This window comes from Muscardinus avellanarius, assembly GCF_963383645.1.
Source record: "Muscardinus avellanarius genome assembly, chromosome: 5".
Classification (NCBI taxonomy): domain Eukaryota; kingdom Metazoa; phylum Chordata; class Mammalia; order Rodentia; family Gliridae; genus Muscardinus; species Muscardinus avellanarius.
The window spans coordinates 2,386,272-2,448,610 of NC_137790.1; the positions used below are offsets into that span (position 1 = coordinate 2,386,272).

General features: G+C 55.5%; 2 protein-coding genes across 2 annotated transcripts; one reads left to right on the forward strand and one right to left on the reverse strand.

Annotated features, from left to right (window-relative positions):
- Nucleotides 1-3,122: 3,122 nt before the first annotated feature.
- Nucleotides 3,123-6,211, forward strand: CSTB (cystatin B; the record flags this gene model as incomplete). The annotated part of the gene is made up of 3 exons (XM_080696256.1): nt 3,123-3,188; nt 5,639-5,740; nt 5,936-6,211. 3 exons carry the CDS (start codon nt 3,123-3,125, stop codon nt 6,062-6,064), a joined length of 297 nt encoding a protein of 98 aa, XP_080552382.1. The 3' UTR covers nt 6,065-6,211.
- Nucleotides 6,212-23,527: 17,316 nt separating this feature from the next.
- Nucleotides 23,528-59,672, reverse strand: PDXK (pyridoxal kinase; the record flags this gene model as incomplete). The annotated part of the gene is made up of 11 exons (XM_080696192.1): nt 23,528-23,640; nt 23,849-23,915; nt 27,583-27,719; nt 28,572-28,683; nt 30,850-30,895; nt 32,638-32,723; nt 34,674-34,720; nt 37,145-37,228; nt 37,540-37,644; nt 44,923-44,977; nt 59,586-59,672. 11 exons carry the CDS (start codon nt 59,670-59,672, stop codon nt 23,528-23,530), a joined length of 939 nt encoding a protein of 312 aa, XP_080552318.1.
- Between the last annotated feature and the right edge of the window lie 2,667 nt (nt 59,673-62,339).

A 62,339-nucleotide genomic window follows, 5' to 3' on the forward strand; every position in this document is an offset into this window, starting at 1 on the left:
TAATCTCTGAGCTTGGAGGCCGAGATAGGAGGATGGCAGGTGTGAGGCCAGTGCGCAGTGACCATGCGCAGTAACGCCACTTCAAAGAAAAAGCCAGGCTTGGTGGTCCATGCCTGGAATCCCAGGGCCTGGGAGGCTGAGACAGGAGGATGCCTGGCAGGTTCGCAGCCAGCCTCAGCAACGTAGCGGGGTGTTCCACAACTTAGTGAGATGTTTCCAAAGAAAAAATAAAAAGGGGCTGGGGGTGCAGCTCAGCGGCGGGATGCCCCTGGGTTCCACCCCAGCACCCCACAATAAATGAACGAATGAAGGAATAAATGAATGTTCCTGCCAAAGAAGAAAGGAAGCCGCAGCCTGGATGAGGAGCCTCGCTCAGCACACAGCTCCCCACCCGCCCCCCCATCCCCTAGACCCTCTACCTTCCCAGGTGCTTCCTGTCACGGCGCTCCGATGGGCTCCCAAACTGTAACAGAGATGCAGCCGCGGGTTCTTGTTCTGAGCTATGTGTAGAAAACACGAGCCCGAGCTCTCTTGCTGTAAGCTTAAGTGATTTTATTATTACAAAGATGGACAGATAGGACAGAGTGAATAAAGCCCTACGCCAGAAGTAGTATACGGGGGTGACTCGTCACCGGAGGGTTTTGGATACAGAATAGTTTTATACCAAACCAAGAGTACCTGATTAGGCCCGCCCCTTCTCCGGGGCAGGTCTTTTGGTGTGAGGATTCCTTCCTGTAGGCCTGCCCTGTCTCTGGTGCAGACCCCAAGCCTTTTTGTTCCACCCCAAAATGTGTTAATTGATTATCGGAATCTGGGATCTCTTGAAGGCTTATGGCATCCCCCTACATGTTTGAGGAATTTTGCTTATCTTTAAAATGTAAGCCAGGTGTGGTGGCGCACACTTGTAATCCCAGCATTCGAGAGGCTGAGGCCGGAGGATCATGGTTCGTGGACAGCCTCAGCTACTTAGTGAGGGCTTCTGCAACTTAGTGAGCCCCTGCTTCAAAATAAAGAATAAAAAAACAGGACAGAGGGTGTAGCTCGGAGGTCAAATGCCCCTGGGTTCCATCCCCAGACCTGCAAAAATAAATAAATAAATACATAAATACTATAAATAAAATGTAAAAAACCCTGGCATCCTCTATTTTCTTGCTAATCACCCTTGGTGCCTGGAACTCTCCAGGGTCCCTTACATTTTGAAGCCCTTTCCCAATACCTGCACACCTCCCTTAAACCTGCCTCCTTCCTACCAACACCTGGCCCCCAAATGGTGGCTTCTGAGCTCCCAGCAGCCCAGACTTTGGTCCAATAACACGCTGCTCTCAGCTCAGAGGGCTTGTACTTGGCAAGGACAGCAGCCTCCTAATGGCTGTCCACTTCCGACTCAGGACCAACCAGAGAGAGCCACACCCCCCCTTTTTGCGGGTCTGGGGATGGAACCCAGGGGCATTCGACCTCCGAGCTACACCCCTTGCCCTATTTTTTATTCTCTGTTTTGAAACAGGGTCTCACTAAGTTGCAGAGGGCCTCACTAAGTAGCTGAGGCTGGCGGTGAACTGCAATCCTCCAGTCTCAGCCTCCCGAATGCCGGGATTGAAAGTGTGCACCACCACGCCCGGCCACACATGCCCCTTACGTCAACACACAGGGCCCTCTTCTAGTGAGTCCCCCTTTCCTGCCTGTCCCAGGCTCTGCCAACACAGGTGAGGCCGCTGGACCTTTGCACGGCAAGCCTCAAATGAACACCTTTTTTTTTTTTTTTTTTTTTTTGTAGTACTAGGGATGGAACCCAGGGGCATTCTACCTCCGAGCTATATCTCCGGCCCTATTTTATTTTCATTTTTATTTTGAAACAGGGTCTCACTAGGTTAGTGAGAGTCTAATTGCTGAGACTGTCCTCAAACCTGCAATCCTCCTGTCTCCGCCTTCCAAACAGTAGGACTGCAGGTGTGTGGCGCAGGTCCTGTGTGGATGCCTTTCTACCTGCCTGCTCTCACGGGGGCGGCTGTTTTACTTCCACAGCTGTTGCCTTCCCAATGTAAAATGAGGGCGCTGGGGACCAGCTTCTGCTCAGGCCTCCCCCTGCAGCGGAGGGCCCAGGGACAGCCCTAGGGGCTCGCTGAAAGTGGTCCAGGCGGGAACTAGCGCAGGTCCCATCCCAGCTTTGTCCAAATATGGAGAGACCCTTCCTTCCCCCAGGGGCTGAGTCTCAGCTGAATCTTACACAGGAACCCGTCTAGAACCAAGCCCTTGTGTGCATGTGCGGTCCTAGGGATGGAGCCCAGGGCGTTCTGCCGCGGAACTACACCCCGGCACTATTTTTTTAGAACAGGGTCTGCTTAGGTGGATGAGAAAGTCACTACTTGCTGAGACTTCTGGAACCTGTGATCGTCCTGCCCAGCCTCCCAGGAACTGGGACTTCAGGCGGCGCCCCCGCGGCCGGCTAACCCCATCTGCCCGGCTCCCCGCCCGCAACCCCGCCCCTCCCGGGCCCCGCGGTCCGCGGGAGCCCCCACACTGGACAGCAGAGTCTGCACCGCCCCTTCCCACCTAGTGCCCACCGCGGGGGCCGAGACCCCAGCCCCCCGAGGCTGGCGCTCCCGCTTTGTGCGCACCCCGCGGCGACCCCAGCCCCTGCCCACCGCGCCGGCCGGGACCCCCGACTCATAAGGGGCTGCGGGGCCTCCTCCTCGCGCCCACCCAGGCTGCCCAGCGCACTTCCTCCAGCAGCCGCCCAGGCCGCGCCCGCCCGTCCTCGGGACTCGCCGGCCGCGAGGGCCACACCACCCGCGGGGCGCGGCCTGGGCGGCTGCTCCGAGCCCGATCCGCACGCCCGCCGCCGCCCCCCGCGTGGGCCCGCCCCGCCCCCGTCACGCGCCCGCCGCGCCCCGCCCCCTCCCGCGTGGCCCCGCCCCGCCCTCCGTCACGCGCCTGCCGCGTCCCGCCCCCGCCCGCGTGGCCCCGCCCCGCCCCCCGTCACGCGCCTGCCGCGCCCCGAGCCTGCGTGGCCCCGCCCCCGTCACGTGGCCGCCGCGCCTACCCGGGGAGGTCGGGCTCGCTCGGGCCAGTCCGCGGCGCCGCCCGTCAGCACCGTCCTCCGCCGCCCGCCGCCCGCCGCCAGCATGATGTGCGGGGCGCCCAGCGCCGTGCAGCCGGCCACGGCCGAGACGCAGGACATCGCCGACCAGGTGGGTCCCGGCCCGAGCGGGCTGCGGGGCCGAGGGCGGGCGGGCCCCGCCGGCCAGGCCAGGCCCCCGCCGGGACCCCGACGCGGCCGGGACCCCGACATGGCCGGGACCCCGCCGGGGCCGGGGCGGGCGCGGCGCACCTGCGGGGCCGCGCTCATGGCCGCGCGGTCGGAGACCCGCGTGGACGCTCCTGAAGCGGCAGCCGGCCCCCAGGCCGGGCGGAGCAGCGGCGCCGGCCCCCGCCTGGGCCTCCCCGGGCGCGGCCGGCTGTGCGGGGCGGGCCTCCTGCCCACTTCCTGGTTGCCCGGGCCCAGAAACGCCGCAAAACGGGACAGACGAGTGGCCGGCCACGGGCGGTGGGCTTTGCTGCTGGGAGAGATTTGCAGGGGGCGTTCGGAGCCGGTGGGCTCGGGCAGGAAGGGGAGGCGGCAGGACAGCCCCCCCCCCCGCACCGCCCGTGCTTTCTCACCTGGTGCGTGGAGTGCGGGTTTTATTTTCCCTCCCCTTTGCAGGTGGGAGCAGAGATCGTACCTGACCCCGGGCGCTGACCCCAGGCTCGCGGCATCGGTCCTGCATTTGAACGGGCCACCCGGGCTGGGGGTCCTCCCTCAGCCTTGGCCCCTGGGCCCACCCGACTCCCCGAGGGCTGGGAGTCAGCGGGCCTTGCAGGAAACCCAGCTGGCCAGCTGGCTGTCAGCGGCATCAGGGCTGTCCTGGGCAGGGAGCTGGGCTGCACGGGCTCGCTTTCTGGCCGGTGGCTTTGCTCCCTGGCCCTCGCTGACCTTCCTGTCGCCGCTCCTGAGGCTGGCACGGAGGCCTTCCCCTCGCCTGCTCGGGGCTGCCTAGCTGGTGGCGCTCACCCTGCCCGGGCTTGCCAGTCCCGGGGCAAGGGCCCGGTCAGCGTGTGCCCAGCTGCAGCCGGAGTGTTGAGACCAGGCAGGCCCTGGACCTGTGCGGTGGAAGCCAGCACAGCAGCAGAGGCTGTGCCTGCCCCCCTGCGCCCTCCCTCCAGGCACATCCAACTCTGCCGCCCAGCAGGCCCTCCCTGGAGTGCTGGCACGCTGCAGGTCAGGCGCCTGACTCATTGCCTGTCGTGTGGTCCCCTTCTTTGTTTGCAGCCCACTGCCTCCCACCCCTTGTTTTGCTTTGTTAAACGGGAGCCTGGTGTCCAAGCCACACACACAGCCCTGGGCTGCTCCTGCCTGTTTTTGGGTGCTGGAGATAGAACCCAGGGTCTGGGTCTCCTAAGTTTTGAATGTTAGTTTGTTGTTGTTTTTGTGGTACTGAAGATTGAACCCAGAGGGATGCTACCTTCGAGCTAGACCATCAGGCTGATTTTATTTTTATTTTGAAACTGCGTCTTGGTAGTTTGCTGAGCGCCTCACTGCTTGCTGAGGCTTTGAACCTGTGATCCTCCTGTCTCAGCCTCCCAAGTACTGGGACAGGCGTGTGGCACTGTGCCTGGCTCAGAAATGTTTAGAAAAGGGTGCTGAGCTTCTGGGATTTTTTAGGGGAGATAGTGCTAGAGATGGAGTGCTGGGCAAGTGCTCGCACGCTCTTTCTGTCTGTCTCTCTTTCTCAAAGCTGCCCCCAGCCCTGTGATCAATCAGTTCCTGAAAGGCAAAACCCTAAAACACAGAACTGAGTCCAAAGCACTTTTACAGCTGGGCGTGGTCGCATACCAGCCAGTCCCAGCACTTGGGAGGACAAGACCGAGGATCACGGGTTTGAGGACAGACTCAGCAAGTGCCGAGACTCTTAGCAACCCAGTGAGACCCTGTTTCAACATAAAATAGAATAGAGCTGGGGATGTAGCTCGGAAGTAGAATGCCCTTGGGGTCCAATCCCCATACTTAAATAAATAAACATTTTTTGTGGTCCTAGAGAGGGAACCCAGGGAATTCTACCTCCAAGCTACACCCCCAGCTCTAATTTTTATTCTTTATTTTGAAATAAGTTCTCACTGAGTTGCAAAGGGCCTCCTTAAGTAGCTGAGGCTGTCTTCAAACCACGGTCCTCCTGGCTCAGCCTCCTGAATGCTGGGATTACAAGTGTGCACCACCACGCCCAGCACAAACAAATATTTCTTTTTTTTCTCTTTTGGAACTGGGGATAGAACTCAGGGACCTTCTACCTCCGGGCTATACTCCCAGACCTATTTTATTTTTTATTTGGAAACAGGGTCTCGCTAAGTTGCTGAGAGCCTCACTAAGTAGCTGAGGCTGGCTTTGAACCTGTGCGAGCCTCCTGTCTCAGCCTCCCGAGCGCTGGGATTGCAGGCGTGCACCTCCATGCCTGGCACACACAAACATTTCTCAAGGCACTGCTTTTCTACTTTATCAAGGTGCTAAGAGCTTAAGGCGCCCCCTTGGTGACAGGGAATGGGGCTGGCGCTGGGATCATCTGTGGGGATCTGCTGAGCCCTCCCTCTTCTCACCCCCACCCTCCAGGTGAAACCGCAGCTCGAAGAGAAAGAAAACCAGAAGTTCCCTGTTTTTAAGGCTATGTCCTACAAGAGCCAGGTGGTGGCGGGGACCAACTACTTCATCAAGGTGGGTGCGGGCGTGGGCAGGCCGTGTGGGGTCTCCGGGATCGGGCACAGTGCCTCGTGGCCTCTGGCTGCCCCAGCTGTGGGGTCCGTGTCCCCAAGACGCACGGGTTTGTGACCGGGAGGAGGCCCCAGAGGGCTCTGAGGGCGCGGGGCCAGGGCTGGGGCTGCTCTCCGCTCACGGCCCCTCTCTCCCCAGGTCGATGTTGGTGAGGAGAAATGCATTCACCTGCGGGTGTTCAAAAGTCTCCCTCACGAGAACAAGCCCCTGGCCCTGTCTGCCTACCAGACCAACAAGGCCAAGCACGACGAGCTCGCCTACTTCTGAGTCCTGGCTTCGGCGGGGCCGCCGGCCGGGGGCGGGCCCTCACATGTCTGTCTGTCTGTCTGACTGTCCTGGTGTGTGTGGCCGCCCTTGGGGGCAGTGATAAGCAGCTCCCATGCGCTGTCCCCCATTTCATGGCATCGATTTTGTTTTCCTTCCCACCCGTGATCTTAATTGCTTTTAAAGAACGCTATACGTGATCTATCTTTAAATATATATTTTTGAAAGTCTTTACTGATTACTCCTTTTCTGAGTTTTTTTTTTCTTTTTTTTTTTTTTTTTGGTGGTACTGGGGTTCCTGGAAGCCCTTCTACCTCCGGGCTACACTCCCAGACCTGTTTTTACATTTTTATTTGGAAACAGGGTCTCCTAAGCCAGCGCGTGCGGCTGGCTTCGAACCTGCGCGATCCTCCTGTCTCTGCCTCCCAAGCGCGGGGATTACAAGCGTGCGCCACCACGCCCGGCCTGAGTTTTTTTTTTTTTATCTGAAACTAATCACGATACATATGTGCCATAAAGGAGAGTGTAACCGTGTTTATAAAGTTCTCTCGAAGCCAGGCATGGTGGTGCATACTTGTACTCCCAGTACTTGGGAGGCTGAGACAGGAGGATCGCAGGTTTGCGGTCAGCCTCAGCTACTTAGTGAGGCCCTTTGCAACAAAGTGAGACCCTGTTTAAAGCATAAGCCGGGCCTGGTGGTGCACGCTTGTAATCCCCACGCTTGGGAGGCGGAGACAGGAGGACCGCGCAGGTTCAAAGCCAGCCACGCCGGCTTAAGAGACCCTGTTTCCAAAAATAATAAAAAAGTACAAAAATAGGTCTGGGAGTGTAGCCTGGAGGTAGAAGGGCTTCCAGGAACACCAGTACCACCGGGAAAAAAAAAAAAAGAATTTAAAAAATAGGGCTGGGGGTGTAGCTCGGGTAGGATGCCCCTGCCCCTGGGTTTTCCCCGTACCGCAAAAAAAAAAAGAGTTCTCCCGCAGCCTGTATGACACAGCCAAGTTGCTGCGAGCCTGCTGGGCGCTGGCCAGCGAGGGTCCTCTGCCGGCCCATGGGGGAGGCAGGTGAGGAGCCAGGGTCCTCACTGGGGTCGCTGTGGGTGTCCACAGCCCTGCACGGCATCGTCTCGTTTCTGGGCTCAGTGCCCAAGCCTGAGTCTCCATCAAATAAAAGGTTTCAGGTAAATCCAGTTCTAGAGCATTGGCTCTATATCCACACACACACTCGCACACACACTTGGGCTGTGGAAGAGAGGCCTGTGCAGAGTGGTAACGTTTGATGTGACATCAGCCAGCCATGTCGCTGAGCCAGCCCACGGCAGGGGAGCCCCGAGCCAGCTGGGAGCCACGCGCACCATCTACAGCACTCCACGAGTAAGTGAAGGTGTGCACGGATGCGCTGAATCCTGCTGCTGTAGTGGTGCACTCCTACAATCCCGGTACTTGGGAGACTGAGACAGGATCACAGGTTCAAGACCAGCCTCGGCAATTCCAGCCTGGTGAGACCATTTCAAAGCAAAACCTGAAAAGAGCTGAGGTGTAGCTTGGAGTAAGGATGCCCCCTGGGCTAAACCCCCAGTACCACGAAAATAAAATAGGGCTGGGTATGGCTCAGGTAGCACAGCCCTGGGCTCAGTCTCCAGTAGCACAAAACCAAAACTAAACTCTACAATTTTGCACTGAAATGAGGACCTGATATATTTACTACCTGGACACCTTCAGTGGCAGACAGGTGAGACAGATGTCATTCTGGGTCTGAGAAGGTGCCAATGAGTCGGGCGTGGTGGCGCATGCTTGTAATCCCAGCATTTGGGAGGCTGAGACAGGAGGATCGCAGTTCAGGGCAGCCTCAGGTACTTAGTGAGACACTGTTTCAAAATAAAGAATAAAAAATAGGAATGGGGGTATAGCTTGAAGGTAGAATGCCTTTAGGTTCCATCCCCAGTACTGCCAAAAAAAAAAAAAAAAGACACTTTCTTATAGCTGGGCGTGGTGGCGCACGCTTGTGATCCCAGCACTTGGGAGGCTGAGACAGGAGGATCGCACATGTTCGAAGCCAGCCTCAGCTACTTAGTGAGGCTCTCTGTGACAGACCAGCTCGGCCGGAGCAACGGGACCGTTGGACAAGGGGTCTTGGAAGGTGGGGCAAGGATTCGGCTTAGTTCTGCAGCGGCTTTTTCTGCAGTGATTTCTCCCCCTTATCAAATAAACTCCTTCAAGTCCCTGTTCATGGAGCTCAACGTAGAGATTCGTCTCCGGGACTTGGGAGGGAGAGACCTGAAATGACTGACCCGGACAACTGCCTCTCATGCAACTGACAACATTTATTACAAAATTAGTAGGAAATAGATCAGTAGGAAATAGAGAAGAGAAAAAAGCAGCGTGCTGACCCGCATGCTGGAGAGCCCCAAAATGGAACTCCGGACCCTTTTGGGGACCCCAACCCTTAAATAGATTTTATATCAGTATCTTTCTCATCAGTGTTGCCAAGGCAATGGGCTAGTTACTTATTCCTTAGCCAGGTGGCGCCTCTTTGTCTCCGGACAGTGCACGTACTAAGTGCAAGGGTCAAGAATCTACCTGGCCCTCGGCTCAATTGTATTGGGCAGTATTGGTTGCTCATCAACTAGGGTGCTTTGAAGCCGCACACAAAGTTTACCTTTCCTATATCCAGGCCGGATCCCAGAGGAGAGGAGGTAAACAGAGGCACCGGTGCCTTTCTTGTAGTTTTAGGGCTAATGGCTTTAGTTGACCCTAAGGCCTTTACTATAGGTTAATGATTAGAATGAAGGGCAAAGACAGGTGCTCTGCATTGTAATTGCTGCCGCCCCCTCCCTGCCTGAGGGCCTGCACAGCACCTAAGCTCTGACTAGATTTTACACTTTGGAAATTATCAAAGCAATTTTCCAATACCAGCACATTAATACATTTTGATGCCTCTTTCCAATACTGGTACATTTCCCCCCTCTGTCTTCTGTAGCCAATTTTATTACAGCTTGGAGCAAGGCAGGGGGGGTCTAGGGTTCAGATATATATTACCAGAAAATTTATCTTCCACGGAATCAGTTTCCTACAGTCCTGATTCTGGGACCTCGTTTTACATCACCGAGCCATTTGTGTGGAAGTTGATAGAATCAATACCAAAAGAACAATAGCTATGAAAGAACGTCCAAGAACAAGGACCAGGGACCACGTCCCTCAGGGCTTGCGTTCTTTAAGCATGTGCCACGTCATGCCTGCAGGGTCACGCAGACTCCAAGGGAGGCCAGCCGTGGCAGCTCTCAGCAACTTAGACCCTGTTTCCAAATAAAATATAAATAGTAGCCTGGAGGCAGAATGCCCCTGAGTTCCATCCTCATACCACACACACACACACACACACACACACACACACACACACAACCAACGGCCCACCCCAGCAGGCAGGAGGACTCAGTAGAGTGACAGGGAGCACCCCTGGGGCAGGTCCCAGCACAGGGAGAAGCTGGATTTGGGGTTCGAAGCTCCTGTAAGGAGGACATGCCGATGCCTCTACCAGGGCGAGAGCTGTGACTGACACTAGTTTAAATACAGTTGATAAAGGATGAACATTCTGAAGGATCAGAATTCTGTGTGGCTGTCAGTTGTGGCCAGGGGTGGAGGGTCGGGCCTTTCTTGCAAAGACAGAGGGAGAACCAGCTTGCAAGTCAGCCAAGCCCCACCTGCTGCCCAGAGTCCGGCTGCCGAGTGCAGCTGGCCGCCCTCGCCAAGGCCTGGCCCTGGGGGAGGGCCGGGAGGAATGAATGGTGGCCCCTGGTGCTCCGTGGGAGGGGAGTCTTACTGGGGTGGTAGCTCTGCAGCTGAGGGAGGGGTCTAATGGGGGAGCTTTCTGAAGGGGCTGGTGTGTCCCAGGTGAGATGGGAAACTTCCGGGAGGGGGCACTGAGATTCCAGGTAGCAGCAGAGCGCTAAAGGTACTTCAGGCCAGCCCGCACACGGGGAGGGGAGGGCCTGGGGGCTCTGGCCAGCAGCGCCCCCGTGTGGCGGCGTGAAGTACTTCTAGCACTTTCGCCAGGTTCAAGTCCGCAGGAGACAGGCAGGTTCTTGTGCAATGTCCAGTAATTGCAAGGACAGCGGGCCTGAGCTGACCCGTGCATAGCGTGGGCCCCGCTTTGAAAATGAGCACTCAGCTGGGTGCAGTGGTTCATCCCAGTACTTGGGATGCTGAGGCAAGAAGGTCGTAAGTTGGCGGCCAGCCTTAGCAACTTAATGAGACCCCATATCAAAATAAAAAATAAGCTGGCACAGTGGTGCACGCCTATAATCTCAGTACTTAGGGAGGCTGGGACAGGAGAACTGCAGGCTCAAGGACAGCCTCAGCAATGCAGCGAGACTCAGCAACATACTGAGAGCCTGTTTCGAAAACAAAAAAATAAAGGCCTAGGGGTGTAACTTGGAGGTAGAATGCCCCTGGGTTCAATCTCCAGTACAATAAATTAGATAATTTTAAAAAAGCTTAAAATGATGGCACATGCCTGTAATCCCAGTTCCTGGGAAGCTGAGACAGGAGGATCCAGGTTTGAGGCCAGCTGTTTCCAAATACATAAAATAGGGTTAAGGGTGGAGCTCAGAGATGGACCGCCTCAGATTCAGTCCCTAGTACCAAACAAACATAAAGAATAAAAATAGGAGCCAGGCGTGGTGGCACACACTTGTAATCCCACTACTTAGGAGGCTGAGACAGGAGGATCACAGGTTCGCGGCCAGCCTCAGCTACTTATGAGGCCCTCTGCAACTTAGTGAGGCCCTGTTTCAAATAAAAGAATAAAAAATAGGGCTAGGGATGTAGCTTGGATGTAGAATGCCCGAGTTCAATCCTCAGTATGGAAAAATAAATAAACTGATTAATTAATTACATTAAATTTAAAAATAAATAAAAATAGGGCTGGGTGTGGTGGTACACACTTGTAATCCCCCACTTGGGAGGCGGAGACAGGAGGATCGCGCATTTTCGAACCCAGCTTTGCTGCCTTAAGAGACCCTGTTTCCAAATAAAAAATATAAAAAAATAGGTCTGAGGGTGTAGCCCAGAGGTAGAAGGGTTTCCAGGAACCCCAGTACCACCAAATAAATAAATAAATAAATAAATAAATAAATAAATAAATAAATAAATAAATATAAAAATAGGAATGTGGGTGTAGCTTAGAGGTAGAATGCCCATGGGTTCAATCCCTAGTATCAAATAATAATGATGAGCCGGTCATGGTGGTGCACGCTTATAATCCCAGCATTTGGGAGACTGAGACCGGAGGATTGTGGTTCGTGGACAGGCTCAGCTAATTAGTGAGGCCTTTTGCAACTCAGTGAGAACCTGTTTCAAAATAAAGAATAAAGCCGGGCGTGGTAGCACACGCTTGTAATCCCCGCAGTTGGGAGGCGGAGACAGGAGGATCACGCAGGTTCAAAGCCAGCCGCACTGGCTTAAGAGACCCTGTTTCCAAATTTTAAAAAAAGTATAAAATAGATCTGGGAGTGTAGCCCGGAGGTAGAAGGGTTTCCAGGAACCCCAGTACCATCAAAAAATAAAAATAAGAGATGGCGACCGAGAAAAGCGGGGCTTAAGAGCCCCGCTAACAACCAATCTCCATTACCACAAAATCAGTGCCTTTCATAGCCAGAAAACACCATCACCAGAGAAACAAAAAAATCACCAGGCTCCAGAGAGGAGGGGGACTCAGAATGGAGCTCAGAGCCACAGAGGAGATACGCCGGCCTCACGCCCGAGGATGCGGCAGCAGCGCCTTATTGCCGGCGGCAGCGGCTAATTCACCGGACGGCACCAGACCAACGCACTCAACAGCCCACCAGGCTCCAAAGAGGAGCGGCGGACAGCAAGCCAAGGGACTCAGAGCGGAGCTCAAAACCAGAGAAGAAATACACCAGCCTCAGGGCCGAGGGTGTAACTCGGCGCCATATTGCCACCGGTGGCAGCAGCAGCGAATTCACCGAGTCCACTACAGCTCCATGTGCGCACTCAAAAACAGTGAGTCAAATTGCGGGCCCTGGAGGAGAAATCCCAGTACTGTATTCCCAGGGACTTGACTCAGTGGGGGAGTGGCGGTGGCAGAGATATCACACCATAGTCACAACTCCCAGGAGGAGAACGCCCAACCTGGCACCCCCATGGTCTAAAGCAGCCTCGATTGACTCCCTGGGTCGGAGACTCTGTGATACAACCCAGTAAAGGAGTAGTGGGGTCTGAGATACCACAGACTCGAGATCCAGAGCACCTTAAGTGAAGTCATAGTGGCCCAAGGGAAGAACCCAGAGAAGGCACAAACTTCCGAAATCATGGGAAAGAGGAATAGCAATGGAGCAATGAATGCCCACAACCCCACAACATCAGAACCTGATAAAACAGAAATCCAGAGATTTCTAGAAGATCAAATCAGGAATATAACTGTAGAAATAATAGAGGTGTTAAGAAAAGAATTCAGAGAGAGCCAAAAAGAGATAAAGAATGCAATTAATGAAGTAAAGGCCTCAATTCAAAGTACAAACAACCGATTAGACCACATGGAGAATAGAATCCCGCTCCTAGAAGATGATCAATCCAAAAATGAACGCATAGTTTCTAATCTAGAAAAAAATATCTGACAGCAGGAATCTGACATTGAAGAAATATGGGTCCATTTTAAGAGAGCTAACCTAAGAATAATTGGAATAGAGGAGGGAAAAGAAGGTGAAACCAAAGGGATCAACAATCTCTTCAAGGAAGTAATAGAAAATTTTCCAAACATAGAGCAAGAGGTTGATACACAGGTCCAGGAAACTTATAGAACTCCCTTTAGACAGGATCGGAGAAGAGGATCCCCACGCCACATAATTGTCAAAATGACCACTGTGGAAGCCAAGCAGAGAATCTTAAAGGCAACAAAAACAAAGGGCCAAGTGACATTCAGAGGCAAACCAATTAGAATCACTCCAGACTTCCCAAACCAAGTCATGAGAGCCAGAAGGGCTTGGAGTAACATATTTCAAACTCTGAAAGAAAACAACTTCCAGCCAAAATTTTCCTACCCAGCAAAACTTTCTATCAAATTAGATGGAGAAATAAGAAGCTTCCATGACAAACAGAAACTGAAGGAATTTATGTCTTCAAAACCAGCACTAGAGAAAAATACTCAAAGAGATTAACTACAAAGAAGAAATAGGTAACACACACCAGAACCAGAGAAACAAGAGTTTCCATCCAACAGACAACTAAGATTGGTTATCTGTGGAGATTCATTATTTATGTTAGTCTTTTACCTATCTCTAAATTGTATTGTTTGCTTTGATTGTTGTTAATTTTTAGGATGTCTAGTTGGAATATTAATATACCTTCAGATATAGCATTTGGAAATATTTTATCCCATTCTATCAGTAACTTTTAACTCTGTTTACATTGTCTTTGGATATACAATATTTTTTTTATTTTTTAGGGAGTTTGTTTACCCTTCTGTTGCCTGTGCCACTGAAATCATATGCCACAAGAAATCACTGCCAATTTCAATGTTGTGAGGTTTTATGACCCAGATTTTCTTCTAAAAGTTTATAGTCTTAAGATTTATATTTAGGTCTTTTATCTATTTTGAGTTAATATTTGTATATGGGATTAGGTAAGGGTCCAATTTTATTCTTTTTCATGTAATTATTATTTTTCAACAATATTTAGTTAAAAGATTATTATTTCCTCCACCAAATGTTCGTGGAAACCTTGTCAAAAATAACTTGACAATATATGGAAGAATGTATCTCTAGGCTTTTATTTAACTCCAATGGTTTATATATCTGCCTTGAGAACAGTACTACACTGTTTCAATTATTGTAGCTTTATATGGTTTGAAATCAGAAAATATATATCTTCTAGCTTTGTTCTTTTTTGAGATCGTTTTGGGTATCTAGAGTCCATATTCCATATTAGGATAGATTTTTTTCTGAAAAATAAATAAATAAATATATGATAGTTTCACCTAAAAAAAAAAAAGAAAAAAATATTCTCTGGTAAGAAAGAAAGCAAAAAGAAATATTGAAATGTTATCTTTAAGTTATCAAAAGCTTGGTATCAGACAAATGAAACTGTTATGTGAGATTATCATTTTTAATTTTGGATAAACTGCTATAATACTAGATGTCAACCACTAAGCCAAGCATGGGAAGGAGGGATGGGGAGGGAATGGGGTGGGGATCGGGTGGGGGCTGACTGGGCGATGTGTGCATGCATGTCTACAAAAGCTTTTTGTATCCCACTATGATGTATGAATACAGTGCACCAATAAAAAATTTAAATAAATAAATAAATAAAAAGACTGAAAAGAAAAAAATAAAAATAAAAACAAAGAATAAAGCTGGGTATGGTGGTGCATGCTTGTAATCCCTGCGCTTGGGAGGCACAGACAGGAGGATCACTCAGGTCCGAAGCCAGCTGTGCTGGCTTAAGAGACGCTGCTTCCAAATAAAAAAATATAAAAATAGGTCTGGGAGTGTAGAAGGGTTTCCAGGAACCCCAATACCACCAAAAAAAAAAAATAGTGCTGGGGGTATAGCTTGGAGGTCAAATGCCCCTGGGTTCCATCTCTAGTACTGAAAAAAACATGATAAAGTGGGCACTGTCTTCCTGTGGGTCAAAACCCCTAAGCCCTGTTCCCTTTCTGGCAGAAGAGGGCAGCCACCCACTGTGCCAAAAGCCCCGGCTCCACCTCACTGCAGCCAGAAGGAGATGCTATCCCCGGGCCAGGTGGGCTAATAGGGGAGATGAGATTCTCATTAGACAAGAGACAGAACAATTCATCACGGATGCACCTTGTGCAAGAGGGCAGTTGTAGACAGGCATCTCAGGCTCCATTGGCGGTGGCGGTGGGTGGTGTGTCTGGAGGCCTCCCTGGCCAGGAGGCCTCGTGCAGGAGCAGCCCCTGCTGGCCCTGCCGGGTGAGGCTCACAACAGCCTCCTGTCTAGGTTGGCCTCCCTGCTCAGCCCACAGCAGTGTCCTCTCCCTGCCCGTCTGAGGAAAGCAGGCTTTTAAGGGACTTTTTTTCATGAGAGGAGACCGCACTCCTTCCTGCCAGACATACTCCTCCAAAGACACCTTCCAGTAGCCGGGCGTGGTGGCGCGTGCTTGTAAATCCCAGCATCTGGGAGGCTGAAACAAGAGGATCACGGTTCCTGGACAGCCTCAGCTACCTAGCCCCTTTGTATCAGTGAGACCCGTTTCTTTTTCTTTTCTTTTTTCCTTTTTTTTTTTTTTTTTGCAGGTCAGGAGATTAAACTCAGGGGCATTCGACCTCCGAGCTACACCCCCTGCCCTATTTTTTATTCTTTATTTTGAGACAGGGTCTCACTAAGTTGCACAGGGCCTCACTAAATAGCTGAGGCTGTCTGCAAACCGCAACCCTCCATTCTCAGGCTCCCCAATGCTGCTGGGATTACCAGCGTGCGCCACCACGCCTGGCTCAGGCCCCTATTTCAAAATAAAGAATAATTTAAAAATAGGGCTGGGAGTGTAGCTCAGAAGTAAAATGTCCCTGGGTTCCATCCCCAGTACTGCAAAAAAAAAATAATAATAATAATAAATAGCCGGGCATGGTGGCGCACGCTTGTTATCCCAGCATTCAAGAGGCTGAGACCTGAGGATCACGGTTCATGGACAGCCTCAGCTACTTAGTGAGGCCCTCCGCAACTTAGTGAGACCCTGTTTCAAAATAAAGGGTAAAAAATACGGCAGGGGATGTAGCTAGGAGGTCGAATGCCCCTGGGTTCCATCCCCAGACCCGTAAAATTAATAATAATAATAATAATAATAATAATAATAATAATAATAAATAGAAACCTTCTAAATGTAGTGGCAGCAGCTGTGGCCAGGCCAAGTGGAGCTCAGACCAGACCGAGGGCCACCGTGGCAGGAACGCCAGACCCTGAGGCCCACTGCAGTGTGGGGCGGAGGGCGCTGCACTTGTCGGCACGCTCTAGGGAAGGCCACGATGACCACAGCGGTGACCTGCCGGGGCGAGGGGACCCGGAGGGCTGGAATGACAATAGGTGAGCCCCGCCATATCTCGGGGGCTGCTCTCCAGCCTGGGAGCGGCAGGGGAGCACTAGCAGAGCAGCCGGCCACCTTCTGCTCTGTCTCCCTTGCAAAGCCAAGCAGTGTTCCCTAAAAATCACATAATCCACAGGGCCACCATGTCACGAGCCCGCTCAGGCCTGGCCTGGTCATGAGCCTGCTGTGGGCCAGAGGGTTACGCCAGCTCGGAAGGTGGCCAGCTTCCTGGTACCACCCCCAGGGATGGAGATGCCTCTCCCTGGGCTGGAAGGTGGGATCTCCCGGGAGGCAGGCTGGGTGGCACCTCGGCACTGCAGATGCGGCTGTGAGGTCCTAGGGATCCCCCAGAGGGGGCTAGCACTCACTCTGGGGGCCTGGTGCGCGTAGGGCCGAGGGAGCCCAGGGCTGTGTGGCCTGGCCCCTCCTTGCACAGGGCTCGGCAGGTCTCGGGTGGGCTTGGTCTGTCCTGAGTCACCTGAGGAGTTTGGAAACCTCATTCCTGCCATGCATCGGGCTGAGTGGTGGTTCTGACGTGTGGCTGTGGTGAGCCATGGGAGCCATGGAAGGCTTAAGGCAGAGGGCGGTCAGACAGGCCTGGTGGCACATGCAGGCCCGCTGAAGGCTGGGAAAGCCGCGGCCGCCAGGAGTCAGCAAAGGTTCTCCCTGGACACCTCGTCTCCTGGGGTTCCTTCCACAGTAGAGCGCCACAGACATGGTTTAAGCAACAGGCGCTGACTCCGGGACGTACACACCCAGGTGGGCAGCGCGTGCTCCCTCTGGGGCTCCCTGAGGGCCCTTCCTGGGTTTCTGGTGCTGCTGGCAGGGACGGAATTCCTCAGCTCCCGGTGGCTGCCGCACTCCGTCCACCTGTCATCCCATGGCCTCTTTGCGTCCAGATTTGCCTCTTTCTATAAGGACTCAGCCGTGGGATGAGGGTCCCACCGCCCCGGTATGGCCCAGCCAATCCCATCGAAGCCACCCTGTTTCCAAGTAAGGGCATCTTCATGGGTGCAGGGTGTCAGGATGGGAAGGTACCTTTTGGAGGACGCAATTATATCCACAACACCAGGTCCCCACGTCACAGGCACTCGAGTGCCTGTACCTGTGGGCACCCCTCTCCTGGATCATGTGGTCTCCGGCCCCCTCCAGGCAGGTGGCCTTCCCTGTGCAGGTCTGCTGAGGCCCAAGAGGGTGGCCCAAGCACAGGGGTGGGTGGGGTGAGCAGATCTGGGGAGGGGTATCCCGAGGCACCTGCCTCTGGCTCAGGAGTAGGGGCGGTTCTTCCACCAGGTGGTGGGAGCATTGCTGCTGGAGCGGGGGGGGGGCGCTCTGGACACCAGCTGAGCGAGACCCCGGGCTTGGCCAGGGGCCTGCTCTGCGCCCACAGGGATTCTGGCTTGGAAGTAACCTGTAAGTCAGAGTTGGGCTCTACAAGTGCCAGGGCAGGTGCTTGTGGGTGCCACAGGACACGGAAGGGCTCCGATCGTGGGGGCTGGCACTGTCACGGTCAGTCCTGTGAGGTCCAGCAGCCAGCTCGGCACATGCCCTAGGTACCTTCTCTCCCTTTTCTCCTCCCTCTTTCCCATCTGTCCTGGCAGCCTGGGAGGCCCCGTTGCCTCCCCGGCCACCTGGCTGGAGGCTCTGACTCTGGCTTTCTGGCCCAGGCGTCCAGACTCAGGATTTTTTTTTGGTACTTTGGGTGGAACTCAGGCATTCTGCCTTCCAGCTACGTCCCCAACCCACTTTTTTATTTCTTACTTGGAAACAGGGTCTCACTAGGTTGATGAGTCTCACTACTTGCTAAGGCTGTCTTTGAACCTGTGATCCTCCTGGGGAAAGATTTCCAGGGAATTGTCTGTCCCAGTCTGTAGCAGTAACCACACCTGGGCTGGCTGACATGGCTCTAAGTTCCGCACAGATAATGAAGGGTTCTTGTGTGTATGGTACTAGGGATTGAACCCAGGGACATTCTACTTCTGAGCTGCTCTCCCAGCCCTCTTTATTTTTGTTTTGAAACAAGATCTTGCTAGGTAGATGAGAGGCTCACTACTTGCTGAGGCTGTCCTGGAACCTGTGACCCTCCTGTCGCAGCCTGCTAACGACTGGGATTACAGGTGTGTGCCACCGCACCCAGCCTGAAGGGGACTTTCTTAGGTGGGACAAGACCATCACACATCCACGCAAGTGCCGTGAAAATATTTATTTGTGGATAATCATTTAAGTCAACAGGACCAGCACAAACACATGGTTACACAGCACCGACAGGTGTTCACGTTACACAGACCAACACGGGACAGCTCACGGCACCGGAGACCCCAGGGCTGTCGGAAACACCAAGCCCCACGGACTGCCCCCGGCGGAGCAGCAGCCTGCGGGGCCACGTGTGCCTGGTTCCGAAGGCGGAGGCGGCTCCAAAGGCGAGCTCGTCTCCAGGGAAGCAGCTGTCTTCCCGTTGGTCCAGTTTTGGAACAAGGATGAAGTTCTGATTCCAGTTCTACATGACGGAATTATGCAGCTCTAATGTTGAGTGTGCACAAGGTCCCTCACCTTCTCCAAGGGCGACGCGGAATGAACACATCACTCCCGTTTCCAGAAATACCGACACCCGCACAGCCTTGTCCAGAAGGCCATCTCAGGTGTCCCGGGGGACCGCCAGGCACAGCCTTTGAGGTGGGTCTCGCCTCCACCTGTCAGCCTTTGGGACACACTGGCAAGGGTCTGCCAAGCCCACCAATCCCTCTTCCCTCTGTCCTCAGCAGACATCTTCCTCATGCCAGGAGAGGGGTCCAGTAGCTTGACGTATCTGACGCACCTCAAAACAGGGAGGGCTCGCCTTGCCTTCAGAGATGGCCCGGCTCTGAAGCTGAGGCCACAGCTTTACCCAGGACCAGTTTCCCCATTGGCCCCGAGACTGTGTGGGAGCCCCCAGCCTGGGGCCTTAGGGCGGCCCTCTGTCTGCTCCCACCTGCCCCTTTCTGCTGGGTTGGCCCTTGCTAGCTTTTCCAAAACAGATTTGCAGGAGGGTGCTGCCCCTGGCCAGGGTGAGGGCCCAAAGATTCACGAAAGCAAGGCCCACCCGAGAGCTCCCTGTTGCAGAAAGACTAGAAACTGCCCCACAGCGGACTAGCGGAAGAGAGGAGAGGCCGAGCCCAGGAGCACTGGTCGCCAGCAGGGTCCTGAAGCAGAGCCCATCGAGCTCCCCCGAGGAGGGGTGCGATGGCAGCCGGAGCCTCGCGTGGAGGAGAGGGTCCACTTGGCTCAGACAGCGGGGCGGGCTTTGAAATCCCTGCTCGTTCTGCCACAGTGAAGAAAAGACGCCCAGGAACAGCTTCCCATTAACAGAAGTCTCAAAATATTCAGTTAGATCTAAAGTTACTCATTAGTTTCTGTTTTAAGCAATAAAACACGCTGGGTGGTTAACGCCAGGCAGGATAGAGAGCGCAAAATGCTGTTTTTAATCAGTCTTTGCACAGGAAGAACAGAGAACGTCTGCACTGGGAATAAACTGCAGAGTCACCAGGGAGATGCACACACGCTGCACAGAGCCCGCTGGCAGCTGGGGAGCCCAGCCCCGCAGCCCCACGCTGGCTTCCCCCGACGCACACTGCGCCGTCCTGTTCACTGTGAGGACTGGCACAGGCCACCAAACCTGGTCCCCAGCTAACAGACTTACACACCAAAACACTAAGCGTCTCCTGCGGCAGCCGATGTTTAGCCTACCAGGGTGACAGGCCCAGGACCCTGCCTCTACCTCCCCCAGCCACCTGCCTTGCTGCAAGCCCTGCTCGTGGGACTCTAAGGACACAGGATCCCACGGTCATGGCACCTGCCACACCACAGGACCCTCTCGGGGAGCAACAGCTGCCCAGCCCCCTGGGCTCAAGGTCATGGCTCCCCTGGCTTAGGGCTCAGTGGCCTCTGCAGCTGCCCTCCCTGGGCCCTGATCCTTCTGAGTGCCCGCTCTGCTGGGCCTGTGGTCTGTTCCCATCTGCTTCTTGGCTCGACCTGACTTTCCAGGGAGTCGGGGCATAGGGGCCACATGGCTGCCAGGAAGGGGAGGCCCCTCAGCCGGCAGTGACAGGTGGGGCAGGAGGGAAAGCATTCACAGCCGCGCCCTTGGAGGGCAGGGCCAGGGCGCTGTGGCCACACCAGTACTCAGGAGCCACCTCTGAAGCTCTGGGCCCCCCAAATTCCAGTGTCCTCTCTCTGGGCCCAGGCAGGTGCCGGGGAGGGTTCTACACGGACCCTACCCACAGCGTGGGGTGCATGAAGGAGAACCCTCTGGAAGCAGCTGGGAGGAACAAGGCCCTGGCTATTTGGGAAGCAGAATACAATCCAGCCAGGCGGTCATGAGGACCCGCCCCGACGCCCCCGCAGGTGATCTGTGGAGGGAGGGAGGACAGGAGAGTTTCAGAGGCCAGAGTACTCCGGTCTTTCCTTGTACTTTTCAATTTAAGAGAAAACGTGAGACTTGGAGGATCCTGGAGCCAGCGACCAAGGCCCTGCCCCTCCCCGCGGGGCCTTCTTCCGGTGGCTGAGGGCGCCTGCGCGCTAGCACAAAGCGCCTATTTTCTCATCACCCACGGTGACGGTGGTGGTCCTCGGACATCCCGGACGAGCAGTGCTCCTGCCTTAAAATAATCCTCACCTACTAATCAGTGCGGACGAGACACGCCCCTTGGTCCCTGATGAAGCGAAACATTTAAAGGACATGAAACCCAGCATCACTGTACATCACCAACAGACGCTGCAAAAACAACAGAGGCACACGATTACCTTGGCAGGACCAGGCAAGGACTTAAAATTGATTAAAAAAGGCTCGGAGCTTTAATTCCTTCTTACAGGCTCTAGGAAAAGGGCTAAAAATCCGGGTTGAGAAAGTTTGAAATCCTGTCCCCTGTTTATAAGCAAGCAACACAAGGATAATACAGCTTTCATCTCAAAATCCATTATTATTGTGCATGGGAAGTAAACACAAAGGTTAGTTCTCATTTGGACCCACACTGCGTCCATCACACGCACCAGTGCCGCTGCGCCTTTGCGGGTGGGAAACCGTGAAGCTGGACGCACAGGGCTGCACCTGTCGCTTGAACGGGGCCGGGGAGCTGGGACCGTGGCAGCCGCGCGGCGAAAGCCTGTGCTACGGGGCCGGCCGGAGGCTGCTCTTCCCAGGAAGCTCACGCTCTTTTCTTTTTGTTTGTGGTGCTGGGGACGGAATGCAGGGCCTCACTTGAACTAAGTGAGCCCCTGCCACCGAGCCGCACTGCCGCCCTCTAACACCATCTCCGCGCAGGCGGGTGCTCCGCAGAGGCGCCCAGACGCCAGCCGGCTCTGCCTGAAGCCTGATCCGGGCCACAGCCTCTCCTGGTTGGCCCCTGGGCTTTCCAGTCAAGGAAGACAGGAGACAAAGCTTCAGACTGTGCCTGGGTTCAGGACTTTACAGGAAGATCTTGGGGCATAATGATCTGGGTATGCTACAGGGAAGGAGGAGGAGCTGTCAGCCTAACCGGGGACCAAGCCTTGAGGAGCAGCTTAGGAAGGAAGTGTCCAGCGCTTGCAGAACTGTCCTGAAGGTCCCGGCAGTCGGCCTGCACCCAAGGTGCGGTCGTCAGGGCGACTTTTTTTTTTTTTTTTTCCGGGTCTGGGGATGGAACCCAGGGGCATTCTACCTCCAAGCTACATCCCCAGCCCTATTTTTTATTCTTTATTTTGAAACAGGGTCCCACTGAGTTGCAAAGAGCCTTGTTAAGTAGCTGAGGCTGGCCACGAACCCCGATCCTCCTGTCTCAGCCTCCCAAGTACTGGGATTACAAGCGTGCGCCACCACACCCAGCTCAGGTGACATTTTTTTTTTTTATCTTGGCATTGAAGATAGAAACACAGAACTTCGTTTTCCAGTCCTATACTTACTGTCAAAGTTAAAAAAATAATAATAAAAAAAGCTTTTCTCATTGCTGGCAACATGGGTCCCCTGGTCTCTACTTGGCAGTGAGGGACGTCCTGGGGGAGGAACTGCAGAGGCTGGGCCCGGGGGAACACGACTGGTTCTCCCTGCCAGGCCAGTGGCCACAGCCTCCCTTAATCCTGGTACAGGGGTCATGGGGCTCTGAGGAACCTTCCATCAGGACCGGAAAAAATGGTGAGGAACCATGCCCAACTTCGTGGCTATGGCAGAGGGCCAGCTAACCTGGGCAGAGCACTGACCCACGAGTTAAGACACTCGGAATGCGGGCGGCGCGGGGCCAGGTGTCACGATGCTGATGTGCCCGCGGAGAGGCACCGCTTTGTCTGGGGAAGTTTCAATGCGGTGAAGAACACGCTCCAGGGACGGAGGCTTGCTGGAAGGCCCTGGAACTGCTAGGAGGTGTGGGCTGTGGGAGAGGCCCCTCCCAGAACAGCACCACCTAGCGGCCTCGCCTGGGGACCATGAACTCTGGGAAAGGTGGGGCGAGGGAGGTCACCCTTGAGAGAGGACAAGCTGACTGCCACCATCGCAGCCTGCCTGAAGTCTCCGGGCTGTTCCGCCCCACACTGTCAGCCCTTCCTCTGCAGGAGCAGAGCTTCCCAGGAGGCAGAGCAGCAGCTGGCTCATGTGTGGGCCTCCTGCCCCCGCCTGGCCGGCAGGGAATGCAAACCGAGAGCAGGGTACAGGGTCAACCGTGTTATGGGGAGCAGGCCCCACCGTCCTCTGCCGCGTGGCTCACTGCGTCCTCACTAACGGCATACAGCAAACACGCGGACGGCACCCGGCCAGGATCAGGGGGGTTCCCACCAGGAACCCGGCGTGGCACCACTACACCGGAACGTCCTTCACAGCACATGGCCGATTCCCAGAAGCTGGTCGTGAGTCACAGGAGGTCCTGCTGAGACCCAGGGGTCTGCAGGCCCAGGCGAGGTCCCTGCTGCAGTGACCGCACACCTGTGTGTGTCTGGCATGCTGATATCGGCACACAGCTGCCAGACCGGACACCCCCAGACACCCAGCGAGCAGCAAATAAAGACATCAGTTCTAACGCAGGAACTGGTGGAACACAGGGTGGGACCAGAAAGACAATAAAGATATTTGGCATAATTCTTCTAGACGCCCATGGCGAAGCCCCAACTCCATCTCAGAGCCATGAGGATGCAGAGGCCGCCATGGCCCAGTCCAGGCGGGGCAGGGATTCTGAGGGGCGGTGGCGGCCCTGGAGCCTTGGGGGAGGGGGCCAGGTTCCCAAATCAGTTTCCCGTGACTGCTTTGTTATTCTTGAAAGCGGGACTGGCACGTTCTCACAACTGAGACCTCTGAAGCCCCACACTCACAGAGGATGAAAGATCAAGTTGCAGTCATGGCTCTAAGGCAGACGTTACACTGTTCACAGGGACGACACGGAGACACCAGCATGCTGTGCGTGAGGTGCGCGGCCCTCACAGTACCGTGGCCTGGACGACGATCTCGGGGTCCTCGATGTCCTTCTTGCTCTGCACCATCCGCAGCTCCAGCTGGGCTGGGCTGGGCTTCTGTCCTTCCCCGGCCTGGGCTGCGAAGCGCACAGAGGGTCACTCGAGCAGCAGACCAGGAACCTGCCCCGGGGTCCCGCCTCCTTCCCTGGCCTCTGCCCAAGCCCCCTACATTCCCCATCACCCCGGTTTCTGTGTCAGCGGGCGCTCTACGCTGCCGCCCGCAGTCCCAAGCCTAGAGGCCCCTGTGCGGCGGGAGTGGGAGGGCAGCAGAGCGCACAGCGGTACCTTTGGCACACCGGATGGTCCTCTGCAGGACGTGGTGCATGGCTGACACGGTCTTCTCACAGGCCACCTGCAGGGAGGAAGAGACACTGTGCCCCAGCCCGCCGGGCCTCCGCTCCCAGAAGGGGCTCATGCACGGCTCCCGCACCATGTTCCCAGGGCGCTGGCCCCACCATGACACATGCTCCTGCCCAGGGGGCTGACTGCAGGACAGCCCGCCACCAAGGTGCCGGGTTCTATGCCCTGGACCTAGAGTGATGCTCAAGGCCGCGTGCTAGAGGCGTGGTCCCAGCCTAAGGTGCTAGGGAGGTGGAGCCCAGTGGGACGCCCGTAGATCACTGGGGTGGGTCTTTAAATTTATTCTTGGTATTGGTGATTGAATCCAGAGGCATTCTACTTCTGAGCTACTATTTTATTTATTTATTTTTTGCGGGTCTGGGGATGGAACTCAGGGGCATTCGACTTCTGAGCTATACCCCCAGCCCTATTTTTTATTCTTTATTTTGAAGCAAGGTCTCACTGAATTGTAGAGGGTCTCACTAAGTAGCTGAAGCTGGCTGTGAACCACAGATCCTCCTGTCCCAGCCTCCTGAGTATTGGAATCACAGGTGTGCACCACTGTGCCTGGCTTGGTGACCTTGAGGGGCAGGGCATGCCCACCTTTTCCTTCCCCTGTGCCTCCCAGCCACCACGAGGTGAACGGCTTCCCCCATCCCGTGTCCTGCCGTGACACGCCGCCATGGGCCAGAGCAGCACGGCCGACGCACGTGGATGCAGACCTTCAGAGCTGGGGCCAAAACCCAGCCTCCCTCTTTCCTTTCTGTGGTGCTGGGGATAGAGCCCAGGGCTGCTCCACCTCCACTCCAGCCCGAGTTGTTTATTTTGAAACAGTCTAAATCGCTAAGGCCCTAAGTTGCCAAGGCTGACCTCCAACCCTCGCTCCTCTTGTCTCAGCCTTCTAAGTACTGGGATTACAGACATGCACCATCATGCCCAGTTAAACCTTCTGTTTATAAGCTGATTGTCTCGGGTATTTTGTTATGGTAACAGCATGCTGACTCAGCAGGAGAGTTGAGTGGATACTCTCTATCACACTGACCACAGACCCTCATGGGAATGGGTGTGCCCGGGACCTGTCAACACTGCCTGGCATCTGTCGGTGCTTAGCAAGAGTTCCTGAAATTCATTAGCTATTCAGACTCCACAGAGGAAAGTCTCCTGCCTGAAACAGGTGAGGCCTGGGGGGCTCAGCAGGGCTTTGGAGTGAATGACACCCATCCCTGAAACCACGGCTACAGGCTGCCAGGGCGGGAACCCAGCAGCGAGGCCTCTGGGCGCCACTGGCACGTCCCACTGCCGGCCGCCACACGTGCAGGTCTGGGCGTTGTGGTCCTTGAGGAAGGAGGGGTGAAAATGCAGGGACTCAGGTTCTAGCTACGACTTCAAGGACTGTTGCAAGCTTGGTGCAAGAAGGCCAGTCTACTTCCCTGACAAGTGAGGAGCTGCACTTAGCCACACTGCTTGTTGGGAGGAGGTGGCCTGCAAGGACGGCACCAAGGTTGGCCACTTCCTGCTTCCCAAGGACACCCACTGGCATGGGGGGGCGCTGCTCCTTCCCCCTGCCCCTCCCCACATGGTGAGGCAGAATAGAAGAAATAAAATATTAGGTAGAAAGGAGACAAAACTGGGAAGAAAAGGAGAATATATATATATATATATATATATATATATATATATATATATATATATAATTTTTTTTGCAGTACTGGGGATGGAACCCAGGGGCAGTATCTCTTTGAGCTACACCCCCCCAGCCCTATTTTTTACTCTTTATTTTGAAGCAGGGTCTCAGTGAGTTGCAAAGGACCTCACTAAGTAGCTCAGGATGGCTGCGAACCTGTGTCCTCCTGTCTTAGCCTCCCAGATGCTGGGATTACAAGCGTGTGCCACCACGCCCAGCAGAATATAGTTTTAAAATATGGAAAAGTCATAATCTCCAACTCCTAAAGGGTGTGTCTCAGGCAGAAGCCTCAATGGGCCCACACTCCTAATCATAGGGCCCCTCTCCCCACCTGGGTCCCTGGGTGCCTAGTAAACAAAAGGTCTAAGGAGGAGGACAAAGGTCGGGACACCAGCCACCCAGCGCCCCTCCCCACTGCCGGGGAGTGCAGACCCCCCTGTGGGACCTGCCCCCCCAGTCTGAAGGTTCTATAGAAGAAGGGAAAAGGCAGCGAAGCCTCCCCTTTTTTCGCTTTTGCTCTTGCTCAGATACTCTCTACCTCTTAAGATGGTCTGCCTTTCCCGCAGATCCCTCAAGTAAAACCTCTGCCTTTACCTGTGACGGGCATGTGTTGAAATTCTTTTCACCACAGAAGCCAAGAACCCACAGAACTACTGTGCTTCCAGTGACACACACTCTAAGGGCGCCAACCCTCAGGCACAGTGGGGCACGCCTCGCCGGCCACGCCCAGGGCCGGCAGCCTGCAGGGGCTTCCAACTTTTCTTTTTTGGTGCTAGGGTGGGACCCAGGGCTCAACCTGCTCGGTGAGCGCTCTAGCACTAAGCTTCCGCGTCTCTGCTCTCAGCAGCACTGAAGGAAGAGGGCATCAGACAGATCCTGTGAGTGCTTGTGGTCCAAACCCAGTAAAGCCATTGTAATGAGACTCCGTCCTGGGCTCGACCACGTGGCGCAGACAAAGGACCTGGCGCAGCTCACCCCAGCCGCTCATCCCTCCGCCCGGCGGCGCCTGGGCACGATTGCCGTCTCTGCCCAGACACCCAGACAGCCCGCAGGCTGCCCACGCCAAGCCCCACACGAAGCGCCTGCCTGGCCCCATCCTCAGCCTCGTGGTCCCCAGGGCAGCTTGCAGCCTCAGTCCCTCAAGGCACAGCAGTGGCGGCGCCCCAGGATACAAACTCAGACTGTTCCCTGCTCGCCGTGGCCCGCATCTCCACGGACGTAACTGCGAGGCGCCCCTGCCACGTCGGGCTCAGGGCTTATCTGGGGGCCCTGGCTGACTCCAGCTTGGGCTCTAAGCTTTTTATCTTTTGGAGTGCTGGGGATGGAACCTAAAGCCTAGCATGTGGTGGGCAAACGCTCTGCCACTGCTATAGTTAGATATAAAATGTCCCCCAACAGCTCACTTCATGTTTGGAGCTGAGGTAAAGGAGTCATGAGGGCTGTGATCCAGAAGTGGGCAATCCATGGCGCCGGTGTATCCGGTGTACCCGGTGGGCCGCAGGGTGCGGCCTTGTTAGGCATGGGCTTCCACCCCTGCTCCCTCCCTTGCTCCCAGCCCTGTGATGTGAGGAGCAGCACCTGTGTATTTCCCTCCACCTCCCTCCCCCGTGCCGAGCCTTGGTCCTCAGCCTTGCATGGACTGACCTGAGACTGAGAAAATAAATCTTTCCTCTAATTTCTATGTCAGATTCTGTGGCCTTACAGTCACAAATGCTGAGGGATACGATACCACCACTACACAACATCCCCAAACAGCCTGGGCCCGAATGCCCTCCTCCCTGCCCCGCCCCGCCCCGGCCTCTGGTCCTCCCTCCTTCCAGCTTGACTGCGACAGGGAGAGGCTCCCGAGTCCAGGGCCCAGCGGCCGCCTTCACCCTCACCCGGCCGCTCAGACCAGGCACAGCCAAGGTCCTTCCTCTTTGGCCCCTGGTGACCAACTCCCCACGAGGTCCAGTGGCAAGGGTGGCCATGGAGGGCGGCAGCGCGCGCAGCTGACCTTGAGGTTGTCAGGATGCTTGTGTGTCCACGCCAGGAGCATGGCGGCAAACAGGTCCCCGGTGCCCACGAAGACGGCGTCCACCCTGCGCATCTCCATCCGGATGCGCTGGGTCACCGTCGTGCCGTCTGGCCTCCCTGCGGGAAAGGACGAGCCAGACCACTGACCCGAGGCTGCGTGGCTGGAGGAGCCGCAGCGGCGCTGGCCAGCCGCCCTGCTCCAGGTTCCCTGAGCACAGGTGGCCTCGCGAGCCCCACGCTCAGCTCGTAGGGCGCCCTCCAAGCAGGATGGCGAGAGACCGGTGGCTCAGAGGCCTCAGGGACATGGTGCAGCTTCCCAGGCACCAGAACTGCCCTGGTATACTGAGCTGCATGTGCACGCACGCACAGGAGCATGTGTGTATTTACACTTCTGCACGCATGTGTGTCCAGATGCAGATCAGGGAGGAGGCCACAGCTGGGAATGCTTCCTGGACCCCAGTGGATATGAACTCGGGGGCACTTTCTCAGCATGCCAATCAGCCTTCTGTGGTCATCCTAACACTGCCCACAGATAATTAGCCCTGGTGTATACCTGTGTAATTGTTCCACGGCCAAGCAGGACCCCTCCCAGTGCGCCAGGGACTTGGCCCAGCTCCAGGAGGCTTTGGAAGCCTGGCCACAGAAGCTGGGCTCCAGCCGGCCACTTGGTGTAAGCCATGCGGTCCAAGCACCCACCTGGCCTCTGAGCCCGCAGATGGGTGCCCTGATGGTGCCATCCTGCAGAGTAGACACTGAGGATGGCTAGCACTGGGGGAGCCTGCTGGGCTCCCCAGCTCCCTGGCCTGTTTCATACAAATTGCCCCAAACCTGCCTTCAGTCTGACCTCCCACAGGTGCTCAGGAAATCAACCAGGACACAATCTTCCTTCTACTGAGCGCAAAACATTGGAGGCCTTAAGGTCACCTGCACCATGGAGACCAAGGGCAGGACAGGGCGCAGGGCACTTACTCATCCTCTGGCTGCCCAGTGCAATCAAGTAGTCACTGCCCCTCGAGGAGGGCAGGTCAGAGCTGGTGATGACCACTGTGTCAGGGCCCATGGAATGCAGCGTATCCATCACCTGCCAGAGACAGTGAGAGCGTCAGCCCCACAGCCACGCCACACGCTGCTCCACCGTGGCCAGTCCAATGAGGGTGCTCTCAGGAGGCAGCCCTGGCCAGCCACTGTCCTCCAAGATGGCCAGGCTCCCCAAGAGATAGAGACAGGAGAGGCCGGAAACCTGCATGAGGACTCCCATGGCCCCCACCTCCTGTGGGGGTCACTGAGACCCGCAATGCGAGGATCCTGGGGTCAGGGCTGACCTGCACTGCACACACTTGGGCTTCCCCTTCCCTTGGGTCTGGCAGGAAACTGGCCAGTCATGTCCACAGGCCTCTCCCTAAGCTGGTTCTTCTGTAGGCCTCAAAGAAGCTCCTGTCCTCAATGCAGGCACCAAGAGCAGCTGAGGCCATGACCCTGGACACACAAAACACACACACACACACACACACCATGCACAAAACACAAACATCAAATACGCAGAACACACAAACACATTGCTTGCTACACGCATACCACCTACACACATACCCACAACCTACCACACTGCATCCAACCCAGAGCACACCTGCACACACATACTGCAGGTGCACAGCTACCCCTCAGCCCGGCAGGGCAGAACCTGGATCAGTGGGCTGAGGCCCAGTGACAGCGGGCCACGAGGCACAAGCCAGTTCCAGCTCTGAGCAGGGCCTGAGCGTGGGGGCGCGTGTCCCCAGGGCCTGGCCCTGCAGCAGTGTCTCTGCACAATGGGCACAGCGTGTGCCAGGTGTGAGCAGCACTGTTGTGTGCAGCAAGACCTGGAGCTGGCCCCAAGCGTGCTTTCTAGCTCACTCCGGAGGGGCTGCCCAGTGACCTGCTGTGATCTGAAGTGTCCCCCAGCCACATGGGACTGCGAGCCCCAAAGCCTTTGGGGCCATGAGGGCTCTGCCAGGCAGCTGCTCAGCTCTTCTGCGTCTGCACGGCTGGGCCAGAGCCTGGCGACCTGGAGCCTGCCGCACCTCCACCCAGGCTTCCTGGGCTCCACCCGTGAGTCAACATGATTCTGCTCTATACCTGCCCCCCAAAGCACAGGAGGGTGAAGACAACTCCACTGGGTTCAGTGTGGACAGCGAGTCCCAGAGGGGAAGCTCAAGGACTATGCAGCAGCCCCTGCCCTGGGCCGCTGCGTCTACTCCTGCCCAAGCCCAGGCCGTTGCTCCAACAGCCAGCCCGCAGCCCGCACAGTGCACGCACACATCCCATTGGTCTCTGAGACCCAAGGACGGCCGGTCGAGGGACCTGTACATGGAGGGACCACCAGGCAGGGCACGAGACCCCCATCTGGCCCTAGGGAAGGATGGTCACAGGCCTGCCGTACAGCTGTTCTCCCTACAGGCATCTGGGTGGCCCGTCCCTGACCGTGCTGTCCTTGGACAGGAAGGCACGTGCTGAAGGTGACAGGGAGATGACCTGAGCTGTGAGACGGGGAGCAGGACTGCGCTGAGTCACACGCGCCAGCGTACGACAGACACTCTGCAAGAGCTGCTGGCTATTAAGGGCTGAACTGTGCAAATGTGTGTTGAAGTCCTGACCCCAATCAGAATGTGACCTGACTTGGAAGGCAGGTGAGGTCTCGCTGCAGTCTTACAAGGCCCCTGCCGCAGGGAGAGGACAGGATGTCGTGAGGGGGCGGGGCCTGCGCAAGACCCCCAAGGATGGAGGGGGGACACCCTCCTGGATCCTTCAGAGATGGCAGCACCGCCCTCTGATGCTCTGAATCCAAAGGTATTCTACCTCTGTGCTACACCCCCAGCCTTATGAAACAGGTCTCACTAGGTCAGTGAGAGTCTCACCACTTGCTGAGGCTGTCCTTGAACTTGCGATCCTCCTGTCTCAGCCTCCCAAATCCTGGGATGACAAACGTGCACCATCACATCTGGCTAATTCTGGACTTTCGGTCCCTGGTTTGTGGCACTTTGTCACGGCACACAAGGGACACTCACAGTAACCACTACCTGGACCAGAGAAGACGGAGGGCCAGCCGAGACCTGCCATGAGCCGGGCTTCAAGTGGCTGGAGCAGGACGGCCAAGGTGCCAGCCGCATCTGAGGTCCGAGCCCAGCCACACTTGGGGTGCCGTCTCCCACCCCCAGGACGCGTAAAGCCCCCCATCAGCACTGCCGGTGGGCGCCGCGGGTCTCCTTACCACTAGCGCTTCTTCCTGGCTGTGGATCTTCCTGCCGCTCAGTAACCTGGAAAACAGGCGGGCACCGAGTGAGGCGCCCCTCCGGCTGCAGGTGCGAGGCTGCCACAGAGAAGGCGGCCGCACCTGCTGCTCGTCCCCACGGGAGCCACTGGCGCATCTGCTGACCACGGTGGACAACGGGGGCCAGGCAAGAGTGGAGAGAGAGAGAGAGAGAGAGAGAGAGAGAGAGAGAGAGAGAAGAGAGAGAGAGTGTGTGTGTGTGTGTGTGTGTGTGTGTGTCTCTATGCACGCGCAATAGAGACCGAGCCCAGGGGCATTCTACCTCCAAGTTACATACCCAGCCCTTTTGATTTTTTGTTTTTAGAATGAGTATTGCCACGTTTCTGAGAATCTCACGGAGTTGCCAAGGTTGATCCTGAACCTTCAGTCCTCCTGTCTCAGCCTCTCAAGTCCTGGGACTACAGGTGTGTGCCACCATGCCCAGCACGGAAACATGGTTTCATTTATTTATTTATTTATTTTTGAAGTACTGGGGGTTGAAACCAGGGGCATTCTACCTCTGAGCTACATCACCAGCCCTATTTTATTTTTATTTTGAAACAAGGTCTTGCTAGGTTGAGAAGAGTCTAACTACTTGCTGAGGCTTGTCCTTGAACCTGTGATCCTCCTGTCTCAGTGACGGTGCAAGCCTGTGATCTTAGTGCTTGGGAGGCTGAATTAGGAGGATAGCAGATTCGTAGCCAGCCTCAGCAACCTAGTGAGGCCCTCAACAACTTTCTGAGACTCTGTTTCAAAATAATAAAAATAAGCTGGGCATGGTGGCACACGCTTGTAATCCCCGCGCTTAGGAGGCAGAGACAGGAGGATCACGCAGGTTCGAAGCCAGCTGCGCGCGCTGGCTTAGGAGACCCTGTTTCCAAATATAAAAAGTAAAAATAGGTCTGGGAGTGTAGCCCGGAGGTAGAAGGGCTTCCAGGAACCCCAGTACCACCACCACCAAAAAAAAAAAAAAAAACCCAATAAAATAAAATAAAATAGGGCTGGGAGTGTAGCTCAGAGGTAAAATGTCCCTGGGTTCCATCCCCAGAAGGAAGGAAGGAAGGAAAAGAGAGAAGAAAAGAGAGGCAGATGTGTACGTTGCAGAGGTCAAGTGAGGTCCCACATCACGGCAACTGCTGACATGTGACACTGCTTAGGAACTGCAGGAGGCCCCAGCGAGCTAGGCCCCAGCGCCAGCAAGGCGCCCAACACTCAGACCCTGCGACACCCACCCTCCACCGAGCCCAGCGACGGCCCAGGGCGCTCAAGGAGAGATGCTAACCCGCATGGGAGGGGCCTGGGCCAGCCGCATAGAGTGTGGGGCCCACCCCTGAGGTGACTCAGAACCCCTGGGGCAGGTGGAGTGGCCTCAGTCTCCCCAGCACGAGGTAATGTGCTTCTCTTGTGGTGTCTGCTTCTTCAATCAGCCAGCCCCCCAGCAAAGGCAGGGCCGATGCACTCCCCTCACCTCACCGAGAGGGACTGCATCCCCTGGCATTCCCAGCCGCAGGTGCCCTCGGCCGGCCAGGCACCCCCCATCTTGTTAGGGGTTTGCCGCAGTCTGGCAGGCTCATCACAGGGAGCTGGAGTAAATCACAACCTGGGCTGCTGCTCCCCGGGGAGGCAAGGCGGGCCGAGGGGAGTCCACCTGGCTCGGGCGTGACTGGCCGGCCTCAGAGGCGCACAGCATGAGGCAGCGCGGGTCCTGGCTCTTCCCGCAGGAGGTCGGCAGCGCCGGCAGCTACTTACTCGGCTTCAAACTGGTTGGGAGTTATGATGTCGGCCACCGGCACCACCTTCTCTCTGTACACGGGGAGGAGGTCCTCTGGAACATACTGGAGGGCACAGGAGACAGGGCAGGAGGCTCACTCACTCACACACGGGAGGGATATGCAGAGGAGGACCCCAACCCATACTGCCACGCTGGGCCTACCCCGCATGGCCCCACATGGGACGGCGGCGTCCAGAGGGACACACCACATGAGCACGTGGGCAAGGGACCCAGGGGGCCTGGAGGGAGGGCTTGGGGGCCTCAAGGTGACTCCAGGGACAGGCGCTGGGTGCCAAGCAGGTGAAGGCCTCAGCTCACTGGCCAACGACCAGAGCACAGAGGAGGGGTGGGGAGGCCCTGAGGATGCTGGGGGCCAGAGACACCCACAGCACACCTGGACCCGCAGCCCAAGGCTGACCCACACCCACCATCAACTTATTTTTATCTTAAATGGTTCAACAAACAATTCACCACAACAGCGTCTTGCGCTATCAGGTTCTTTGAAAAGGATCCCAGAGCTAAAGTCCAGCACTGAAATTGAGAATCTGACCGGCCTACGTTTCCAATCCTTTCCCTACATGTTGCTCGGGGCCCACACAGAGGTAGCTGTGCACTTGGTATTCAGGACGCCCAACATGGTACCTGTGGGAGGTACAGATCAGACACACATGGGGAGGTGCCAGGGATGGATGGGGGCAGTCTGCACAGCTCTGGTCCCAGCTTCCACTCATCAGATCTGACCACACATCAAAAAAGGCTCTTTAGAACCCATTTTTTCTCTTCTTTTTCTTTTTTCCTTTCTTTCTTTCTTTTTTTTTTTTTTTTTGCAGTACTGAGGAAGGAATCCAGGGGCATTCTACTTTCTACCCAACCCCCCCCAGCCCTATTTTTTTTTTTTTTTTTTACTATTTTTTATTAAAACCAGGTCTCACTGAGTTGCAAAGGGCCTCACTAAGTATCTGAGGCTGTCCTTGAACTGCGATCCTCCTGTCTCAGCCTCAGCCTCCCAAGTGCTGGGATTTTAAGTGTACACCACCACGCCCAGCGAGAGCCCAATTCTGAGGGCTGGAGGTATAACAATGGTAGAGTTCCTGCCTAGTATTTCAGGACCCTGGGTTTGATCCCCAGCACTGCAAACAAAGCAAAGCCAATTCTGGGTACAAACCCTCGCATGCACTTATTAATCTGTGCAGAAACCTGATGTTATGGGTCTCTGCTCACACAAACCTATCTGCTGTCACATGACCTCATGTCTCAGCTCACAAAAGCTACATGATCAAAACCAGGATGATCCTGCAGACAGTGGGCTGGGCACCTCCTCGGGTCACCAGAGACCACTACAGGAAGCAGCACCAGGAAAAGAGAGGGAAGGGCCCAGTACAGGGAAACTTCCAGAAACCGCCGCAGAGCTTGAGCACCTGCCCAAGGACCCCAGCCTGGACTGCTGGCCGAGCAGTGGGGGAGGGCCTGGGCAGGGCGCGCCTCTGCACCCTGACCTCACAGCTTGCGAGCAGGCAAACTGGATGGCGCCAACAAAGGAGACCGCTGAGGCCGGGCGCCGCTGCGCCTGCGAAGCCCACAGGAGGGTGGTGGTTGGGCTCCCGCCACCCTGTGACTCGAGGGCTCCGTAATGTCCACAGGACACCTGCTACCTGATGCACTGTAAGCTACGTCGGGGCGCTGAGCCATGGCCGCTGCCTGCTTTGGAGCTACTTATGAGCTAAGACTCGTTTTTGGAGTTCTGAAGGGGGAAAACATCAGAATAAACCCATTCTGTGACCTGGAGGAAATTCAGCTTCCAACGTTCATATGTGAACTTCTGTTAGAAGACACACACGGTCTGTGGACACTTCGGGGATGGGGCCAAAGAGCCCAGGGTCCTAGACCAGCCCCGCACTCCTCCCTAACGCCACCTGGGACTGAGTCGCACTGCAGACCCTGGGGAGGTGGCCCTGCCTTTGGGGGTTGCTGACCAGCTCCCCTGGCCACACTCACAACAGCGCAGAGCACTCACCATGGAGCCTTCGCCATTCCACTTGTCCCCCATCACAGGATCGCACACTGCGGAGACAGGGGGCTCGGTCAGCAGCCGGTGGCAGCGAGCACGGCCCTCCCTCTGCGCTTCCTCTTAACACGTTCACGAGGGCTGCAGTGTAGCTCAGTGGTAGAGCTAGGCCTAGTCACGCACAAGACCCTGGTTTGATCCCCGCAACTTAGTGAGGCCTCAGCAATGCAGACCCTGTTTCAATTTCTTTTTTCCTCCTGTGATTCTAGGGATTGAACTCAGGAGCATTTTACCTCTGAGCTACACCCCCAACACTATTTTTTTATTTTGGTTTTTTAAACAGGGTCTACTAGGTTGCTCAGAGTCTCACTACTTGCTGAGGGTATTCTTGAACCTGTGATCCTCCTTTCTCAGTCTCCTAAGTACTAGGATTGCAAGTATGCACCACCACACCCAGCTCTGTTTAAAAAAAAGGGCTGGGGTTGTAGCTCAGAGGTAGAATGCCCCAGGTTCAATCCCCAGCAAAAGATATAAAGATATAAAAGATATGAATAAAAGATATATATAAAGATATAAAAGATCGCTGAAATGTGGTAAAAATATAAACAATCCAGGCGGGTTGGTGGTGTACACTTGTAATCCCGGTACTTGGGAGGCTGAGACAGGAGGATGACCCAGGTTTGAAGCCAACCTCAGCTACTTACTGAAGCTCTCAGCAACTTAGTGAGACCTTGTTTCCAAATAAAATATAAAGTAGGTCTGAGAGTATGGCCCCAGAGGTAGAAGGCCCCTGGGTTCTATCCCTATAACACACACACACACACACACACACACACACACACACACACACACACACAAACATTTCCATAGTAGTTGGTTTTTTGGTGGCTCAGCAGTCCCCAGTTACACTGATTCGCATTCTGTCTCCATGAATTTGCCTCTAGCCCATCCTCCCTCCCTCCTTCCCCTCCTTTCTCATAAAGGACTGAACCCAGGGACATTCTAACTCCAAGTTACATCCTCAGGCCTGTTTTTATTTTTTGGAACAGGGGCTGGCTAAGTTGCTGAGGCTGACCTCAGACTTGTGATCATCCTGTCTCAACCTCCTAAGGAAGTGCAATCATAGGACATTTGTCCTCTGGTGACTGGCTTCTTCCACTCAGCCTGACGTCAAGGCTCATCTGGGTCGTGGCTTAGAAGGTCTAGGCTCAAGTCACATTCCGCGCCATGGACAGACCACAGCGTGCCTGCCTCGCATCCCTGGTGGACACACCTGGGTTGTCTCTGCCTCTGCTGTTGTGAACGGTGCTGCTATAACTTGGTGTACAATCTTCTGAGTTTCTGTTTCCAATGACTTTGGATAAATTCCAAGGATGGAACTGCTAGATCATATGTTAGCTCCACATTTAATTTTCTGGGGAACTGCCAAATTGTTCTTTATGGCAGCTGCACCTATCCACATTCCCACCAGCAATGCACGAAGGTTCCAGCTCCATACACTCACTAACAAATTGCCATTTTCTGCTCTTTTTTGGGGGGAGGAGGAGTATTAAGAGATTGAAGCCAGAGGCATTCTGCTTCTGAGCTATGGCCCAGACCTACTTTATTTTATTATTATATGCAGGGGCATTCTATTTATGAGGTACCCCCAGCTCTCTTTTTTATTTTCATTTTGAAATAAATTCTCGTTGGGTTGATGAGCATCTCACTACTTGCTGAGACTGTCCTCAAAACTGTGATCCTCCTGTCTCAGCCTCACAAGTACTGAGATTACGGCCACCATTCCTAGCTAACATTGTTTTTTAATCATGTACACTTATCAAGGGATACCCAGAAGCCGGGACAGTCAGGGCCTCCCAAGTCCCTTTATCTCCTTACCTGGCACCTTGCATTTCTTTGTCTGAGATGACTAGGCACTCTGGTCATTTCTACTTAAATTATGATCGTGTGTACTCCAACCTCTCGTGCTGCCTGAGCTGGCACAGTGGCCCCTGCCCTGCCCCAGCTGTGGGCACATGAAACCCAGGTCCCACGGAACCTGCCCTGGACTGAGCCAGACCCACCAACTGGCCATGACGGGGGCACCCGAACACACCTGGGAAAGGCTGCAGCCTGCAGGTCTGGCAACATAGCCTCTACTCCTGCTCAGATGACAGGGCAGACCCAGTGCTGGAAGGGCTGCAGACACGCTTGGTGTGCCCTGCCCAGGCACCTACCCCACCCTCTTTTGGGTCAGTGTGGTCACACACATCTTGGGCACACCACATCTTCACACACTGGTCCTGATTTTTTAGTACATTCAACTCTTCTCTCATATACCCCACGGGATCCCAGGTTCACCCTGAAAGTGTTTCCACCCCCTTGCAGAGCTCAGAAGGCTCCACCTTGGAGGCCCAGTGGACAGAGCTGACAGCCCAAGCAGAGAGGTGGCGCGCGCCTTCCCGGCTGCGGGCCAGCCCCGCTCAGTGGCCAGCACCCACCGTACACCAGCCTGGAGTTCTGCTGCTTCAGCTCCCGCACGATGTCCACCACCATGGCTAGGAAGGACTTGTCCCTCGTGTAACCTGTGGGGTGAAAACCCGAGCTTAGCCTCTTGAAACACAATGCTCACCAACCATGGCGGCCAAGCCGCTGAGCACGGGGTGCGCAGGAACGGGCCTGAGGCCCAGCGCAGCACAGGGTCCCCAAAAATCTGGGGTCACACAGAGGAGATCAGAAGGTTCCCCCTAAAGGAACACGAAAACCTGCATGAATGGACCCGTGGGTGAACAGCAGATGGCTAAATGTTTTCTTTTTCTATATTTTCCTTTCTTTTGGTGTCAGGGATTGAACCCAGGGCATTCTACCTCCAGGCTAGGGGGGCCTTGGCCCTTACCTGTGAGCACGTAGTCATACTTGTTGACATTGTTCAGCTTCAGGCCCTCATACAACTCGTGCAGCTCCTGGGAATTCAGCACCTGGCCGTTCCAGTGGGCGTAGCCTGTGGGAGGGTAGACCACATGGGGCCGTGAGGCACAGGGCCAACTCAGCCTGCTGACAGCCCCCGCCCCCAAGAATACCCACTGGGCAGCCCTTCCCCGAGGTCTGGCCCAAGACCCAGCGAGAGTGGCTCAGGTACTCTGGCTTCCTGGTCTCCACCACGTGATCCAGACATCAAGTCAGCTGCTCTTCACCGGCACCGGGCGGCAGGGCCATCACATCCCCACCTGCCTCCCCCACCACAAGCCTCTGGAGTCACAAGGAAAGCAAGCCCAGATCAAAGCCTGACCACGAGACAAACAGCTCGCTCGCTCGAGAGTGACAGGCCCGCCCCACTTCCAGGCTCACAAGCAACACCCTTTAGAGCGCAGGTGGTCAGGTCAGTACAGTCCAAGGACAAGCGCCAGGGGGCTCAGGGCACCGACCGAGGGCTGCAGAGGGAACCGTGAGGGACGAAGACCAACAACTCTCCAGCAGCCCTCTGGGCTGGGCAGAGCCGCCCTCGGCCCAGACTGGGGTGTAGATGAGCTGGTCAGACTGAGAAACGGATTGAGTCCTGGGCAAGCCCGGTCACCAGGGCAGGAGGCTGGCCTGCAGGCCCGGCTTGTCCAACCTGAGCTGGGACACCTGTGACTTGGTCCTGGCAGACTTTGCTCAAGAAAGCCCAGGACGGCCACAAAGATCTCACAGCATAGGGGAGAGAGGAGGAAGAAAAGGTCCTCTTTTTATCTTCAGAGGAGGAAAGTTTATTCAGAGGAAACCCTGTCATCCATGGCTGGCCGGCACCAAGGTAGAAACATAAGGTGGCTGGGAGGGGGGCTGCCTAGCTCACGGGAGGAGAGAGAAAGAGAAAAGATCCTTCCTGAGGCTCTCTGCTCCTTGGTTCCCAGACTCCCCTGCAATCAGAGCGGGAGTTAACCGGACCAGACACCTGGTGCATTGCTGTGCCAAAGGACCGGGAGGGGTGGCTTCAACCACAGAAACTGACTCTCCCTCGGGAGGCTGAGGTCTGAGAGCAGGGCATCTCAGGTGTGGTCCCTCCTGAGGCCTCTCCTTGACTTGCAGACAACATCTCCATGTCCCCAGAGGGTCATCCTGTGTGTGTCTGTGTCTCTTTAAAGGCCTGATCCTGGGATTAGGGTTGCAACACTGGGATCTGGGGAAGGTGCTTCCACCCAATGGGGTAAGGAAGGTGAGTGCCAGAACTCAGCCGGGCAGCGAGGTGACTTCCTGGCTGGTGTAGACTGGCACTGCAGTGTCCCAGAAAAGCCTGGTGTTGAAGGCATGGTCTCTGACTTGGTGCTGTTGGAAGGTGGTGAAGCCTTTAGGAGGCGGGGCCTAGTGGGAGGGCTTTAGGCCACTGGGGCGTGCCTTCAAAGGGGACTCCGGAGCCAACCTCTTTTCTCACCACACCACAATGTGCTGCTTCACCAAAGGCCCAAAGATAACAGGACCATTTGACCATGGACCGGACCTCCAAACCCAAGACAAAGCGAGCCCTTCTTTTTTTTTTTTTTTTTTTTTTTTTTTTTTGTGGTTTTAGGGATTGAACCCAGGGGTATTCTACCTCCACGTTATACCTCCAGCTTTTTTTTTTTTTTTTTTTTTTTAAGTACTGGAGATAGAATACAGGGGCATTCTACCTCTGAGCTACACTCTCAGCCCTATTTCTTATTCTTTTTTATTTTTTTGGTGGTACTGGGGTTCTCAGAAACCCTTCTACCTCCGGGCTATACTCCCAGACCTATTTTTACATTTTTATTTGGAAACAGGGTCTCTTAAGCCAGCGCAGCTGGCTTTGGACCTGCGCGATCCTCCTGTCTCCGCCTCCCAAGCGAGGGGATTACAAGCGTGCACCACCACGCCCGGCTATTCTTCATTTTTGAAACCGGGTCTCACAGAGTTGCAAAGGGCCTAAGTGGCTGAAGCTGTCTGCAAACCACTATCCTCCTGAATTACAAGCTGGAATTACAAGCGTGCGCCACCACGCCCAGTCCTTCCATCTCTATTTTATTCTTTATTTTGAAACCACCACGCCCAGTCCTTCCAGCTCTATTTTGTTCTTTATTTTGAAACAGGGTCTAAGTTGCAAAGGGCCTCACAAATTGCTGACGCTGGCCACAAACCTGCGATTTTCCTTTCTCAGCCTCCAAGTACTGGGATTACAAATATATGTCACCATGCCTGGCTTTATTTTTTATTTTGAAACAGGGTCTTGCTAGGTTGATGAGAGTCTCACTATTTGCTGAGGCTGTCCCTGAACCTGCAATCCTATCTCAGCCTCCCAAATACTGGGATTACAGGCCTACACTACCATGCCCATCTAACCTTTTCTCTTTCTACATTGATTATCTCAGGCATTTGTCACAATGGAAGAAAGCTGACTAACACTGACTGAACAAGGAGGTTTGGTCCCAGGCCCCTCCAGCCCACCTGCAGCTTCTTCATGACTCAGGACGAGTCCTGAACCCATGAGAACCTTCTAGAACAAAAACGGGCACTCAGAGCCTCTGGATGGCTCATTCAACTTACTGATAAAATAGCACAGAGCCAGACATGGTAACACACACTTGTAATCCCAGTACTCAGGAGGCTGAGACAGGAGCGCAGGTTCACGGGCAGCCTCAGATACTTAGCAAGGCCCTCAGAGTTCAATATAGCTCAGAGTTCAATCCCCAGTCTGTCTCTGTCTCGGTCTCGGTCTCGGTCTCTGTCTCTGTCTCTCTCTCACACACACACACACACACACACACACACACACACACACACACACACAGGAGAGTGGCCCCCAAGGCAGCAGAGCAGAGCCGGTGCTGCCGCTGTGGCCCAGCTGGCCAGGGTGCCAGAGTGACGCCTGTCCTCAGCCCTCTCTGGTCCTGAGGCTCCCGTGCCCATGCTCGTTTCTCCCTCTCACAGAGAGGACCAGAAAGCGGCCCACTGGGTCCCTGCCAGCCCTCTCTGAGCTCCTGGTGGCACCCGCCAACCTCCAGCCTCACCGGATCCTCCGGATCTGCCCAGGGCTGGGATCCTGGGAAGTGCCGTGGAAGGGGCAACCAAGGAGTGCCGGAATGCGGCCACAGGGGCGGAGGCCCTTTCAGAGCTGCCGGTGTGGGGTGTGGGGAGCAAGCAGAGGCGGGCAGGCCGTGGTCGCCATGTTGGGATGGTCTGTTCCCAGTGCGGACTCTGCTGGCGCCGGGGCCCCCGGAGCTGATGAGGTGGCTCACTGTCCACATGAGCCGGTCTATCTGCTCCCCTCAGGGAGTCTGGAGTTTTGGTGCCTGCAGGACCAGCCTCCAGCAATGACCAGGGGTGCCAGGTCGCTAACAAGTTCTGTGGGGATGACACCCACATGTGTCGTGATGGCTCCCAGATCCCCAGGCACAACCTTCAACCCCTGGGTGAAGTGTGTACCAGAGAACAGAAGCCACAGAGAGCTACAGACAGATGTGCTCGGCAGCCTGGTCCACAACAGCCAAGCAGCGGAACAACCCAAATGTTCAACTGTTCATGGGTATGTGGCATCCAGTTTGGGAGATGAAAATGTTCTAGAATTGACTCTGCTAATGGCTGCAGAACTCAGAATATACTAAACCAGTGAATTGTGCACTTCAATGGCTGAATTAACTGCATCATATATAAACATCATTAGGTGGTGTGTGTGTTTTACTGGTGACTGAATCTAGGAGTGTTCTACCTCTGAGTTCTACCCCCAGCCCTATTTTATTATTTTGAAACAAGGTCTCACTAAACTGCTGAGAGCCTCACCAAACTGCCAAGACTGGCCCTGACTCTGCGATCCTCCTGGCTCAGCACCCCGAGTACTGGGAATATGAATACAAGCATGTGCCACTACGCCGGGCTAAGACTGTTTTCTTAAAAAAGAGGGAGGGGGAGCTGGGCATGGTGGTACATGCCTGTAATCCCAGTATTTGGGAGGCTGAGACAGGAAGAGCACAGGTTTAAGGCCAGCTTCAGCAACTTAGGGAGACCCTGTTTCCAAATTTAAAAAATAAGGCCAGGAGTGTAGCTCAGAGGTAGAATGCCCTGGGTTCAATTCCCGCAACACAAAAAATAAACAGGAGTGGGGCTCTTCTGGCCTGGAGGAGTGGGCAAGACAGGGCCGGGCTGTGTAGCTGGGGCCAGAGCTATTTGAACAGGTGTTGGGTGAGAAGCCGAAGGCCCGTGGTGACCCAGCCTGGCTTACGTGTCCCAGGTCGCGACCTGTGGGGTGGCTTGTGGACCCAGGTGTGGACAATGTGGCTGAACTTGCAGGGCCAGCTGTACATATAAACTGCTCTGGGATGTGCACAGTAGGACCACACAGCAGGAGACCACAGGGTGGTTACCAGGCAGCTTGGAAGGCATGGCCCTGGCCTACGGATGGTGGCACGTGGCAAGAGATAGCCCTGTGCCCAAGCAGCAGACACACGTGGCAGAAGTCTTGCTCTGCGTATGAGCAGCCTCGACGAAATGCTTCTGGGAGGTGAGTATGGGCAAAAACAAGCCAAGCCTTTAGAAATCACAAAGGCAAAACAATCAAGTAATTCCGGCCTACAGTCCAGGCCCACCACAGCCGGTTCAGGGACGAAGATGGCACCTTGGCAGGGCTGTACGCATCGCCCGGGGCTGTGAGGGTGTGCCGAGTCACCTGCCCTCTCACCTCTTCTGGGGATCCCCAGGTGCCACCTGTCATGGGGCAGGTGTGAGACAGGCCAGCCTCAGTCCTCAGGCACCTCAGCCTCAGGCACCGTGTGGGCAGAACAAGGGGCAGGGACCAGGTGGAAGCGGCCCACGGCGCAGGGGAGGGCACCCCAAAGCCCTCCTGACTAGAATGCGCAGATAGCCACCCACAGGCCAAAGGGTGCTGGGGCCAGACAGGGCTGCCTCGGCCCAGTGGGCCAGCCCACAGGGCTCTGGGAGAGAACGGAGCAGGGCAGCGGGCTCTTCTCTACTCCAGGGCCCTCCCAGGAGCCACAGGGATGACTCCTGGGGAAGGAAGCCCCCGGCTCCCCTGACCACACCCTATGCCTGGGGGCCTTGCAAGCACCAGGGTCTCCAGTCTGCATCCCACCCCTTGCTGAGGCAGGCAAGAGATGTCTTTCTGTCTCAGACCCTCCGGGTGACCAGCTGACCCGCAAACAAGAGAGCTACCAGAGCCAGAAAGGCAGCCAGTCAGGAGCCCTGAGCCCCAGCCCCCTATGCTGGGGTGGGAGCAGAGGGCGGCAGGAGCTGGTGAGAGGGTTGGCTGCCCATGCAGAGCCCGGCTCAGTGCCTTCCTGGGTGAACACCGCTCACCACTTTACAGTTTGGCTCTCTTTCTTAAAAATAAATATGTATATATATATATTTTTTGCGGTATTGGGATTGGAACTCAGAGGCATTCTATCTCCAAACTATATACCGCCAGCCCTATTTTTTAAATTATTTTTATAACAAGGTCTCACTGTATTGCAAAGGGCCTCACTAAGTAGCTGAGGCTGGCCCCGAACTGTGATCCTCCTGTCTCAGCCTCCCAAATGCTGGGATTACAAGCATACGCCACCTTTCCCAGCTAAACTTTTTCTTTCTGAGTGTTCAAGAGCAGTCAGAACCCATGGACGTGTGCCCACTCACTGCAGGGCCTCGGGCTTTCTGGGCCTTCTCCAGATGTCCACACCCAGCAGACTTGGTAGCTGGCAGCCAAGGGCTTTTAGGAATAAGTGGAGGCTCCACTTGAATTAGGCAAGGAGATGCAACACACACACACACGCACAGATACACACACACAGATACACACACTCACGCACAGATACACACACAAGCGCACACACACACACGCACAGATACACACACACTCACGCACAGATACACACACAAGTGCACACACACACGCGCGCAGATACATACACACATGCAGATACACACACAGACACAGACACACACACACACACACACACACTGTATACAGTACACCACACCTCCAAGCAAGCTCCCATCCAAGGGGACCGCAGGACCTCCCTGGGCACAGCTGTGGCCTGCCCTGCAGCCTGCTAGCCTCAGCCAGGCTGCCCTGAGACGTTTCTTTGTGTGTGTTGGGGGGGTGGGGGGAGAGAAGGGGAACTGAGAATTGAGCCCAGAAGTATTTATCTCCAAGCTACACCCCCAGCCCTATTTAATTTCATTTCTTATTTGGAAAAAAGGTCAAGCCAGGCTTGGTGGTGCATGCTTGTAATCTCAGCATTCGGGAGGCTGAGGCCAGAGGATCATGGTTTGCGGACAGCCTCAGCTACTTAGCGAGGGCCTTCCCAACTCAATGAGACCCTATTTCAAATAGAGACCCTAAAAAATAGGGATGAGGGTGTAGCTTGGAGGTAGAATGCCCCTGGATTCCCTCCCCAGTATTGCAAAAAAAAAAAAAAAAAAAAGCCGGGCATGGTGCACACTTGCAATCCCAGTACTTGGGAGGCTGAGACAGGAGGATCATCATAGGCTCAAGGCCAGCCTCAGCTAGTGAGGCTCTCAGCAACTTAGTGATACCCTGCTTCCAAGTAAAATATAAAATAGGTCTGGGAGTGTAGCCCGGAGGTAGAAAGCCCCTGTATTTCATTCCCAGAACACACACACACACACACACCAAAAAAAAAAAAAAAAAAAAAAGAAAAAAAGAAAAGAAAAGAAAGAAAAAAGGTCTTGCTAGGTTGCTGAGAGCCTAAGTTGCTGAGCCTAGCTCGAACCTGTGATCCTCCCGTCTCAGCTTCCCAAGCACTAAGATTACAGGCATGCGCCACTGCACCCAGAGCCCTGGGACATTTCTAAGGACCAAGCAGTTCTGTTCTTCTGTCGCCATGGAGAGCGGGGCAGGCTCCAGGGCCACAGGTCCGGGTGTGGGGAGCACATCCTCACCCCAGAAAACCAGTGAAACTTCCGAGGGCCCCAGCATTCCGAGTGGCAAGGTTTCCGAGTCCCCATGAACTGAGACAGGTGCTAACAGTCTAGACCACCTAACGCCCGCCATGGATGACCACAGGGGACCCTCCTCATGCCCTGCCGCACAAGGGTGTGACTTGGCATGTCACAGGCTGCCAGCAACAGCGACCCCCGCTGTCTTTGAGCCAGGCACTGACCGGCACCTGGACTCACCCCGCAGCAGGGGCCAGGACCGCCACCCTGCTTTCAGAGAAGGAAACTGAGCACAGAGAGGCCCTACCACCTGTTCTAGGTCACACAGCTCCAGAGCAAGCCGAGGCCCAGACCCAAAGGGCACCCCAGGGCCTGCCACGACTGCTGGACTGAGCCTTACCTGTGTGGTTTGAAAACTGGACAGAGTTCACTGCGTCAATCTCAAATCCCAGAACCTGCAAGACAAACAGCGGGGACAGGTGTGAGCGCAGGACTGGGCTCCCAGGAGGCCCAGTGGGCTGATGACAGTCCGAGTACCAGAGGAGGCGGGGACAACCGGGCCCAGCCACAGCCGGCACAGGAGGTTCTCCCAAGCCCGGCTGGACCTCTGCACTGGGCTCACACATGCCTAGTGAGGGGCTGTCCTTGTCCTCACTGGGAGTCACCACCCACAGGGGAGAGGCGGAGGCCCTGCCCAGCCTGCCCAAAGCACCGAAAGGTTCCGGATCACTCGGGAAACCCACAAGTGCTCAAGGAAACTGATACAGTGTCCGGCTGCCTAGACACCCAGAGAGGGCTGTGAGCCCAGCTCTGCTGCCAGATGTAGGCTTCCGGCCGCTACCTAGGGAGAGGGTGAGGCCCTGGCCTGCTGGGCAGCACGGCTGACCACTCCCTCCCCAGGCCAATTGGAGAAAGAGGGCCCCACACCTGGCCTCAACGCCCCTGAAGAACACTGGCAGCCACTGAACCGCCAGGCCTTCCGAGACTTTCTGGCACCGTGGGTCCCACGGCAAAGACCTCTGTGGTTGGGTGGGGGTGGGGGGCTACAGACAACTTCGGCACGCTCACCCATAGTGCACAAGGCAGGTCACTGAAGAAAAGGAAAAGCTATGGTTCGCTGAGTTAAACTACTGCTAAGTTACAAAGCCAAATTTTTAAAGAGAAAGCGCTAGCTGGGCGTGGGCGCACGCTTGTAATCCCAGTACTTGGGAGGCTGAGACAGGAGGATTGCAGGTTTGCAGCCAGCCTCAGCAACTTGTGAGGCCTCCACAACTCAGTGAGACTTTGTTTTTTTCTTTCTTCCTTTTTCCGGGTCTGGGGATGGAACTCAGGGGCATTCAACCCCCGAGCTACACCCCCTGCCCTATTTATTATTCTTTATTTTGAAATAGGGTCTCACTAAGCTATTTAGCAAGGTCCTTTGCAACTCAGTGAGACCCTGGTTCAAAAATAAAAAAAGACTAAAAATTAGGGTAGGGGGTGTAGCTCAGAGGCAGAATGCCCCTGGGTTCCATCCCCAGTACTGCAAAAGAAAACGTGTGTGTGTGTGTGTGTGTGTGTGTGTGTGTGTGTGTGTGAGACAGAGAGATGCAGACAAACTTAGAGTGAGAGACAGAGGAAGAGGCAGGGTGGGGAGAGCTAGAGAGCCGCTCCTGGAGGGCTCCTTGCCCACGTTCTCCGCGTGGGACCCTGGCCTCGTGGGATCTCACTGAGATGCAGCCTGTGAGCTGTATTCACCAAGGTAGCGCTAAAATTTTAAGCCAATATGATCACTAAAGTAATGCAATGAAATTAGCAGCCTTATTAAGCCATAAAGTTAAAGATGACGCTTTGCAGATTAGCTTGCCCGACTCCGTGGCTTCCTCTAATAGCCTGTGGTATTTCAAATCTCTTAAAATTCTAATCAGCCTTGCTGACGCAGCTTGGAAGCAATGGTGACACAAACCCCGAGAATCCTGCCAGGAGATTCTGCTCCACTGCCTCTGGATGTGGAGAGAATTAATCCTCTGGAGCTGGCAAACGGATCTGAGAAGGAAGTTGCTATTTTCTGCTTTTAAATGACAGAGCTAAGCCTCTGGCTAGCATCTCCATTTCAAATACCACCATCAAAATCGGCTGCTTCATCAGCATCACACGCTAGTTCCAACCAGCGTTTCCAGAGCCCTGTGTCAAACTGCACGTGCAGATTCAGCCACACACAGGCAGGAGTGTGGCACATGCCTGTAATTCCAGCTCTTCAGGAGGCTGAGACAGGAGGATCGCAGGTTCAAGGCTAGCCTGAACAATGTAAAGAGACTGGTCTCAAAAAATAATAAAGCTGGGTGTGATAGGGCATGGTTGTAATTCCAGTCCTTGGGAGGCTGAGACAGGAAGAATGCAGGTTCATGGCCAGCCAGCCTTAGCAACTTGTGAGGCCCTCCACAACTTAGTGAGACCTTGTTTCAAAATAAAGAATAAACTAGGGCTGGGAGCATAGCTCAGAAGTAGAATGCCCCTGGGTTCTATCCCCAGTACCAAAAATAAACAAATGAATAAATAAGTAAATACATAAGGACTGGGAGTGTAGTTTAGTGGTAAAGCTCCCCTGGATTCAATCCCCAGTACAAAAACAAACAAACAACAACAAAATGTCAGCCACACACTGAGAAGACAATGCCAGGGTCAAGCTCCGGGGTGGGGGCCTTGGGCCCCAGAGGAAGGGGTCTGCTGTAGCTGAGCTCTGGCCCTTCAGCTCTGACCCAGCCTTCCGTGCCTGGCTCAGTGAGGCTGGTGGCACCTGCTGCTTCTGCCAGCAGTACAGCGACACTCTTCCGAGTGCCCTCTTCCTCCTCCTCCTCTTTTTTTTTTTTGGGGGGGGGGCACTGGGGATGGAACCCAGGGGCATTCTACCTTTGAGTTACACCCCCAGCTAATTTATTCTTTTATTCTGAAACAGAGTTGCAGTTGCTGGCTATGAAGTTGCAGAGGTTGGCTATGAACCTGGATCCTCCTGTCTCAACCTCCCAAGTACTAGAATTCCAAGCTGTGCCACCGGCCTGGCTTCCCAGTGCCCTTCCTCCTGGGGGACGCTTTCTTCCCACAGTAGCATCTGAATCCGCCTTACGGTTTTCCTGTTACTCACAGAATTCCTCATCCCAGGCCTCCGTGAGCCCCAGCACAGGTCAGTGGGAGGCCCCTCTACCAGCTATTTTTATTATTATTTTTTTGGTCGTACTAAAGATTGAACTCAGGGGCATTCTACCTCCGAACTGCATCCCCAGCCCTATTTTTTATTATTTATTTTGAAATAGGGTCTCCCTAAATTGCAGAGGGTCTCACGAAGTAGCTGAGGCTGTCCTTGAAACTGTGATCCTCTTGTTTCAGCCTCCCAAATGCTGTGATTACAAGCATGAGCCACCATGCACAGCTTATTTTTTATTTTGAAACAGGGCCTCACTCAGTTGAGGGGGGCATTGCTAAATTGCTGAGACGGGCTTAGAATTTCTGATCCTCCCATCGCAGCCTCCTGAGTACTGGGATTGAAGGTGTGTGCAGCCACGCCAGCTCTCCCCAAGGTTTTGTGTTCTGAAGGCCAGCCCTCTTTTCTTACACTCCAGTGGCAGCCGCTCAGGGCTGGCAGGGGGTGCCTTGCCATACCTCTGTGTGGAGGGGGCACTGTACTTCTGAACCCCAGCTCTGCCAAGACATCCTGCTGCCTCGGCATCTATGTGTTGAGACCCCACTCCACATAGTTTATCGGCAGAACGCCCCGAGAAAGAGGTATCGTCTCTGGCCAAAATATCCCCCACTTTTACCCTTCATGACTATTAATATTTCCTTTAACTTTCTACACGAATTGCTCCAGTGATGTGAAATCAGGACTATAAATAGAAATTGAGTCCGTGGATATAAATTTTCTAATAATTTGTATAAACGTCCTTGGCTTTGCTCAAGAGTAAAGAAAAAACTGGCCAGAATTCAGATGCTGTGATAAGCATTCCAGCTGCAGCAATCACAAAGGGTCTCCGATCCTCACTCCTATCACTAGGTTAAGCTATTAACTCCGGTAACCGATAGCTCAGTTTAAGGAAACTTTGTTTACCCTTGAGATCCTGCCTAGAGACAGAGAAGATAAAATTTTGTGTGTGACTTCGAAGCAATTTAGTTGATGAACAACTTAGTTGCCAAAATACAATAGAGCCAAGGAGAAAGATTGTTGACCTTCACGCCCAGTGTGAGCGTTCCCCGAAACAGGGAGAATGCCGCATGGCTAGAAATGAAAATGACAAAATAAAGGACAGATATTCTAAATATATATGTATGAAGGAAAGGAAATACCGTAAGAGTAAGAAAGCACTTTTTCATGAAGAAGAGCTTATCATAAGAACGTCCGGACTGGGAAAGAAAGGAATTAGAGAGTTAGAAGCAGGTTGCAGAGGGTTTGTGATAGGGGCAGTTAAGGAAATACATCTGACAACTAAATCCAAGAACTTCATGGTGTTGTTTGTGGTGTCTTATTTGCCAAGCCGTGTTGTGAGTTTTTGTAAGCTTTCAGACTTCAGAAGGCAAGGCGGATGAGATCTGAGAGACGCCCATCGCATCTCCCTGGACCGCCACATCTCCCCATGCTTGTCATATGGATATAGATGGAAACTTCAAAAAAGAAAGCAAAAGAAGATTCCACAAGAAGGCGTATTCTCCAAGCCCTGGGCCTTGGGCGTGCCTGTATTGCCTTTGGAATTTACCTTTGGACCTGCCCTGCTGCAATATCGGATCCGGAGCTTATCTCCTAAATGCTGGACTAGTCATTTACTTTGTTTATATGTAATTCACTATAGTTTTGCTGTGATTGCCCCCCTTCCCTTTCTTTTTTTTTTTCTCCTATTATTAATCTCACTGGTGAAGGGTATAAATTCTCTGGGTTCCTGTAATAAATTGTCATTGGCTCAAGAAGCCTTCGTCCACCTCAAATTCTTTCCCAAGCGCCGTACCTAAAAACTTAGGGAATTTATAGAGGGGAAGGAATTGCTGCAGATAAGTTTCTGCAGAACTCCACCTGCCTTTTGTCCCATCTTTCTGAGGATTTGACCGGGAGCTGACAATAACGACCCAACTGAGATTAGTCGGCGACACAGCTCTATTTTTTATTATTTTATTTTTATTTTATTTATTTATTTTACGGGTCTGGGGATGGAACTCAGGGGCATTTGACCTCTGAGCTCCACCCCCAGCCCTCTTTTTTATTCTTATTTTGAAGTTATGAAGGGCCTTGCTAAGTAGCTGAGGCTGTCTGCAAACCACGATCCTCTGGCCTCTGCCTTCCGAGTGCGGGGATGGCAAGCGCGCCCACCACGCCGGCCTCCTCTGTGTCCGTTCGCCTTCTCTGTTCCCCCAGCGCTGGCATCTGTCTCAAATGATCTGCTCACACCACTGCTCTGATTTCAGTTCCTGGCCTGGACCCCGCCTGGCACATGCCAGCGTCCCCTTCCCTGTCCCCATGGGAGCCAGACACAGACCCATCCCTGGCCAAGGGCTGGGAGCGCCCTCCCAGTGTGCAGACAGATCCAGGTCCTGCTCCGAGAGCCTCCACGTGGTCACTCTGCAGAGGGACAGGCCAGGGTGCCCAAGCCCTCCTAAGTGACAGGACCACCCCGGGCACTCTAGGGGGTGGCGCCGGCACTGTGTATCCTGGTGGGGGCGCCTGTGTTACAGGAAGGCCACGGTAGGCAGGATCCTCCTCGGAACCCTGAGTGGCTCTTGCCTGCCCTCCTGTGACGTCTTAGGGTGCAACATGAGGTGACCTCTGTGCTATCCAGGTGAGCCCAATCAAACTCCAGCAGCCGGCAGCTGGGCAGAAGAGGAAAGCCAAGCTATGAGGGGCCAGAGGACTCGGTGGGCCGGCCACATGGCGGGAATGCAGCTGTGCAGGCCAGTTGTGCACACAGCCACGGAGTCACCAAACCTACAGATGTGTGGTTACATCAAAAACAAGCAGAACCAACACGCTGACCTTCCTCCCAGCGGACAACTCGAGCCACCTCTGCCCTTGGGCTGCAAGGCCAGCAACAGCCCCCTGCTTGGTGGGAATGTTGCAGCCCAGCAGAACCATCAATCCCACACACAAGTGAAATCAAATCGAGCCTTTATTAGCTGATCAGCGACCACCACCGTTGCCCTTAAGTCAGGCTCCTTAAGTCAGGCTCACGGAGGAGTCAAGGTCAGGTTTGTTATGGGCTCCTTTTAAAGGAAAGAAACCGCAAAAGGGGTTGTCAGGGACTCACCGACTTCCTATTCTAGAGAGCCAATAGCAAGCAAGCTATGGAACAGAAGCAGACCCGTGGTTGGCCGTCTGCGCCATATGCTGAGGGCTGCCAGGGACTTTCCAAGGGGCCATTAGGGAGAAGAACAACTTAATATGTCTTTTTGTTTGTTTGTTTTGTGGCAACGCTGGGGACGGAACCCAGGGACACTCTACCTCCAAGCTACACCCCTGCCCTATTTTTTTAGTCTTTATGTTGAAACAGGGTCTCACTGAGTTGCAGAGGGCCTCACTAAGTAGCTGAGGCTGGCCACAATCCTGGGTCCTCCTGTCTCAGCCTCCCAAGTATTAGGATCACAAACGTGCACCACCAGCCCTTTTTATTTTGACACAGGGTCTTGCTAAGTTGCTGAGAACGTCTCAACTTCCCAAGTACTGGTATTACAGGGTGTGCGCCACCAGACCTGACCTGTCCATGCTCGGTGTGTGGTTGGGGGGCGGGGGGTCACTGGGGACTGAATCCAGGGGCCTTCTGTCTCCGAGTTACACCCAGCCCTATTTTATTTTGACACAGGGTCACACTAGGTTGATGAGAGTCTCAGCCTTTGCCTAGGCTGTCCTCAAACCTGCAATCCTCCTGTCTCAGCCTCCCAAGTACTGGGGTTTCAGGTGTGTGGCACCACGCCAGCCTCCATACCGGTTCTAACATCTACCAGCACAGCAGTGGCTCTGGTGAAAAGAAACAAATAAGACTGGTTTCAAGCACAGGAAGAGGAAGAACTGGCTGGTCCCACCAGGGAGGAGAGAGCTGGCACGAGAACTGGGAAGTTGGCCTTCCCTCCGGCGCCGCCCTCCCAGGCTGGCAGCCTCACCGCTCCTCCCACCTGGTCCCCCCACTCAGGGGCCGAGTCGTGGGATTCTCTCCCGTGAGAGACTCTGTTGGGACAGACCTGCCAGCCTGTTCAATTTCCCGCTCCTGCGATGGCTTTACCCAGCCTCGGCTAGGATCCTGCCCCTGGCCCCAGCGTGTGCTCCCCACCTGGCCCCCGGGAGCCCCCTGGGAACCCCAGCCTTTATGGACAGAACCCGCCCCTGGCCACGTGGCAGCCCCATGCAGCAGCCTTCTCCCTGCCCTTCTGTGAAGCCCAGGCCTCTCAGCCTCGCTCTCAATCAGACAGTAGTTCCCCTTCAACCCCAGTTCAGCCTTGCCGTGTCAGTTGTCTGCAGCCAGGCCTGGCCTATGAATATTAATGTCTGCTCAGCTCCTTTAAGGGAGACCACATTCAGCCAGACACAGTGGGACATGTCTATCATCCCAGCACTTGGGAGGCTGACACGGGAGGACTACAGGTTTGAGGCCAACCTCAGCAACTTGGCAAGGCCCTTAGCAACTTAGGGAGACCCTGTTTCAAAACAAAAAATCATCTGGCGTGGTGGCACACGCTTGTCATCCCTGTCCTTGGGAGGCAGAGACAGGAGGACCGCGGGTTTGCAGTCAGCTCCATCTACCCAGCAAGGTCCTCTGCCACTTGGAGAGATCCTGTTTCAAAAATAAAGGATAAAAATAGGGCTGGGAGTCTGGCGTGGTGGGCACACTTGTCATCCCAGCGTTCAGGAGGCTGAGACAGGAGGATCATGGTTCGTGGCCAGCCTCAGCTACTTAGTGAGGCGCTTTGCAACTCTGTGAGACCCTGTTTCAAAAAATAAAGAATAAAAAATAGGGTTGGGGGTGTGGCTTGGAGGTAGAATGCCCCTGGGTTCCATCTCCAGTATTGCAATTAAAAAAAAAAAAAAGGCCAGGTGGGGGTATAGCTTAGAGGTAGAATGCCCCCATGGTTCCATCTCCAGTACCAAAAAGAAAAAAAGAAGAAAACCCCAGGGTGTATATAGGGCTTGGTACTGTCCTCGGTCTTGGGCATCCAAGGTAACATATCTTGGGACACCTTCCCTGAGACGGGGGACACCGCATCCCTCTTTCTGCAGCAGCTCCGGGCGCTGTGGGATGCGCAGGGGTCTGGCCTCTGCCGAGCGCTGGCTCTAGCCGAAGCTCGTGCTCACGGCTGCACAGACTAGTGTCTCCCACAAGAAGCCCGACAGACAGCTCCGCGGCAGTGAGCCCCACTCAGCTCTAGCCGCGGGGCGTGGAAGCAACGCTGAGGACACGGTGGCTGAGTCAAGTCCGGCTCCCAGGAGGCACGCCAACGTGTGCTGTCTGCCTCCAGTGGTGACACCGCGCAGGGGCAGGGGCAGGGGCACCCTGGACCCGCAGACCAGTGAGACCTACAGACTCACGCAGGTTGTAAACGGGACTCTGCTGCCAAGCGAGGAAACTGCTCAGACTGTCGCGCCCCAGGCAGCCAAAGCGATCCCAGGCAGCCCAGGCGGCCAAAGCAATCCCAGGCAGCCCAGGCAGCCAAAGCGATCCCAGGCAGCCCAGGCGGTCAAAGCAACCCCAGGCAGCCCAGGCGGCCGCCTGGGAAGGCTCCAACTCCCTCCTCCCACTGCGTGGGAGCTATGGGCTTGATGAGCGCAGGTGTGCCGGGAGGGGCAGCCGCTGAGCTCCAGTCCCTTCTCCTCCAAGGACCCCTCCTCCTGCCCTCTCTCCTCGCTGGCAGTGACTGGCGGGGGCGAGCACTCCCGGGGGCCCCATGACTGGTTTCCTGGCTGCATCATCGACACAGCGAGATGCAGATGCCAGAGACACACGACAGCGCTGGGCTGATCCTCCTGGGGGAGGCAGACTGACTCAGAACAGCTGGAATGGGAGCGCTCTGGAATATTCCAAGGCAGTGCCTCCCCCCCACCAGGGTCTCAAGGCATGCTAAGGGACAGTAAGGAGGGGGCTAGGCTGCCCCAATGATCCCTGCCCGGGCTTGGCCTGTGCCAATATTTTAGGAAGTCAGAATTAGGAAAGAGGGGCTGGGCAGGCACCACGTGACCGGTGGTCATCCTGAGCAACCGCAGGGCCAGTGCCCAGCATCCCTCCCACTGTCCATCACGAGTCAACCCCACAGTCCAGCAAACCACAGCTCTGGTCCCCTGATCTCCCAAGGGAACTCCGACTAAAAAAGCTCATGTCTCCAGAGCTGCCTCCCGGCTCCCTGAGTCCCAGTGCTGCCCCGGCCCAGCCACCTCAGCCCCCAGCTCCACTTCTGGGCTCCCAAGGCTCACCACCAGCAATGTGGTGCCAGGCAGGCCCCACCCAGGGGCAGGGCAGAAATGTGCCAAAGCAAAGCCTCTGCCAAGGGTCTCCTCCCAACTTGCTGCTGGGTCACTCAGAGACGTGGTCACCTACCACAGGTTCATGTAGGCTGCAGAAGATCACCAAGAACTAAGCTCCCACCTCCGCCTTGCCCAACCAGCCACCAGCCTGGGTGCAGCTCCCAGCTGGTTCAGCAGGGCTTGCCCGGCCAGACAGCTGGGGGCTGCCCAAGTGGCCTTCCTGACCCAGCCCGGGCTCCGCGGTGTGGCCTCAAGCTGTCCAGTCCACAGGCAACTGCGCAGCTGCGTGATCTCTGCCGCAGACCTCCCCCTGGACACTGTTTCTCCTTGTAAGCCGGCCAATAGGCACTCCTGTGCCCAGTGACCTCACTCCCGTGGGTGGCTGCCCCCTGGGTGGGCAGCCCTGTCCTTGCCAAGCCACCTTGGTCCAGCTCGTCCAGGTGCTTGGCGACTCACACAGACAGGAGCCAGGTCAGGAGGGCCAGAAGGACCACTTTCCTGGGGTGTGGAGGACTGGCCACAGAAACCCCCACCATGAGGACCACTCTGGGTGGGAGTGACACCCCTTGTGTCCTTTGCCCTTGGGAAATTCCATTTTTTTCCCCCCAGTACTGGTGATAGAACCCAGGGGCATTCTACCTCTGAGCTATACCCCTTGCCCTTTTTTTTATTCTTTATTTTGCAACAGGGTCTCACTAAGTTGCAGAGGACCTTACTAAGTAGCCGAAGCTGTCCGTGAACCGTGATCCTCCTGCTTCAGCCTCCTGAAAGCTGGAATTAAAAGCGTGTTCCACCATGCCTGGCTACACACACACTTCTGAAACAAAGCCATGGCCGCCCTATTCAGAGTGATCTGCAGAGTGCCACCTAGGAAGAATGAATGGATCCAGGCCTCCCAAACCAGGGCCTTTCAACATGACCCGAGGCCGCCCCTGCCTCTTCCTGCAGGTGTCCTAGCCCTGCCGCCAACAAACAGGCACAGCTTCGAGGCTCCTGTGGAGAGCAGTCTTCACCATCCTCCTCAGGGCCAGGACTGCGAAGAGCCGGGCTGTGCTCTGCTGGCCCCAAATCTGCCCATCCACCTTGCAGAACCCTTGGAGACGGGAAGGGGCTATGGCCTCGCCTCTTGTTTCAGGGACTTGGTGTTTAAGTGGCTTCAAGACTCTCAAAGCCGCCGGACTCAGTAAGTTAGTGTTCCATGTCCATTACTGCCCCCATGACCCTTGGCGCTGACCAGGGAAGTCCTCCCGCACACCTGGACTTGTGGTCCTCAGGACTGGCCCAGGGCCCAACAGGGCGACTCCTGGCTTTGGGAGACTCGCTGCCACCCTCAGGAGACACTCCTGGTGGCCCAGGCTGGAAGGAGGCCCGACAGCCAGCGCGGTGTGACAGAATGTGGATCACAGCCCACACCACTTCCTTCCCTTCCAGAAACAGCGGCTTGACGTCACCAACACCGCCTTGAGGTAAGCCCTAAGCGTCTACTTTCAGGTTTCTCTGCCAGGTCCTAGACGGTGGGGTGAACCCAAAGGTACAATTAATATTTGCAGACACAATGAAGTCAAAAGATGTCAGGACAAGATCACCCTGGCCCGAGTCCAGAGACAAGAAACCCTGGAAAGAGGACACACCGGGAGAAGGTCGTGCAAGCAGAGTCATGTACCAAAGTAACACATCTGCAAGCCGGCAATGTCTGGGGCCCCCAGATGCTGGGAGAGGAAGGCAGGGTGCTCCTTGGAAGGAAGCAGAGCTCTGTAGACACCCGAGGGCAGACTTCCGGCCTCCACAGGAGGGGGAGAGAAATCTGTTTTAAGGTGCCAGTCTACAGAGCTGTTATGGCAGCCCTGGCACACTCAAACATAACCCTGAGGTTCACATACAGTATCCTGGCCTCCTCGGGAAGCAAGACCAGGAGTGGGGCGGGGAGGCAGCCCGAGTGTCCTGGGAGCTCCACTACAGAGAGGTGCCTGTAGAACTTGGGGGGCTGCCAAAGCAACATGCCAGGAAAGCACTGCACCCACACACTCAGGGTGCCAGACACCCGGAGCTCCCAGCCTGGAAGACTTTGAGGCCTCCCTCTTCCAAGAGGAAAAGGGTTGGTGTGCAGTCTGGCAATAGAGCACTTGCCAGGCGTGTACAAGGCAGGCCTGGGCTCAAGCCCCAGCTCCACAAAAGGAAAGCACACACAAGCCAGGCGTGGTGACGCACACTTGTAATCTCAGCATTTGGGAGGCAGAGAGAGGAGGATCGCAGTTTGTGGACAGCCTCAGTTACTTAGTGAGGCTCTTCGCAACTCAGTGAGACCCTGTTTCTAAAAGTAAAATAGCTAGGCGTGGTGGCGAACGCTTGTAATCCCAGCATTTGGGAGGCTGAGACCGGAGGATTCTGCCCATTTTCCTTGGCACAGGGCAGGTGGATGCGGTGCCCAAGGGCCTGACAAGGAGGCGCTTGAAAGGCAGAGTTCCACTGTCAGGGTGCGGGTCTGAAGTGCCAGCAGGAGCTCCTTGGCCATGGGCAGGTGCTGCCCCAGCACACAGGGCTCCAGAGCTCCAGGGGTGTTGGTCAAAACCCCCTCCTAGAGCAGCTCTGGACCTGAGGGGTGCTCTCCCTGGGACTGCCTCTGGAAGGCTGGCAGGTGCTGGCCACAAACCTACTGCCAGGCTCCGGCCACCCCAGCCCTTCTGTGCTCACTACGGCCGTCTGGGCTGCATGAGCCAGAGGGCCACTTCAGCCCACCCACCACTCTCCCTGTTGTCCAGGGGCACCCGCACACAACTGCAGCACAGAGTGCCAGCGGGGGGCCTATGGAGCCCACAGGTGAGGACGCTGGGCATCGGAGGGACCCCAGATAAGAACCACAGCTCTGTCTGTAACAGGCCCCTCTCTGGGTGGGACCTCCCCCTCCTTAGAACACAGGAAACCATGTCCTCCCACTGGGATGTAGCTGAGGGGCAAAGTGCCTGCCTTGCAAGTGCGCCATGCTGGGTTCGATCCTCAGATCCAAAAAGACACACACACACACACACACACACACACACACACACACACACCTCCTAAGAACAAGGGAAAAAAATCTTTTAGCTGGGTGTGGTGGCATGCACTTGTAATTCCAGTACTCGGGAGGCTGAGGCAGGAGGATTTGCAGGTTCAAGACCAGCCTCAGCAACTTGCAAGACCCTCCACAACTTAGTGCGATCCTGTTTCAAAATAAAGAATAAATTAGGGGTCGGGGTAGAGCTCAGCAGTAGAATGCCACTGGGTTGGATTCTACAAGAAAAAACACCCACAAAAAAACTTTTAGCCAGGTGTCAGAGTACACGCCTGTAATCCCAGCACTTGGGAGGCTGAGATAAGAAAATCATAAGTTCGAGGAGCTTCAGCAAGTAGTGAGAATCTCATCAACCTAATGAGACCTTGTTTCAGAATAAAAATCAAATAGGGCTGGGGGAGTAGCTTGAAGGTAGAAGGCCCCGGGGTGCAATTCTCAGTGACATAAACATTTTGTGGACGCTGAGGCACAGGCAGGCCTGGGAACCCAGGGCCCAGTGCCTCTGCTGGAGGGCCAGGCGAGGAGGATGGGACAACGCCCTGGAAAAGACAAGCGGCAGGTGGACGGGGAGGACGAGGCCGAAAGCCTGCACTCCCTGGCCGGGGGACGGCACTGCGGGTGCCCAGCCTGGCTCCACCTCAGCTGTCCCTGCTGGTGAACCTTGCCCACCCCCCAAAGCTAGAGGTGGCGGCTGGGGGGGGGGTGTGAGTCCTGCCCTCTACTGGCCAGAATGAGAGGGGCATGTAGGACAGCAGGGAACTACTAGCTTCTCCTGGCAGGGGCTCCACACTCAGCCAAGGCCCCTGACCTCCAGACTTGAACCCTTGTACCTTTCCAACCAAACCACGAGGTTCCGGTTGGCAGCCAACCATGACAGCCTCAGGCCAACCTTCAAGTCTGAGATGCGGCGCTGGCCTTTCCTGTCTCTTCCACCAAGGAGCTTTTTTTTTTTTTCCAGCTTGAACTCAGGGCCCGGCCTCTAGTATGCTAGGCAAATGCTCTAACTCTGAGCTACATCCCAACCTTTTTTTTTGGAGGGGGGGAGGACTGAACCCAGGGCATTCTACTTCCAAGCTACACCCCCAGCCCTAACATTTATTTTGAAACAGGCTTGGTAAGTTGCTACTAGCTTCACTAAGTTGCTGAGGCTGGCTTCGTAGCTGCGGTCCTCCCGTCTCCAGCTTCCCAAGTACTGGGATCACAGGCATTTGCTACCATACCCAGCACATCCCAGCCTTTTTAAAAATTTTATTTTGAAGCCAGGTGTGGTGGCACACACACATCCCAGCACTCGGGAGGTTGGGACAGGAGGATCACATAGGTTCAAAACCAGCCTCAGCTACTGAGTGAGGCTCTCAGCAACTTAGTGAGACCCTGTTTCCAAATAAAGTATAAGAAATAGGTCTGGGAGCCAGGCGTGTTGGCGCACGCTTGTAATCCCAGAGTTCGAGAGGCTGAGACAGGAGGATCGCGGTTCACAGACAGCCTCAGCTACTTAGTGAGGCCCTTCGCAACTCAGTGAAACCCTGTTTCCAAGTAAATAATAAAAAATAGGGCTGGGGTGTAGCTCAGAGGTAGAATGCCCCTGGGCTCCATCCCTGGTCCCACACACACACAAAATATTTTGAGACAGGGTCTTGCTCAGTTGTCCAAGCTGACTGGCCTTGAACTCTCTACCCTGCTGCTTCAGCCTCTCCAGTAGCTGGGATTACAGGTGTGCATAGTGCCCACAGGTGCTCCCACTTCACGTCCTACAGTGCTCTGCACAGGGCCTATGTATGCATAGTAGAGGCCCAGGAACCAGGCCAAAGGTGAGCAGTCCAGAGGGGCCATCGCCTGGCCAGGCCTGCCTATGCCAGGCCACCAGGCAAGGAAGTGCAGGTGAGTCTCTGGCCAGCCCAACACCCACTAAACCGGAGCCACCTGCCCCCTCAGAGCCACCCAGCCTCAAGCAGGGGATGCTCTGCCCGGCGGCAAGATAGAAGACATCAGGAGCTCGTCAGGGAGGCTGGGGCAGCAGCAGGGAGGCGCTGGGGTGGCCGGCGGGGTAAGGTTACAGCGCCAACAGGTAGCTACTAAGGCAGCCTGCCCTGGAATCCTGGAAGCGCACGGGCGCTGGCCGGCCGACCCCAACCCTTCCTCTGACCACCTCCAGCCCAGGCCAGCCCAGGCCAGCCCCGGCAGGGGCCATTCTCCAGGACCACGACCTGGAGCGACCTTCCTCGGCCTCGCTCCTCCGTGCGGCGCGGGGGGCGGGGCGGACCTGACGGCGGGTCCACCCGCCTGCCTCCCCGGCCTCCCCGGCCTCCCCGGCCTCCCCGGGGCGGCCGCAGGCTCCTCCGGCCGCGACTCCTCCCGGCCTCGCCGCCTGTGGTCGCCGGCGGCCGGGACCCCAGGGCTGGCGGGGGCCGGCGAGTGCGCCACGCCGGTGCCCGCGCCGCGGAGGCCCGGGCGCCCCGCACGCCCGCCGGAGGCTCCCCGCGGCCCGCAAGGTCACGGCGGGGGCCGGCGCCGCCGCGGACCCGGCGGGTTACGTAAGCCGCCGGGCGCGTACCTGCAGCGGGAACGCGGCGGCCCGGTTGCCCACGTAGCCGCGGACGACGTGGCTCTGGATGGAGAGCACCCGGCACTCCTCCTCCATGCCGGGGGCGCGGCGGCGCGGGGCCGGGCGGTGTCTCGGTACGGCCGGCCGCTCGGGCTGGGGCTGCTCCGGCTCGCGCAGGCGCTCGGCTCGGACGCGCGCCCGCCTCCTCTGACCTCAGCCGCGGCTGCGAACCCGCGAAGCCCGCGCGGCAAGGGGCGTGGCCCGCGCAGGCCCTGCGGAGGCGGGGCTGTGAGGGGCGTGGCCAGAGCAGACCCGCGGGGCGGGGCGGCGAGGGGCGGGGCTAGCGCCGGTCCCGCGGGGGCGGGGCGGCGAGGGGCGTGGCTAGCGCCGTTCCCGCGGGGGCGGGGCGGCGAGGCCAGCGCCGGCCCTGCGGGGCGGGGCGGCGAGGGGGCGTGGCCAGCGCAGGCCCTGCGGGGCGGGGCGGCGAGGGGGCGTGACCAGCGCCGGCCCTGCGGGGCGGGGCGGCGAGGGGGCGGGGCCAGCGCCGGCCCTGCGGGGCGGGGCGGCGAGGGGGCGTGACCAGCGCCGGCCCTGCGGGGCGGGGCGGCGAGGGGGCGGGGCCAGCGCCGGCCCTGCGGGGCGGGGCGGCGAGGGGGCGGGGCCAGCGCCGGCCCTGCGGGGCGGGGCGGCGAGGGGGCGTGACCAGCGCAGGCCCTGCGGGGCGGGGCGGCGAGGGGGCGTGGCCAGTGCCGGCTTTGTGGGGGCGGGCGGGAGGGGCGGGTCAGCGCAGGCCCGGGCCCCGGGGGGGGGGGGGAGGGAACCAGCGCAACCCTACAGGGCGCCGCTGCGCTCTCTACACGTGGACGCCGCCCGTGCCTCAGTTTACCCGGGGAGGGCCCGGCAGCGTCGTCCCTGCAGGCGTGGATAGCTCTAATGCAGTACGTGTGCTCTGGCCCGGCCCTGACCCCGCACACGTATTTCCACCAGCTCCTCCAAAACACAGAGACGAGAAGGAGGATGCCAGCGGGCCGGTCCACACTCCTGAGTTGCAGAGGGCCTCACTAAGTAGCTGAGGCTGTCTGCGAACCGCGATCCTCCTGTCTCAGCCTTCCGAATGCTGAGATTCCAAGCATGCGCCACCATGCCCGCCTAAATAGTGATATTTAACTTACGATTCATAATAGATAATTTATGAGCACTTCCGTTATGCTCAATAGTAGATAACTTAAGCCGGGTGTGGTGGCGCACGCTTGTCATCCCAGCATTCGGGAGGCTGAAACCAGTGGATCGCGGTTCGCCGACAGCCTCAGCTACTTAGTGAGGCCCTCTGCAACTCAGTGAGACCCGGTTTCAAAGTAAAGAATAAAAAACAGGGCAGGGGGTGTAGCTCGGACGTTGAATACCCCTGGGTTCCACCCCCAGATCTGCAAAAAAAAAAAAAAAAGGTAACTTAAGAGCTTCTCATACGCTCAATGCATTATTCATCAGCATGGGAATCTCCACAAATACCTGGTAAGAGAGTGTCCATCCCGTTTTACAGCTGAGGAAAGGGAGAAAAGCCAGCGCTGTCTCCTTCCAGGTCATTAGTCGGAGTCCTAGCCCCCATTCAGCAAGTGACCTTATTTGGAGTTACCTCTGTCTTTACAGATATAATCATTGAGGTCATTAGGATGGGCCCTAATTTGGTATGTATGACCTGGGTCATTAGAAACAGGGGAAGACAGCCGAGTGTGGTGGCGCACGCTTGTAATCCCAACATTCGGGAGGCTGAGACAGGATGATCGCGGTTCACAGACAGCCTCAGCTACTTAGGCCCTCTGCAACTCAGTGAGCCGCTGTCTCAAAATAACTACAAAAAAAAAAAATAGAGCTGGGGGTGTAGCTCGGAGGTAGAAAGCCCTTGAGTTTCATCCCCAGTACTGAAAGGGGGGGGGGGGACAGAGCCCTGCACAGTAGTCCAGGACTGTGAGCCCAGTACTCTGGAGACTGAGACAGGAGGATGGCAGTGCCATCATGGACAGCCTCAGCGACTTAGAAGACCCCATTTCAGTTAAAAAAAAAAAAAAAAAGGTGGGGGTGTAACTTAGAAGTAGAATGCCCTTGATTTCCGTCCCCTGTACCAGAGGAAAAGAAAAGGGGCAGACAGTAGGAAGACACAGGGAGCAAGCGACCCCTTGCACGCTAAGGACCGAGGCCTGGGCGGGTTCTCAGTCCTCAGGGGGAGCCTCCCTGCTGGCACCTTGCTTTGACCTTCCTGTCCCCAGAGCTGTGGCCGCCTGTTGTTAGGCTCTTCCGTGGCACTTTGCCATGGCAGCCCTGGCAATCTCAGACAGGACTGTCTTAATGCCTACCAGGCCAGCAGCTTGATGGCCACCTACATGCGTGTCAGAATTCTGGGTTTGGGCCAGGCGAGGTGGCGCACATGCTTGTAATCCCAGCATTCGGGAGGCTGAGACAGGAAGATCACAGGTTTGTGGTCAGCTTCAGCTACTTAGCGAGGCCCTTTGCAACTCAGTGAGACCGTGTTTCAAAATAATGAATAAAAAATAGGGCTGGGGCTCAGAAGTAGAATGCCCCTGAGTTCCATCCTCAGTACTGCAAAAAAGATAAAAAGTAAAAAGGGCTGGGGATGTAGTTCAAGGCTATAGCACATGCCTAGCATGTACAAGACCCTAAACTTACTCCCCAGTACCAAAAAACAAATAATCCAGAAATCTTTTTTTTTTTTTCCCTTGCAGTACTGAGGATAAAACCCAGGGGCAT